Genomic DNA, 51,655 nt, shown 5'->3' on the forward strand with positions numbered 1-51,655 from the left:
ACAACTCAAAATAAACATGCTGAAATCTTGGTATATTTTAACCTGGTCAAGAAAATACTATTTTTAGGAAACGAAAGTTGGTTCAGCTAGTTTTCGATAGGGAAAACCCTGCCTGTGAGGTACCAAACAGGGATATTTTGCTAGAAATAGGCGCTAATTAGCACGGACGTAATAAATTACCCCCTCCGTAACCTAGAAATTCGCCGCGAATTTCGTCAAGGGAGAGAACTCTCAAAGCTTGTCTGGTTCCCGTTCTTAAAAGCGATTAACGCGCGACGGCCGGAAACTGGGCATACTTCCGCTCGCGAATTGGACTTTGATGATCTAAGAGTGCAAGGTTTTGGTTTTGGCTATATTTTAGTCCGTTAAATCACTCCAAAGGAACAGCAACTCGCCAGGTAAGTAGTTTTAGACTGTTATTGAACAACTGGCTGTGAGATGCATTTATTTTCTTCATATAAACTGAATAATTTGTGCTCATTTACTGGCCGAAGAAATGAAAGGCTTTCTATCAGCTGATAACCGGCTATTACAATCAGTAAAATTTGATCTAGCATGTGAGGAGTACTTGGCTGGTGTGAAAGCTCTAGGACTGATTTCTGAATTAATCACTGTTCCACTGTGGTCTCAGATTGAGAGAACAGATATGACTATAATTGATGTGGGTGAAGTTTACAGAGAAGTCGTAATCTATTTAGATCATCTAGACCTTCATAAGTTTATGAAAGCAACCATGGTGATGAGCTGTGTTAATACTGAAAAACTGAAGACCTCTGTTTTCCTGACTAATTTGCTGAATGAATGTTCCTACGACAACAAGGTGTTAGTTATTTTAGAGCTTCTCATATCAGCATTATGTAATGTCGCAAAACGCCTTTTCAAAGACCATCTGGAAGGGGTCCATGGGCAGCTCCATCGGAGAACATTAAAATGAAAACCATTGCAACCCCGAACCACAACAAATTCTCAGAAACTGTGTTTGGAGTCCTTGACCGAATACTTCGTGAAAAGCCAAATATTTCGTTAATAGCTGCAGAATCCTATCTTTTATTTTGTCACAACAAAACAATGAAATGGTTGGGGGAAAAATCTGAAAGTGAAAAGGAAAAACTACTGTCAGATGCCAAGAAGGATGTAAAGAGCATGCGTCAAAAGTTTGTGAACAGGAAAATTGCAATAGAAAATGCGAGACAAGAACGGCTTAATGCTGCAGACAGAAAAGTGAAGAAATCCAAAAGCAACGTATGAGAAGAAAAGAACAAATAACTGATGAAATCCTGCTGTGGGGACTATGGCAGTCTGAGGAAGATGTAGAAAGTGCAACTGAACGATTAAGTACAGATAAAGATAAAAAAGCTGCACTTTGTGCACAGCTCCGATTCAGAAAGCATGTTTTGTTACAAAAAGCTGACTGCAGTGAAGTGTATGCTTTTTCCAGAACTGTAAATGGGAAAAATGTTAAGTTGGGTGTACACGAGTTGATGCAAAATGTAAAGAAACTGGTTAAGGACGCGTTCAACAGCTGTCATCAGAATCAAGAAACTGGTGACTCTGTACCTCTCCTTGTTGGGCAGAACATTAGCCATTGCCAACTGGTCGATGAGGAGCGTGTTTGGTTCAGTGGCAAGATAATTTCCCAAGTTAGTCTTTGTATAAAAATATTGCACCTGGAATAATACTGGTTTATATTAATTAACCACTTGAACATGATTTCTAACAATTTATTTCTTTGCACCCCTTAGTACCCATATTCACCCATATTAACCAGCTCATCATAGCTAGTATATCTGTAATGCATATAGTTATAGTATTTAGTTACTTTCTGAATATGTGTTTTAATTTTTTTACCAGCACACTAACCTATTTTAGAACCTTTTAAAACTATTGGTGAAAAAAGTTCAATATTATCATCTAAGTATTTTATACCATAAATTAGTTTCAAACTCAAATTTAAAATACATATGTATTTTGTTGTTTCACACTTAACTCTATTAAACCTTATTTACATTATTATTGGAATATGATTGGTAAATGTTTTCAGAATAATAGTATCTTGTCACAATTATAAAAAAAAACATTTAATATGTTTCAGGTACCAGGGTATCCGGTGTGGTACAATGTGAAGTATGTCGGGGACCCAGCCATCTATACCTACAAGTTGTTAGAGGACTATCAACAGGGGGACCTGAAAATCATTGTTTAGATATATATTTGACTGTAATAAACATTCAAATAACTCTGGATAGAAGTTTTTTTTTCAAAAAAGTAACAAAAAAGGTGCATCACAATATAAGGGCTGTTCCAAGAAAAAAGGCCTGGGGGGGTCGGAACGAAACCGAATTAAAATTCAGTGGGTGGGGGGTGCAACTAGTGTTGAAATTGTCTTGTAGGTGGGTAAATTTCAAATTCCAATTCCGTTGTTTGGGGGGCAAATTCGTATTTTAATTGTGTTGTTGGTGGGTCTTTTCTTCGTAAGAGCCCAAAAATGAGGTATAAATTTGTTTTAAAATGACATTTTATGCGTACTTTGCGCGATCGAAAACGGCATTTTGGTACGAAATAAACGAGTCCGAATGCTATTCTCACGACGCGGCTATTCTTACGGTAACAGCATGGAGGCTATGAGTGTTTCAGACGTGCGCCAGTTTTTGATGGAGCGTAACCTAAGCTCGCTAACCACGACCTTTGAAGGTATACAGATACAATCATGTCACTTTGCCGCAAAAGTAAATGGCAAATATATATATCACCGCATTTTCTGTACAAATGTTGACCAAGTTATGATTATGGCTATTTTTAGACAATCATTACGTCATCAAAAGGGAAGATGGCCGCATACGTATAGGCGGGGAAAATGTAAACAAACGGGACAGCAAAAACAAAGTCACTAATTACGCTTCAAAAACATGATTTTTTCATATCAGTTTCATTTTAACATGGGTAAGACGCGTTACTTTGTATATTTATCGAGCTTTTGTGATAAATTACAGTTAGTGAATCGGTTCCGGCACTGAATCTATTCCGGGACACTTAATCACAAATATAAACAAACAAGTGAAAAATGATGCATAACAACATAAATACTTTATTTTCAATAAATCATAACCCAAAAATCTTCAAGTTAAACAATTTTCGTTTGTACAATAAATAATGTGATTAAGTGTACCGGAATAGATTCAGTGTCGGAACCAATTCACTAACTGTATATTAATTTAAGAGGACAGCATTAGTTAAGTTCTGATAACCGAGATCCCAAACCTCCCATAACTAAGGTAAAGGTCACTTGTGTCAAAAACCATCCAACATTTACTACTTGTTGGTTATTCTGATAGCTTAAAAGGCGGCTGCTATATAGTGCTGAAATATTTACCGTTTACTTCTTTACAGCTCTGACACTTACATGTAGAAGAAAATTAGTCTGACAGGTAATAACTGTGTTGTACCCTAGATTAGAAATGGTGATGGAATGCTTTTAAACCTGTTTTTTTTCTGTCTTTCAGTGGTGATGGAATGCTTTTTAACCTGCCTTTTTCTGTCATTCAGTATCTTTAGTTCTTTTTTCTGTTCAAAGATGTATTAACTCAAATGTATTGGTATAGATTTTTTTCAACTTGGACCTAGGTGCATGAACTTGGCAATCAATTCAGAGTTCTCACATGTAAATCATACCATCACACTCGTAATTAACTTCTTAGATCCCTCTTTGCACATCAATCACTTACTGACTTAAGTTACTGTATATAATTTATACTATACTGCACTGTCATGACTGCATTTTCTGTTAACAAGTTTGTCTACAGCCACACTCTTTAAACTTAGAAAGCATTTTTAATGAATCTGGAATTGTTTGAGAGAGATGTGTCTGTTTTTTTAGAAGTTTCTGTTAAAGTTGCCTGAATGCATTTGACCGGACCAAAAATATGTTTTACTAGACCAAAAATACCATTTTGTGCTACCTTGATATGAAGTTTTTCGTGTATGCATGAGCGCTGCATTAACATTTGATTCATTTTCTATATGGTACCATGTATTATTTTTTCTATACTGCCAGACAAAGCTACTCTAAGCCAGAGAGTCAAAAATTAAATTGGGCTTGGGCGTGTTGATTTTATCTTTTGGAATATACATGTAACTGCATTAGCACAATGTTTATGCTAATCTTACCATGCTTATTGCAAAATAGATAAAGAAGTGCTTTACCAAATATTTACTTTTAGAAAGACGCACAAAGAAAAATTCTGATCTCATTTTAAGTTTAATGACCTTTCATAGGCCTGGACTTTGCCTTATGCCAGGTTGTCTCTGTGAAGAGGGATAGACTTGGCTGCCTAGTCAAGATTTCTAACAACTGTCACACAATAGAATTCAATCACAATCTTTAAAATTTGCAGACGCTGCTGCTCAAGTTTAAGTTGAAATCTGGCTCCGGCTAGTAATGAGTAGTAATAAATCTGACAGAAGTTGCATATCCAAGACAAGAATGAAAATTTATACTGTGTTGAATTGCATAATTATTAACCTGCTGCATAAGAGCTTAGTGTTAAGGTATGACAGAGATGAAACCAATATAATGAAAATGAATATCAGCGTTCTAAGGTTCATGCTTGATACGGAAGTCTAGTAATACAAATTGGTATTTTGCCCTTTAATAAAAAATACAAAAATCCAGAGAGTTTCATTGTACATAAACCACCACTTAGTACATACAGCATTTTGTTGAAGGAATTACCCACTTGCATGAAGCCCGAGACAAGTAAAACTTCTGGTGTAATAGTCAATTTAAGTTTCTCTTGTCTGTCAAAAGGGCAAGTGAAAAATATGAGAAAAATCCTTTTAAAACATTTTACCTGATCAAAATTTTTGCACAAGATGCATCTTCCGGTATTTTACAAATTATATTGCATTATTCATGCAAGTCAAAATTGATTCGAGCGAGTACAAATCCCAAGTTGTCTGTCCAAATAGGCAAGTACATGTACAATAATGTTATATTGTGAAGTCTCATATCCAACATTAAGGCACAATTGCCCAACCATTTTCTAGAGAACATTAATCAATTCATGTATTTATCTCATTTCAGAAAATCTGATTGATGGCGAAGCATTGCTTTCTGTGATGGAAGATCACATTTTGTTGAAGGAATTAATACCTGAAGTGGGGTTGAGAGCAAAACTGAGGCGCTCAGTTGCTTGCAGCAAGCAGGTATAGCATTTAATTTTATATATAATCATACATGTAGCAATACATTTGTCAGTCAGGGTGTAACTTATTTCAGTTATTTCTTTTTGTAACTGAAAACAGTTATCAGCATGTAATAAAATGACTGAAACAAGTTATAACTGTTTTTTACCAATTTACATTTATACATTTCCTGGCTTGTCTTTTATTCATCCCGAGCGTTTCCAAACACAAACGCACCTGAATTAAGGATCTCCCTGTCAAAAGCGACCAGCGACGATTAACTTTACTTCCGGAAGTTTCCTTGTACCTGTTACTAAGCGACCGCCAGAGACCTTTTTCTATTATCCGTCCTTTTATCGGCCATTAAACCATAAAAAAATGCCTACACAACAGTAATTATTCACGCTTGTCTACAGAGTGTGTTGAACAAGACATAATCAGGGAGCGCCGCGAGATGTTTCGCGCCAAAAACACTATGGTTAAGGATCCTACTGTTTATAAGTGGTCCTGAATTAAGAGACCACCTGTTTTATCTGACCACATTTTCAACTTCCCCTTCGTGGCCATTCCACTGTATAGTATGTTGTAGTAAAGTTATATTTATTTGCAGCAGCCCTTCCCACCATCAGAATGTGTTGAGCAAGAGCACACCATCTGTGAAAAGCAATCAACATGTGAAGAGCAATCTACATGTGAAGAGCAAGAGCAATCCACAGCAACAGAAGAATCTGAAGTACATGTATTGGCAGAAAGTAACAAAACATCAGTTGCTGTAAGTTTTAGAGATCAAGAATTAACTAAGATATGGGAGATAATTGGTCTGACAACACATTCAGTATAAATTATGAAAATTTCAAATCAGATACCCAATAGGTGGCATGGAAAGTGTTGCCTTTGTTATTACAGTTACTAAACTGAGTCTGATGTTTCTACTACTATATTATAGTTTGTTTTTGGCACTTTCAAAGGATCCTATTTGAATGAAGAAGCAGCCACATGCACAATCAAAAAGTCTGCCCCACAAGGACTAGAAAATGTAATGAAATAACAAGTGTCTGTGACGGGCCTGAATTAATTCCAACAGTTTTTAAGAAAAACTTTGTTTCCAATGGTGTGATGGGAATTGGCCCTGCAGTCGGCTGCCTTATGTGGGGCATAGTGTTTAACAAACATTTCTTGATCATTCAGTAGATGATACTGTGTTTCTTTTTTACAGCCTGGTGAAGAAGCACAGAAAAGTTCTAAAAAGCCTAACCTGAGTGCGGCAGTTCAACAGACTTTGATAAAATTCCTGAAAAAAACATCCACTGAGGACAGTGAGCTGAGCTGTTTGATTGATAAGTACGCTGTCCTGAGACAAAAGAAACTGCATGTATATACTGACAATGAAATATTGTGTGCTGCGCCACTCAGAGCTGCATATCTTCGTTATTGGAATGATAAATGTTTAGAATTAGTGAAAGAGGGAACTCAAAAAAATCTCATTGAATCACTGGTAAAATAATCCTGGAATTCGGATGGTAGATATGATGCTTACTTGAAATTTGGAATTCACGTAGCAGAAATGCATAAGCTTAATGTAGATTGGGATTCAAAATATGAAAATGAATACAGATGTCAACTGGAAAGGATTAAAAATCTTGAAAGCAAAAGACTGGATTGTGTTAAAAGACTAGAGAATAGATTAAAAAGTGGTACCATTTCGTCTATCGATAAGATTGCAGCAAGGTCAGAAATAAAACATTTTGACACTGAACTTGCCATTGACAGAACAAACCTGGATAAACTGGCTAGAAATTGGGGTAATCACTTAAATAAGGTTGCAAAAAATGGTCCAGAAAAAAAGAAGCCAGGCCCAAAGCGTAAAAGTGAGGTGGTTTACAAGACGGCACGAGAGTTGAAAAAAAAGGCTAAGAGCAATAAACCAGATGGACACAATGAAATTGACCCAGAGCAAGATTCTATAAATATATCTTCAGATGAAATGCAAACATCGATGACGGAAACACAAAGTGACGTGACACAACATGAATGTCCCGAAAACCAAGTAGGAGACCATGATTTGCTCAAGCAAACTGAAGAGAACATTTCACGTGGAGAGACATCAATGACAGTAACACAAAGTGACGTGACACAACATGAATGTCCCGAAAACCAAGTAGGAGACCATGATTTGCTCAAGCAAACTGAAGAGAACATTTCACGTGGAGAGACATCAATGACAGTAACACAAAGTGACGTGACACAACATGAATGTCCCGAAAACCAAGTAGGAGACCATGATTTGCTCAAGCAAACTGAAGAGAACATTTCACCTGGAGAGACATCGATGACGGAAACACAAAGTGACGTGACACAATATGAATGTCCCAAAAACCAAGTAGGAGACCATGATTTGCTCGAGCAAACTGAAGAGAACATTTCACCTGGAGTGACGGAAATGGAAATAACTGAATCTGCAGATGTTGAACAAAAACTAGCTTCAACTGAGACAGCCACTGAGACAGAAACTGAAAATATTGAAGAAACACAAAACAGCATTGAAGATGAAACAAATACAAGTTATGACAAGAAACTTGAAATAATATTCCCAGGTATTTGCCAAAACAGTTCGACAGCAGACGAGCCAAAGGGCAGCAGTGCCTGTTCCGGCATTTCATTACTCGTAACAGAAACACTTCTTGAAAGTGACATCCAGTTCAATACTGAAGAAATAGAGAAAGTACAGAACATATATACTAAATGCGTAAAAGATGGGGTCAAATACTGGGAAGATCACTCCCTGACATGTATGGACACACTTCATAGTCTGCGCCTCCCAATTTTCGGGGAGCTTATTGTCGAGAAAGAAATTGTATGGCATTCGACATTAAAAATTGATGGGTTTGAAAATGGGAAAGACGCAGTTAAAAGTGTATTACCAAATATTTTGTCTACAAAGCAGAGAAGTGCCCTGATCGTTACAGTGTCACCAAATAAAACCTTCGCGCTTGTGTTTGATGAGGAAGGGAATCAGATCTTGCTCGACTCCCATGTGCATTACAGAGGTATGTCTTCAAATGAAACATTTGAAGAAGCGTTCCAGAATAGAGATTGTAGAGGGAAAATCGTTGTTGGCCAGAAATTTAGAGTAAATGACATGATAAATTATATATTTGACGTCCACATTCCTGAAATTAAAGCAGAAAAAAATCATGGGTCACTGGTACATATAGAGTCAAAAAACTTAAAAATGGGGTTTTTGAAGGGAAGCAAATGACAAAAACAGATCAAAAGTACTTTAAGTCAAAAGTGAACAACGAATGTAAGAAAAGAAATAGAAGGCGTTCTGAAGCATGTAAAAATTCTATCTGGTATGACCTGAAATTGTGTTTCAATTGGAATGATTGTTTAAAAGAACATGTTAATGTTGTCAATGATATAAAAAACGGCTTTGTGAAACGGGTTAGATCTTACGCATTTCTACGTGTAGCAGAGCTTATTGAAGAGAGAGTCAGTGTTCCTTTGAAGGAAGCTTTTAATTTGTATGTTGATTGTATTAGAACAGAGTATACCCATGCAAAGTTAACGATTCCAAAATACAGTTATACAAGTTCGTATGCTCGGGATATGTTTATGAGGAACCTTCCTGTTATACTTGTGTATGGAAAAAGCTGCTCTTACCTTGTTAAAAGAAGTGACAATATTGATTGGGACTCTCTCATGTCTGATATTGAGTGGCCAAGTAAAGATGCAATTATAAGGGAAAATCTTGAGAAAAACATAGCGTCTATTTTACCTGACGCATTGAAATATGCGTCAACTGCAACGGATCGTCATATAATTAAAATGCTTTTGACGTCATTGACCTCAACAGAATACATGAGCAAAGGAAAGCTTAATGTTAAATTTAACACCAAAAATCTGAAGCATTCAAATTCGGTATCACATCATGGTATAGAAAAATATCTAAAGAGTGTTGAAGGAGAAAATCTTTCAGCCAAACTGAACCAGAAGTCAAAATACCAAATTCAAAAGCAGGGACGGTTACTAGGATCAGGAAGAAAACCTTTCGCAGAGCAGTACCCAGAACTTACAAAAATAATGATGACATTGTTTGATGCAACAGGTGATGGATTTAGTGCACATCCAAGACTGATCTGTGAAACACTGTTTTTGGAGAAGCGTTCATGGATGGACATGCCGAGGTGTGTTAAAATTTTAAATGAGATATTTCAGATACCAATTTCTTTATCGGCTGCCTACACATATACAGAGAATTTTAGATCTGGATCGAAACAAGCTGTTAGACACCATCAAGGAAAAAACATTAATCCAGGCATTTCTCTTCAAAAATCAACAAGAGATGGACAGAAAAAGCCTTCAGTAAACAGTCATTTTGCAGTGGCGAATGTGAACTATACTCTTGAGGCTATGCATGAAAGACATGCTGCAGGAGTAGCGAGGGATAATAAAGCATTAGTGCATACAGACGTTGAAGTGGTTCAAAGGCCTAGCAAATCTTGGGTGAAAGTGCAGTACCATGACCACGATTGGGAGAAAGACTCAAATAGAACTTTGACAGTTACTACCTATCAGCTGATTAAAGTTAAGGAGCTTTCAGGAGATGAAAAATGCCTTGCCACTCTGAATTCAATACCAGTATCCAAATCACGGCTTAATGGTCCAGGTATCAGTATTGTTAAAGTGTCATATTTTGAAAAGGAGAGCATTCTTAGGCATTTGAATGAAACTCTTTACATCATGTCACTTGAAAGTAACATTTCTCATTTTAAATTTGATGGAGCGCTTGTTTCAGAAATAGTTTTTACTGTTGATGGAGGTGGAGATGAAAGGCCAAGAAATAAAATGACTGCATTTGTAATGGTTCTTTTGAGAAAAATATTAAATTTAGATAGAGTAAAGGTAATTTCATATGCTGAAGGGGACTCGAAAAGACACAGTGTAGAGCTGTATCATGTGGCTGAGAATAGGGCTTTGAGCCAAGGCGGAGCAATTGATTCACACAAAATCCATGCCAGTGAGCATACAGAGGATGGATCATTCGCTACAAACAAGTTTCGGGCAAATATGTCATTTGCAGCTCAGGAGGCAGTGAGCAGAATTAAGGAAACACCATTTTCAGGACACAAAATGCAAAGCTATTTAGCACCTGATGAAGACGACTGGGTTTTTAGAAAGTCAGTTGAAGACCAGTGTCGAGTACTTCTGAAGTCTGACAGTTTTGAACATATGAAACGTAATAATTTCGTAATAAGACCTTCTGGCAAAATTTGGACGCGTCTTTGTCAACTGTATGATTTAAGAAGTGAACAGGCATTGAATGCTGCAGCTATTTACAATGAATCAATTAATTCGGAGTGTACTTGGCAGGAACATTATGCGTTCACTTGTTACCGACCTGACGAAACCTGGAGGAGTCATCCATTAAGGCGTTTTGAAATCCAACCAGTTCTTGATGTGTCAAAGCTGCCAGACTTTCATCATTTAAGTTATCAAGCAGCTAAAGAACTAGTCGAGCGCTTGGAGGAAAGTGAGTCTGACATTCCTAATTGGTTGAGAATTCCAGATTTTTATCTGCCGTCGAGAAACATTCAGTTTGTATTGGAAAAAGATTCTGACTTTGCGGAAGACTCGTCACAACTTGAACTATTAAGTAGTATGATTGGTGTTTCTCCTGAGGATATTAAATCACACATTCAGGAAAGAAAAGAAAAGGAGGCTATTAAATTGGGGAAAAAACAAACTGTTCAGAGTTTCTCTGAAGGTATTGGGAAGCTTACTGCAAATTAAGTTTGCTCTCGATAAATTTCGGAAAAATTACACAAAACAACAAAACAATAAGGCAGATTTACTGCTTCTGTTATCAGCTACTCTTAAAGAGAACAATTTAGATGAAAAAAGCTTTATACAGAACTTTGGAGAATTTGGCAGCAATTCACAGAAAGTTTTCTAATCTGCTTAAAGGTAGCTAGTGTGATTTAAAGCACACAAAGTTGCAAATTTTATCAAATTGATTTATTTCATATTCAGTGTATGATAACAAATACAAAGCAAAATTCAAAAAGTTTTCAGCAAATTATTATCACAATAACCAGTTTTACTTGTATCTGCAAACCGAAAGTAGATTCACAAATGGAATTCTCAATTTATTCATATATTTGTATTTTGAGATGCACACTAGTATTATTGGTAAAACTTAAACAGACATTGACTTTCAAGTCATAAGTTCAATTGTATCTTCAGAAAATTGGCGTACATTAGTCAAAAAGTTAATATTTTACAAAAAGTACGAAATTATAAAGCTAACTTGACCCACGGGGTCAGGTTAGAAATTATCGATTTTGAACAAGTTATTTGGTGATCTATGAAAAAACTAACTTCGTAGACTTAAAGAACAAGTCTTTATGAAGGCATAGTTGCAGGAAATTATGCGGAATAATTTTGAAGAAGAATCACACTAGCTACCACATACTGCACAAAGCGGAGTTCTTTTTAAATAGTTTAACAAGCTGGTAATATTGCTTGGTGGGGGCTTTAAGTTCCCTAGAAATTTGATACTTGAATGTATACAGTGCTCAACAAAATGTAAAAAAAATGTTGACTGAATACAATGAGAATGTTATCAAAAATTTGGGAAAATATAATTATTTTCCACATACATGCAATTTAAGCATAATTTTTATAGTTATTTTGAAAGTTCTTGGGTATTTACAAAATGATAATGTCACAATGTGAAAAAACTTGTCTCTGACAATGGAGATCTAGTGCTATGTAATGCATAGAAGTTGTAAGGATTTCTGCTTTATATTAACATACATGTACATTTATCAAACAAAATCCTAGATGCATTTTAAAAAATTCTTACTTTTATGCTATTGCTATGTAAATCTTAACTGTTAAGAGAAGTTGCATTAAATTTTGATTATTTGGTCTCCAGTTTACATCAGGTATAAAACAAAAGAGATTTGTGTTTGCTATATACAGTCCACTCTTGGTATGACAAACTCACTTACATCAAATTTCTGGTTATGTCTATTATTAAAATTATTTTTCAGATCCCGACATTTCCCCTTTGTTATGTAGGTAATTTGATTACTGTTAAGCCAAATTCGACATCTGCGTACTCTGGCAGTCAAACTAATTTTTTGGTCCCTCCAAAATATTTTCTGTTTCATTATCACTCGGTAAGATGAAGTGTGAAATCTCAAAAATTGTTTTGAAATGCAAGCTTAGGACATGTCTAACTCTGGCTATGTCGAAGTATTTTAGAAGGCGCACCTGAATTTGAGATACATGTACTGAGGGTGGACTGTATTTTAAACCTACTGTTAAAGCTTTAGATGCAGCTGCATGAAATTTTATAAGAAAATGAATTTTGTATTGAAGGCCAGTTGAGCTACAGGTACTGTATGTTACCAGTTTACATATTGAATAAAAATATGCCGTCAGTCGTGGACAATGAATGTAGTTGAGATTCAGTTTCAGTTTTTTAGTTTTTAAATGATTTGTTGTTATAAAGTTTAACTGTTAACTTGAAATTAAACTTTGACTGTTGACTTGGAATTAAATTTTGACAGTAAACTTGGAATTAAATTTTATATATTCATATTCAGTATCTGGGATGGAAAACAGCTGTGAATGCTGCTGAGGCCATCCTTAAAAAATTGTTTGTTTGCAGTAACATGACCCATCTTTTTTTAGTGGGTAGGCAGGTAGGGATTTGTTTTGGAAACTGTTGTCACAGCAGAGCTAGTGTTTTCATATATATGTACTCTTTGTATGAGAGCCTATATATTGCTTCTGTTATATACATTCAGGTCTATCTCTGCAAGAACAGCCTTCAGATGTTATGCCAATAAATTGAAATTGTATTTTCAAAGTATATAATAACATACAAATATGCATGTAATGTATTCAGAGACAAAAATTAAAAAAATTCCTTCCAGATTGTCAATAAAATTATTTGAGTCGAAGCCATTTTTGTGAGTCTGTCGAGTTACTGCGAACAAACATTTTTTAAGGTTGGTCTGATTGCAAAACAAATCTAAAGGCCAGGGTCCAGTTGCTTAAAAATTTGACCTATGATTAAACTGTATGGCTACATTGTCCTGCTTTGTATTCAATCAGCTCCAACATTTTAAAGTTAGTTTTCATCTTAAAATTCCTTGACAACATCTTTCACCATTAGGTTGGCACAAACAAAATCCTGCACTGTTTTTGCAGTTTTAATACAAACAAATCAATGCTTGTTTTTTTTTTTAATTGTAGTTTAAAGTTTTGAGCAACACACCCTTGATTCCATTTGCTATTAACCCTTTCAGTGCTCAAACTGATCTCAAGTCTGACAGTAGGTCTAGAAGGTCACAATGGGATCTTGCTTTAACCTGCTCACTATACATCAGTTAACATGGACCATGTCATTAAGGTATTCCATCCATAATTAAAACTTAGTACTTTTCCCTGTGACTTCGACGTTTTTAAAAGCGCATAATCGTTTGAGTTCAGATGTTTTCGTTAAACACAAGCAATACCGACTGCACCCGAACTCAACCGATGATGCACTTTGAAAAATGTCGAAGTTGCACAGAAAAGTACGAAGTTAATGATGGATGGAATATCTTAATTCAGAAATTATACTTTCAAGAACATCAGTGTAAGACGCTCATATTCACTGTTCAATAGTACTTGGTTGCAAATGGCACTTTCTCCCTTAAACAACCGAGTGCAAACTAAAAGACAAAAATTGGTTTTCATTATAAATAAAAAGAAAACCATTCTCAATAGCAAAGGTTTATTTACTTAAGAAACAAAACATATTTCAAACAATAGCCAAAGCCACCATTTTTGATACATTTTACAATAGTTGTAATAGCCAATATTGTATTCTATCATCAGCTTCTTAAATTATAATAATACATGAACAGGGTTACTGGTACATCTGAATACTGAAAACCCCATCGCCACTTGTGAATAAAGCAGCTATTAATATTCTCATATGAAGTTTGTCTCTGCATTTCAAATAAGAAGGTAAACCAGTGCACTGTAACAAGTAAAATAAAAAAGAAGACTTGAGAGTTTTACTGAATGACATGAACAAATACTAATTTCAATTGTGTTGTAGGGTGGTGTTGAGTTTAATCTAAATGTGGTGCTGGTGGGTCTATTACCTATTTTAATTCTGTTGGTGGGGGGTGTAAAAGCAGTTAAAATTGTGTTGGTGGTGCCCCATTTTTGGACTGTCGTTCTTGCCCCCCCAGGCCTTTTTTCCTGGAACAGCCCTAAGGCAAAAACGCTCAAATTTGGCAGACTGAAGTGTAAAAAATAAAAACTCCAAATCCCTCTATTTTTTTATTTTTTTTTTTCATGAATTTGAAAAAAATAAAAAGATTTCTTCATGTTAGGACTATACAAATCAATATATACACAAATATATCACTAAATTTGATTTTTACCAAAAACCACTTTCATCGCTAAATCAAGGAGAATCAAATTTTGCGGAAGAAAAGTGGGCTACGTACCAAACACCATCCAAAACAAAACAGCCGAACAAATATTACAGTCCTGCAGCGAAAATCCCACAACCTAAACAGTCGAAGGGCTTTGTTAGGTCACCAAGAAAAAGGCCAACCACAAAAAGAATCAAAGTCAGCATCAAAATCAGGGAAACTCAAAGCGAAGAAAATGTGTCAAGGCATAAATTTCCAAAATATACGGTCAAATCACAAAATGTGTCAAAGATGACATCCAAGTTGGGGACAAAACCAGGCGAAGAAACAGGACCGAAGCATGAACTTCAATAACAAACGACGTTGAAATCTAAGTCTGATAAGGTTTACCTATAAGTCTATTATTATTATTTGTTGTATTATTAAATTTCTTAAGTTTTTTCATACTTCGATTAGATTTACCATTTACGTTTTTTACTTCATTCGGTATTGTTTGGATAAGAGTGAGGTTGTGCACACAGTCGGGTTTTAACACCCAGTAAATTTATATTTAACTTACCGTTTTAAGGCGGTTCCTAGCAATCCTTGATAAACACACCTAGTTTTTTATATAATATATATGTTTTGTGTTGTTTGTTGATGCTGTTGTTCCATGTTCGTTGTTTTTGTATTCTATATCTTTGGGGCTTACCCTGTGCCATTAAACAGGGTTTATGTTAAAACTTTTGGCAACTGAGCTTGTTATCTGTAGTTTTTCGTATAAATATTGAAACACCTGTTCACATATATATCATCGATAAACGCATATCAGTCACATATCCGGCATTTATCCATCACATATCCGGCACATTGATTTATTTCCAGTCGCAATCCAGAGAGGCAGCACCTTCCATGTCATTCAACGTACAGTTCTCCACGGGGTCTGCCAGCAGTGACGTCACTGTTGATGATATATTTGACCAGTAATGGATAGCTTTACCTGAAATGAACAATGTTTGAAATCACACATATATTTTGTTCATTGGCACACCATCAAACTGTCATTTTATTTTCTTATATGTGTTAATGTAAACTAAAGTTGCATGTTGTAGTTGTTTTAAATTTTGTTGCAACTCAAATGTTTATTATTCACATTTACAATCTATGTATAAACAAGTTACTGAGTATTTATTTATTTTGTTATTATTTTTTTTTAAATTTACCTTTAATTTTTTTCGTAAATATCCATTTAGATTGTAAGAGCAATGTATATGAATATAATAAAAAAAATAAAAAATAATTGAATGGTAAATGGACTTTTTTTAATGGAAATAAGAAGAAGAAAGAAGATGAAATAAAAAAAACAGTACTATATACAACGTTTAGAGGAGATGGTAGAGAAGTATTCATTTTTGTACAAAGTAATTATGAACAAAAACAGGTTATTAAATTTGGTATCATTCAATTTCATTATAATCTCTTTGAACGAAACTTAAAAATTTTGTGTGATCAATTTTGATTGCTTAAAAACAGATAAGCGTTATCTATGACTTGCTTTCAAATATTTCTTGCCGGAACAATAGATATTCCTTTGCAAAGAAATATATATATATATATATATTGGTCAGAATTCTTATCAATAAAATATTTAAACAATTTTTATTACAATTGATATAAACAAAGACAAAGTCTTTTTTTTAAGTAATCGAGACTATTAAGTCTTTTTTCTAAATCTTCTAAAACGAGTTTGACAAATGGGCAGTTACAGAAAAGATGACCAAATGTTTCGACTTCAGATTTACAGTAGGTAGCTGTCTGTCGTTATGTTAAATGTCATCGAATGTGTATGTTTCAATTATAATGTTTTAATAGAAAACTCAGAGTTCAAATGGACTTGGCAAGTAGGTATATCACCATTCTTTATTGAAACCGGTGACTTGACATATTCGGGCCAATTCTGAACGCATCACCATAACATCAACAGTCATAACAGCATCATAATAACATCACCAGCTATGACAACATCACCATAACATCACCAGCTATGACAACATCACCATAACATCACCAGCTATGACAGCATCACAATAACATCACTAGCCATGACAGCGTCTCCATTACATCACCAGCTATGACAACATCACCATAACATCACCAGCCATGACAGCATCATATAACATCATCAGCCATGACAACGTCTCCGTTACATCACAAGCCATGACAGCATCACCATAACATCACCAGCCATAACAACTTCACAATAACATCACCAGCCATGACAGCATCACAATAACATCACCAGCCATAACAACTTCACAATAACATCACCAGCCATGACAGCATCACCATAACATCACCAGCCATAACAACTTCACAATAACATCATCAGCCATGACAGCATCACAATAACATCACTAGCCATGACAGCGTCTCCATAACATTACCAGTCATGACAGTATCACCATAACATCACCAATCACGACAGCATCACCATAACATCACAAGCCATGACAGCATCACCATAACATCACAAGCCATGACAGCATCAGCATAACATCATCAGCCATGACAGCATCACCAGTGATAACAACATCACCATTACATCACCAGACATGACAACATCACCATTACATCACCAATCATGACAGCATCACCATCACATCAACAGTCATGTCAGAATCACCAGCCAGGACAACATCACCATAACAGCACTAGCCATGACAGCATCACCAAAACATCACCAGTCATGTCAGCATCACCATAACATCACCAGTCATGTCAGCATCACCATAAAATCACAAGCCATGACAACATCACCAGCCATGACAGCTTCACCATAAACTCACCAGCCATGACAACATCATCATAAAATCACCAGCCATGACAGCATCACCATAACATCAACAGTCATGACAGCATCACAAAAACATCGCCAGTCATGACAACATCACCAGTCATGACAACATCACCATTACATCACCAGTCATGACAGCATCACCATAACATCACCAGCCATGACAACATCACCATTACATCACAAGTCATGAAAACATCACCATTACATCAACAGTCATGACAGCATCACGATAATATCGCCAGCAATGACAACATCACCATTACATCACAAGTCATGAAAACATCACCATTACATAAACAGTCATGACAGCATCACGATAACATCGCCAGCAATGACAACATCACCAGTCATGGCAACATCACCATAACATCACTATAACATCACCAGTCATGATAGTACATGTATCATCAAAGCAATCATCATCATCATCATCATCATCATCATCATCATCATCATCATCATCATTACCACTAAAGACTGCTGCAAAAGATTGACCATAAGAACACAAGACCATGAACACTTTGTATTCCTCAACACCACCAGCAAAAAGATTAAATAGAGAATTAGAAGACCATGAACACTACAGATTAGGGATGCAAACGAATATTCGAATATTCGAATATTCGATCGAACGTTTAGTATTCGAATGTTAAAATCGGTATTCGAATATTCGATTATTTTTTTCAAAAAATAATGATATAAACCTTGAGTCTTTAGGGCAGTTGTTGTGTTTAAAATTATTTTGTCTTGTTTTTACAACAATACGCATCTTGTGCCTGAGGCGTTAACGAGATGACAATCGAGTGTGCGTCATGTGTCAATTAGGGATCGATCGTAGGGTACTATAAACAGTGTCCAAAATTGTAAAATAACTGGCTATTAGGAAGTGACATCAAACAAGTTTAATTGATTTTCAGTTCTTTTAAATGACCATGCCAATTAAGAATTTAAGGAAGCGGCCTTCACACCCTCTTGTCAGTTTGCCTGCCAATTAAGCTGAGCAATATTGCTCAAATCGGTGATTGATATTATACGCTGAAAGTAGATACCACTTCATTCCTTCAGAATATATGTTCGCAAAACATTATAAGTTAAACTTATTATTATTATTATTATTATATATTAGATTTGTATTTCTTAACAACGTAAAAGATGCCAGCCACATCTGAAGTATGGACTTTTTTCACCCGCTCTGTTGACAAGAAATCTGTCACGTGCAAACTATGCAGTGTGAGGTTGTCGTACATGGGCACGACGACTAATCTCTGGAATCACGTGAAGGCTAAGCATCCGAGTTCTCAAAGTGAAAGCAGTAAACAGCAATCAATGAAAAAGTTTACCGTTTCTGGTCTTAAACATGATTTGTGTTCTGGGTGCTTTGGGCAAACACTGCAGCTGGCCATCAAGCCGGCATTTGCTCTCCCGGATGTCAACAGGGTCGTCTCCAGATGTCGTAAGCTGGTCGGGCACATCAAACACTCGACTACATTGACGGCCGAAATGCGCAAGCGCCAAGCTACTCTAAAGGTGCCCAAACACGAGCTGGTGCAGGATGTTACAACCCGATGGAATATCACGCATGCTATACTGGCCCGGCTGAACGAGCAACGCCGCGTCCTGTCCGACCTCATGCTGGACACTCGGGTTACCCGGAAGGCCGACCAGCACCTGTCGTTGAAGGACGGCGAGTGGACCGTCGTCTCCGAGCTGAGCGACGTACTCAGTCATTTGACTGAGACGACTTCGTATATGTCAACGGAGAAGAACGTGTTATGCAGTGAAGTTTATCTCATCGTGACAAGTCTTTTGGACAACACACTCCGTGCATGCGAGGCTGATTCCCATGTCGTCAAGGAAGTGAAGGGTGTTATTGCTGCTGAGCTTCGTCGCCGCTTCCGACCTTCGAACGAAGCCACCGCCACATCCACCCTAGTCCTTGCGGCTCTATTGGACCCCCGCTACAAAGACCTGGACTTCCTGTCTGTCGGAACAGCGGCGCTACACGGAAGACGCGCTCGAGAGTAGATTGGACGATGTTCCATTTCGGTTGCCAACCCCGACGGGAGTGCGTCAACACCCTCCAAACGACCCCGTCTTAGCTTCATGGTTCCAAAGACGACCAAGACGGTTAACGACGAGCTGCGTCGGTACCGGCACGAACCTTCCGACGAGGAGGCCACTCCACTTGCATGATGGAAAAAGAACGAGGGACGCTTTCCTCGCGTTGCACATGTTGCTCGCCAACTGCTTGGGATACCTGCGACGTCTGTGCCATCAGAAAGAATTTTCTCCTGCGCCGGACTCATTGTTAACAAACTTAGAAACAGACTGTCATGTGATCTTGTTGATAAGATAATATTTCTGGATAAGAACAAGGCCATTATATGTGATGATTTTATTGATGAGTGATTTCATTGAATTGTATGTGCTTGTTATGTGCTTGTTATGTGCTAGATATGTATTTCATATGTCGATGTAATAATATTCGACACGCTGCTATGTATTGTATTGTATTACGATAACACTGGAAACATTCGACAGATAAAGAAAAGGGTATCGTGGTTTATAACTAAAATTAATAGATAACTATAACTTTTTAAAGATTCAATTTTTATCGAATATTCGAATATTCGATCGAAAGAATTACCGAATATTCGAATATCGATTTTGCCATTCGTTTGCATCCCTACTACAGATTGACCAAATAAAAGAAGGCCATGAACACTATAGTAAAACTGTGATCGCTCGAGGACGCCAGGGTCCAAGCTGAAACCTCAAAGGAACCGATGTTTCGAACGACCCAAGTTTCAATTTCCAATTCAGTGTATTTTAGGGTTGAAGAAAATTGGTTTTATGTTCGAAGGTGTATACTTAATGTAACAAGAGGGCCATGGTGGCCCTAAAACGCTCACCTAAGCAAATGACCACAACTCTGTGATAAAGCATTAATCAAAATGTTGCAATTTAAACACATCTTAACTGATGACGATGCCTTGTTTTATATTTGTAAAGGGTCATGCAATGAAGCTACCTGTAAAGTTTCATTGAATTCAGCCTGGTAGTTTAAGAGATTTTTTTTTTTAAAGCAAAACAGTAAGTCAAACATTTTGTTGTTGTTGTTGTTGTTGTTGTTGATAATTCTCAATTCCTTGTTGTATTTTTGAAGCGGGTCATGCAATGAAGCTTTCTGTAAAGTCTCAGTGAATTTGGCCTGATAGTTTCAGAGGGGATGTTTTTTAAAGGAAAACAGGAAGTTGGCAAGATTGTTGTTGTTTTTGATCAATCGTGACCCCTTGTTGTATTTTTGTAGAGGGTCACCCAAGGAAGCTTCCTGTAAAATTTCATTGAATTTTGAGTGGCAGTTTCAGAGAGATTCTTTTTAAAGCAAAACAGGAAGTCGGCCATTTTGTTGTTGTTGTTAATCAATCTTGACCCCTTGTTGTAATTTTGTAGAGGGACACCAAAGGAAGCTTCCTGCGAAGTTTCATTGAATTTTGCCAGGTATTTTCAGAGGAGATGTTTTTTAAGCTATTGTTGACGGACGGATGACGGGCTGATGGACGGACGGACAACAGACAAAGACCGATCACAATAGCTAACTTTGAGCACTTAGTGCTCTAGTGAGCTAAAAATGTAAAAAAAAACAATAAATGAATAGATGGTAATGTTTAGTTTGACAAAAAGCACATTTTCGAAACAAGCAACATGGAAATATGACAATGCATATTATAATTAAAACAAGAGATGTTTGTCAAACATTATGCCCCCCTGAGCGCCATGTTGTCAGGATTATATGGACAATTGAATGAAATATGCATGGACCGGAATGACAGCTGATTTGTTGCCGTTAAGGCAGTTTTAAGATTATGACCATTAAAGTGTGAGGATAGAGTGTGTTATGACCATGACCTTTGACTCTATTAACTCAAAATCCAGAGTCATCAGCTGGTCACCAGAAACCTAAATGTCAAGTTTGAGGGCCATGGGTGCAGGCATTGTCAAGTTATCTCTCAGACAACCTTTTAACATTCAAGGTCACTGTGACCTTGACGTTTGGCCCAATGACCGTAAAATCAATAGGGACCATCTTCTGGCCAGGCCCAACCTCCAAGTCAAGTTTGAGGGCCATGGGTGCAGGTATTGTCGAGTTATCACTCGGATAACCTTTTACTATTCCAGGTCACTGTGACCTTGACCTTTGGCCCAATGACCCCTAAAATCAATAGGGACCATATTCTGGCCAGGCCCAACCTCCAAGTCAAGTTTGAGGGACATGGGTGCAGGTATTGTCGAGTTATCACTCTGACAACCTTTTACCATTCCAGGTCACTGTGACCTTGACCTTTGGCCAGATGACCCCCAAAAACCATAGGGGTTATCTCCTGGTCAGGCCAATTCTCCAAGTCAAGTTTGAGGCCCATGGGTGCAGGCATTGTCGAGTTATCACTCGGACAACCTTTTACCATTCAAGGTACATGTGACCTTGGTCTTTGGTCCAATGACCCCCAAAAACAATAGGGGTCATCTACTGGTCAGGCCCAACCTCCAACTCAAGTTTGAGGGCCATGGGTACAGGCATTGTCAAGTTATCACTTGGACAACCTTTTACCATTCAAGTTCACTGTGACCTTGACCTTTGGCCTGATGACCCTCCAAAACATAAGGGGTCATGTACTGGTCAGGCCCAATCTCCAAGTCAAGTTTGAGGGCCATGGGTGCAGGCATTGTCAAGTTATCACACGGAAAACCTCTAACCATTCAAGGTGACTGTGACCTTGACCTTTGGCCAGATGACCCCAAAAAACAATAGGGGTCATGTACTGGACAGGCCCAATCTCCAAGTCAAGTTTGAGGGCCATGGGTGCAGGCATTGTCAAGTTATCACACGGAAAACCTCTAACCATTCAAGGTCACTGTGACCTTGACCTTTGGCCAGATGACCCCCACAAACTACTGGTCAGGCCCAACCTCCAACTCAAGTTTGAGGGCCATGGGTACAGGCATTGTCAAGTTATCACTTGGACAACCTTTTACCATTCAAGTTCACTGTGACCTTGACCTTTGGCCTGATGACCCTCCAAATCATAAGGGGTCATGTACTGGTCAGGCCCAATCTCCAAGTCAAGTTTGAGGGCCATGGGTGCAGGCATTGTCAAGTTATCACACGGAAAACCTCTAACCATTCAAGGTGACTGTGACCTTGACCTTTGGCCAGATGACCCCAAAAAACAATAGGGGTCATGTACTGGACAGGCCCAATCTCCAAGTCAAGTTTGAGGGCCATGGGTGCAGGCATTGTCAAGTTATCACACGGAAAACCTCTAACCATTCAAGGTCACTGTGACCTTGACCTTTGGCCAGATGACCCCCACAAACTACTGGTCAGGCCCAACCTCCAATTCAATTATGAGGGCCATGGGTGCAGGCATTGTCGAGTTATCACTCGGACAACCTTTTACCATTCAAGGTCACTGTGACCTTGACCTTTGGCCCGATGACCCCCAAAAACAATAGGGGTCATCTACTGGTCAGGCCCAACCTCCAATTCAATTATGCGGGCCATGGGTGCAGGCATTGTTGAGTTATCACTCGGACAACCTTTTACCATACAAGGTCACTGTGACCTTGACCTTTGGCCCGATGACCCCCAAAAACAATAGGGGTCATCTACTGGTCAGGCCCAACCTCCAATTCAATGATGCGGGCCATGGGTGCAGGCATTGTTGAGTTATCACTCGGACAACCTTTTACCATTCAAGGTCACTGTGAACTTGACCTTTGACCCGATGAGCCCCAAAAACTATAGGGGTCAGCTACTGGTCAGGCCCAACCTCCAAGTCAAGTTTGAGGGCCATGGCTGTAGGCATTGTCACGTTATCACTCGGACAACTTTTTATCATTCAAGGTCACTGTGACCTTGACCTTCGGCCTGATGACCCCAAAAAACAATATGGGTCATCTACTGCTCAGGCCCAATTTCCATGTCAAGTTTGAGGGCCATGGGTGCAGGCATTGTCGAGTTATCACTCGGACAAGCTTTAACATTATTTTAACATTAAAGGTCACTGTGACCTTGACCTTTGACCTGATGACCCCCAAAATCAATAGGGGTCATCTACTGGTCAGGCCCAACCTTCATGTGAAGTTTGATGACCATACGTCCAGGAATTGTTGAGTTATCACTCGGACAAGCTTTGGTCTACCGACGGACTGACCGACCGACATACCGTCATGCCTGTGCAAAGCAATATACCCCTCTTCTTCGAAGGGGGGCATAATTACATGTTTCTTCTCAAATGCCCTTATAAACTAATAGCAGTCATGCGTAAACAGTGATAAACGCTTTTCCACATCTTATCAATTTTCCTTTCAACTGTCATTGAAATTCTTAAAACTTGCATTTAGCACTTAGCAATTGTATTGGAATACACGTTCGGGAAAAAGTGTGAATTTATGCCATCGAGGGAAACATAAGGTTTTGTGCATGATTTGTGTATTTTGGACCGGCTATTGTGCTCGACTTATTGAGGTTTCGATGCAGCGTCAGTATATTTTATATGAAAATAGAAGGAAAAATGTCCGGGACTAAGCTTCGACCTCTAGAGACCGCCGGTTCTCGAACGACCACCTGTTCAAATGACCACAGTTTTACTGTATATGCATTCCTCAACACCATCATCAAAAGATTGACCAAACAAGTAATCACAATATGATAAGACTCAAGCTGTTGGCAAAAGATTAGAATCTGCATGAAATGAGTTTATGAAAGGCCTGTTACATGTTCAAAACTCAAAGCCACTGTTTTACTGAAAACCTGAAGGTCCCTATAGTTTTGTACTATACACTTGCCAAATAAAAAATGGTCACAGTTGATAAAAACAAGACCTGTCACAGAGATAGCGTGCTCGACTATTCCACCGCTTTTCAGTGTAAGGATTGAAAAGTTTTGGCGAAACATGCATGGATCACTGTTAGATTAGATTTAAATGCAATACATGATGTGCTGAGATATTAACATAAATGTGGTTATATGCAAAATTTTAACCAGAATTTCTAAGTCTAATAATAAAGGGCCGTTATTTGCAAAATACAGTTATCTAACTTGGTTATTCAATTAGGTTGGGTGGTTGAACACCATTGTATAAAGTCTCAATGCAATACATCAAGTAGTTGCTGAGATATTATCCTATGTGTGCTAACATGCAAGACCTTTACCAGAATTTCTAAGTCGCATAATAAAGGGGCAAAAATTATATAATATGAAAGATTATAAGTATCTTCCATGGCTGAGAGTGTAAGATAGGTTTATTCCGACCCGAGCGAAGGGTGTTTTGCGGAAACAAGGTTTACCGAGTTTCCGCAAAACACCCTGCACGAGGGTCGGGATGAACCTATCTTACACGAGCGGCTATGTATCTTACACGAGCGGCTATGTATCTTACACGAGCGGCTATGTATCTTACACGAGCGGCTATGTATCTTACACGAGCGGCTATGTATCTTACACGAGCGGCTATGGTAGATGCTTTTTCTGCCATCTCAGTTAAACAAAATTAAGTACAAATGTATTTTTTTTGCTGGAACTCTTTTGTGCTTAGTGAAAATAATTGAGTACGGATATGCAATAATTCGTGGTTTTCATGGATTTTCACGCAGTGATTCAGAGTATGTAAATGGTCTGATCGGTCTTTAAATAGTTCTAAGAAGAGTGAAGCATCATTTCTTGAAAGGTGCGTGAAAACTGTTTTCTGGTGACATTTGAAGCGAGAAATAATTAACGAGCGTTTTAAATATTGCCACAAGACAAGGTTTCCATGATGCGCTTCAAACAGACATTACAGACGACAGTCTTCAACAAGGGAGGTAATTACAATGTGGTGACCATTAAAAGAAGTTCCATACGGGCATTTAATCTACGCCCGTGGGCAAGATAAGAATTTCTAGCATGGTTAAGTTACTGGATCTATTTATCTGAGGTGGGAGAAAGAGTTATCTCACTTGATTAAATGAGAAGGTTAAATGGTTGGAAGCATGTGAGTAAAGTTTCAATGCAATACATGATGTATTCGCTGAGGTATTGACTTAAATATGGTTACATGCAAAACCTTAACCAGAATTTCTTTGTTGAATAAAATGGGGGCCATTATTTGATTATAATTCAAACTAGAGTTATATAACTTGGTTAATTAAGTAGGTCGGATGGTTGAGTACCATTGTATAAAGTCTCAATGCAATAGTTTAAGCCCTGAATAATAGTTATTTGGGTTTTCCCAGCTTAATCCTCCGGTACAAACAAAATTAAACCGTTGTTATATACACACGTTACTTCGGAGACAATAGAGTCATTGGACTGTTACATGAATTTCAATCGCTCGATATTCACCTTTTATTTCTACCGGCATGGGAAAACCCAGTTAAGTCAATTCCGGGCTATATATATACCTCAAGTAGTTGCTGAGATATTAACCTATGTGTGCTTACACGCAAAACTTTAACCAGAATTTAAAAGTCAAATAATAAAGGGCAATTATTTGCATTAAATGCAAACTAGAGTTACCTAACTTGGTTAATTAAGTAGGCTGGATGGTTGAGAACCATGGTATAAAGTCTCAATGCAATACATCAAGTAGTTGCTGAGATATTAATCTATGTGTGCTTACATGCAAAAGCTTAACCAAGGTGTGACGCTGGTGCCGACCCAAGGTGAGTAGTATAGCTCTCCATATTCTTCGAATAGTCGAGCTAAAACAACCAACTTCTGAGAAAAGCCTATCGAGAAAGGTGGAAAGGTTTTAAACTACATATTTAAATATACATTTTTTTTTAATTGTCGATATTTTTTATGAAGTGACTATGAAAACGGTAGGGTCAGCCCGTTTTTCATTGGTAGGGTCGAGTAACCCAAACCCGGGTCTTTTTAGGCCCACTGTGAGACAAATGCCAAATTTAAGAACCTACTCCTTGAATTTTCATTCCAAATTCAATGCTTCTATTTTTTTTCCCTTAGGTTTAGGTGTAAAGAAATTCCAAGAATAAAATGTGAATGGATGCACTTACATGTCATACAGAGTATTGGTTGAGTGGCACCTTGTTGCGAGATTTTCTGAGAAAAACCTGTCTGGTTCCTTGCATCAATTAAAATGACTCCTAGGACCTACTTCCTGTTGTGTGTGAGAGCATGGAGTATGTGACATCATCCTGAAAAAATCAAGACAAAGCCAGATTAAGAAGGAGTAAAAAAAGTTCAATTAAGATGAAAGAATTATTCAATACAATTTGGCTATGCAAATTTATTCTACTTTTAGATTCATCAGGCAGATAGGTTTTTTTAGGTATTTTTTATCCAAAGCATGAAAATGCCATCCACTGAACCAACAAGACTGTTTTAAAAGGTAAAAAAGGAGAATTAAAACACTACAATAATAAACAACTCTTGGTATAAGCTGTCTTCCTTAGAGTATACTTTTGCAAATGGCTGCAGCATTTCAAGCTCTAATCAAGTCATGCATAGGTGGATCTGGCTGGATAAAGAGAGGAACCAGGCGCTCATTCATATCTAATTACCATATAAGTTTGATTGAAATACAACAAGAAACGCCACAATGCGACGAAACCAGGTTTTCAATAATTGACAGAAGAACTTCAGCCTGTGTCTGTTTTTCTATTTTTAATAACAGTGACCTTGACCATAGGGACCCCAAACGCAATCACATGAAAGGTATCCATAAACACTTCCTATAGACCAAGTTTGGTCAAGATACATGTATGTCAACCCTTACTGAAATTATTCAGTTTCAAAGATGAGTTTGACAACGACGCACGGCCGCCTGCCCACCCGCCCGAACAACGATGTTCGTCATTCTAATAACCAGGGGCCGTATTCAATAAGCATCTTAGTGAATATTTTCAACTTAGTGAGAATTCCTCAATTTTTGACAACAAATATTATTTTAAATACCCGCTACTTTTTATCAGACTTATTCATATGCATATAATTTGTTTAGACCATTTTCTTGCTTATTTTCATATTTTTGGTGTACAATCATTGTTCGTTTTCTAAAAATTCAAATTAGAAAAATTGCAATTTTTCACTAAGTTGAAAATTATTACTAAGATGCTTATTGAATACGGCCCCAAGTGTCACTTTGTGAAAACCTGGTTAATAAAACAGAAGACTGTTTCACATCATAAGCAAATGTTAACTGAGGGCAAACATGGACAGACATAATAGTTAAAATATCAATAATCTGAGTCAAGAACAGGGCTTCCATTAATAATTTGACACTAGAAGTATGAACTTCCTGTCAATCAATTTTGGAAGTTTTATACTGAAATGTGGAAGTTTAAGTCTCCCGCATACAATATCTTTTTCAATTATCTTATTAACAAGTATATAATAAAAATCAAATAATTTGCAACTTTAACTTGCCAAATTCACAGACTTATGTATTATAATAATTAATTTTACTTAAAATAGTTAAACTGATTGAAAGTGTGACCATAAAAGTAATATTGACAAAAGGGTTAGATATTTTGAACTTCCAAGTTTTCAACTTTGGAAGTTTTCTTCAAATTTATGGAAGTTTTTGTACTTCCAAAGAATCAATTTTGGAAGTTTTAACCCATTTCTAGGGAGTAATATACTTCCAAACTTCCTTTAACGGAAGCCCTGCAAGAATATATCATATATACAAGCAGAGGTTAAATTGTCTGGACGATTGGGCCTGCATTAATGTATATGATCATGATCTTTATTAAAAGATGCACTCTTACTCAATAATTAGATTTACCACTACAGGGATGTGATTGACCTGGAAGCTGGAGGGCTGAAACCATTTCAGCCATGGGTTCTTGGGGCACTTATGGGGTCAAAAGCACACTGCCGTAGAAGAAAAACTGCCTTTTTAGAAGCTCTTTTTAGGGGTTCTTCTGACTTTAAAGTTGAATATCAACTCAAACAACCAAAAGCACTCTGGTAACTTTAAATCAGCTAAAAAAAAAAAAAAAATTGGGGGGGGGGGGGGGGGTCATTTAATATTTTTGCCTTTTTAGCTATTAAATACCCGGTTACAATCTTGTTGTCAGTAAATAATATTTTCCATAAATGCATTATTAAGTAAGTTAAAGGTTGATCACTCAAAATTTATGTTTGTTGTACATGTGTATGTATTGATTTTGAGTAAGTCACTTAAAATAGGTTTTATGGAAAATGAGCTAAATGGGGCTTTTGTTGTATAGATAAAATCGGCAGTGTAGGTAGGTTTTGAAATTATAGAATCTCAAGCTGATCGCAGAATCAAATTTCATATGGCCTTCTTTCTATGAAATAATCATTAACATCTATATATCACTTTTTAAATTTAAGTGATCATTTATTCAAGCTTAAATTTATGATCCTTTTGTTTTAAGAAATTATAATCCAATTTCAAATAACTTTAAAAAAACAGCAACAACTATTTCAAATGATTATTAAATAACTAAAATCCTAGCCAAATAATATTTGCCATGGTTACTCACCTCATCTTGATTGTAAGCACATGATTGCCAAGTGGATATTCCTCGTTGATCGAATGACTGTAGGAAAATTGGGGTACTTGGGTTACGCATAACCAAGATCATAACATCCATCGTGTCCAGCAGTCTGCTATCAGCATAATCGAGGAAAATATGACCCAGTGTGTAGCGCTCCCGACTGACACGGTCCTCCTCCAGAGATCATGAAGAAATCAATTGCTGTTTACACTGAAGAATGCCAGGTAAAGACCAACACTCTTGAATGGCAACATTCCCTGTAAGTTCAAAGAAAAAAGTTAAATATAAAAAAAAAACTTTTGGTGATCTTAAATTTTCAAATTTTCTTCCAATTCATTGAAGTTGATATACGTTTTTACAATGTATGCATCATAATTTCTGTGTGTCTGGCATACATAATTACGCAAATATATGTAACAATCCAAGACATTCTAGTTTGCGTTAAAGCATTTAAAACATAAGTTTCATCACTATCCATCAATATTAACTAAAGTTATTGGGCCAGGGTGGTAACCATGATCGTGACATTGCCCTTCTCAAAAAAGTGCGGAAACGCGGTATTGGCACCGCGTTTTAAGCGTATTTTTCTTACCGAGTGCGTAAAAAGTGAATAAAATTGAACAGAAAAGCGCACTTAAGCGTATTTTTTCTGCACTTGAGTGTATTTTAAGTGCATTTTTTAGCAAAAAAATACGCGTAAAATGAACTTAAACAAAAAAAAACGCACTAAGTGTGTTTAAACAGCATTTAACTCACAACGCACTTCTGTGCAAAAACGCACTTAAAAGTGCGGAAAAAAATGCACTTCACAAAGAAGTGCGTTTAACTGTTTTTAACCCCAAAATGCATTCACTTAAAACGCAGTTGAGTGCGTTTTTTACCTCCAAAAAGCGCACTAAAAACGCACTTGAGTGTCTTTTCAAGAAGTGCGTATTCTTTCCCCAAAAAAACAGTTAAAACGCACTTGAGTGCGTTTTTTGGGAAAGAATACGCACTTCTTGAAAAAGTGTTTTTAGTGCGCTTTTTGGAGGTGAAAAACGCACTTATAAAAAAGAAGCACTCAACTGCACTTTAAGTGCGCATTTTGGGGTTAAAAACGCAGTTAAAGCACTTCAGTAAAGAAGTGCGTTTTAATCCCTAAAAAAACACGCTTAAAATGCACTTCTGTTTTTACTAATTTAAAAGGGAATCTTTTGCACTCAAATTTTATGGAAAAAAAATGTGTTAAAAGTGCATTTTCTCTGGGTTTATAGTGCATTTTTCTGTGTTAAAAAAGAGCACAAATTCACTCAGGTGCATTTTACCTGCATTAAAAGTGTCCATTTTGGCAAAAAATATTTATATATATATATATATATATATATATATATATATATATATACAAATATATTGAACCATCAAAAATAGAACCCATTTGAATAAATAAATACCCATTTTGTTTCATTTAAATTTCCTAAACATGAGTTTGTGTTCCATATATTTTTATTATTTCATATTTAATTTAATATGACACCTTGTAAGGGACATAATGTATTTACAGACAGACAAACAAGTACATATTTGTCAAATTTAGCAATAATAAAATAACCTGTTACTCAGTGGCAAAAATAATTGATAGAAAATCATGAAACTGTTAAAGATACAAATTGGAAAATGACAGTCTCAAGGATCTTTTGTTACATTTTTGTCAAATCTAGAGATTCCTGACAGCTCTGGAATAAAACAGGGTATCATATTTTAAATATGTAATGACTTTATTAGTACTTAACTTAAATTGATTGACCCAATTTGGCCAGTTTCCAATAACTGGTAAGCCATGTGGCAGATGGCAGTTTTATGACCCCTCCAAAAACCAACACTGTAATCATTTGTATAGCTTTAAAGGTGCTAGTGTGCATATATATGGAAACATGGCAATTTCAGCTTAATATGTTAATATGATTTTTACATATATATAAGGATGAAAACAAGTGCATCTTCATACGAGTTCTAAAATTACGTAAATCTACTATCTGGGACCAATAATCCTACATCCAGCTACTATCTACAACAGCATTGTTATTTATTAAAATATGTGCACTAGATTGAAAGTTGACAAATAAAAGTCCCACAAGTAGTCAAGTGTCACCATGACCTGAGTGCTTTCACATGTCAGTTTATCACAAATCATCCAATAGTGGTATTGTCATGTTTCTAATCATAGTTCATATTTACCTGATCTAATGATCATTATTTTACTTCACTAATACCTTTACTATTAATTTGTTTTAATTGGTGTGAATTCATTTATTAATTAAAACATCATCAATATTCTTTTAATGAAATCCCAACAAAATGGCTACCAGTAGCTTTGATTTGAAATTGGCTCCCTAAATGCTGAGATTTAATTGGTCCTTGGTACAATCAGATAAGATCAGGCTTATCATGCATGTTGTAAAATTGGAAAGGAAATGACAAAGAATTTGGTAGTGGCATTACAAGAAATTTAAGGAATAATAATTTTATAAATGTTGTTATTACATGCAATTGATTCCTGTCTATAAGTAAAATGTGTTCTTTTGATTTAAATAAGAAATTATAATATATATTTTTGATTTTTAAAATAATCTTTCTTTTTATTTCATTATTTCATTTTATTTTAGTTTGAAGGTATATTGATCAATAATAAAATGCTTATTTACTGGTTGATTGATTGATTGATTGATTGATTCATTCATATTCTTGTATTTATGTGTGTATTTCATAAATGTTTACTTTATTACACAAAGATACTACTTTTTTTACCTAAACTAAAAGATGCACTTCTTAGTAAAAAGATACACTTAAAATACACTCTTTAATGACAGTAGATTATCAATAAAACTAAAGATACACTTTTAAAAGGGATGCCAATAAAAAAAATGTATCTTCTGTTCCTGCCAAAATATTTATGCCAAAAGCTACAGAAACTAGCTCTGAGTAGCAAAATGTTTAAACATAAACCCAGTTTAATGGCACTGGTTAAATGCCAAAGACAGCCAAAAATTGTCTTATTTTAAATCGAATCAGCATGTACAGAGACAAAAAATAACTTGACCAACATGGATTCAATTTTAGTTTAAAATAAAAAATCCAAAATAGAATAATCAGGACCTGACGAGATGGGACACATTTTCAAAACAATTTAAAGGAATTTAGGAAAATGATATATTTTCAGACACCTGCTTTTGAATAAAAAAAAAAACACAAAAAAATATTTGGAATTTCTATTTAACTGTGTTATAAATAAATAATAAAATTTTGAAAAGTGAATTTCACAATATTAACCTTTGTTTTTCTCCAAAAGCTTAGTCTTTTGTTTGAAAAGCTTAGTCTTTAAAAAAAATACTAACCCAACTTTAATTTTGGAAAAGACGCAGCTAATATGTAAAAGAAGCAGCTTTTCTAAGAGGCAATCTTTTACCTAGGCAAAAGACGCAGCTTTAGCTAAGCTTTGATTTAAAAAACCCATCTTCATAAACAAAAAGCGCAGCTTTGAAGAAAAAACTCAGCTTTTAGAGAAAAGAACATAGCTTTTGTGCAGCTCTTTTTTAAAAAGCGCAGCTTTGAAGAAAAAGCGCAGCTTTTTAGAGAAAAAACATAGCTTTAGCTAAGCTATTATTAAAAAGCACAGCTTTTGCAAACCTTTCTATAAAAAACACAGCTTTTGCTAAGCTTTTTCAAAATAGCTTAGCTAAAAAAACGCAGCTTTTTGAAAAGCATAGCTTTAGCTAAGCTAAAGCTGAGCTTTTTTTTGGCACGGGTGTAAGCTACAAATTGGAAAATGACAGTCTCAAGGATCTTTTGTTATATTTTTGTCAAATCTAGAGATTCCTGACAGCTCTGGAATAAAACAGGGTATCATATTTTACATAAGTAATGACTTTATTAGTACTTAACTGGCAAGCCATGTGGCAGATGGCAGTTTTATGACCCCTCCAAAAACCAACACTGTAATCATTTGTATAGCTTTAAGGTGCTAGTGTGCATGGAAACATGGCAATTTCAGCTTAATATGTTAATATTATATTAACATATATAAGGATAAAAGCAAGTGCATCTTCATAGGGTTTTAAAACTACGTAAATCTACTATCTGGGACCAATAATCCTTCTTCCAGCTACTATCTATAACAGCATTGTTATTTATTAAAATATGTGCACTAGATTGAAAGTTGACAAACAAAAGTCCCACAAGTAGTCAAGTGTCATAACAGTGAAATTAACAACTGAACTAAAGAATACATACCATGACCTGAGTGCTTTCACATGTCAGTTTATCACAAATCATCCAATAGTGGTATTGTCATGTTTTTAATCATAGTTCATGTTCACCTGATCTAATGATCATTATTTTACTTCACTAATACCTTTACTATTAATTTGTTTTAATTGGTGTAAATTCATTTATTAATTAAAACATCATCAATATTCTTTTAATGAAATCCCAACAAAATGGCTACCAGTAGCTTTGATTTGAAATTGGCTCCCTAAATGCTGAGATTTAATTGGTCCTTGGTACAATCAGATAAGATCAGGCTTATCATGCATGTTGTAAAATTGGAAAGGAAATGACAAAGAATTTGGTAGTGGCATTACAAGAAACTTAAGGAATAATAATTTTATAAATGTTGTAATTACATGCAATTGATTCTTGCCTATAAGTTAAATGTGTTCGTTTGATTACACAAAAAATAAGAAATTATAATATATTTTTGATTTGGAAAATAAGCTTTCTTTTTTTTTTTTTTTTTTTTTTTTTTGAAGGTATATTGATCAATAATAAAATACTTATTTACTGGTTGATTGATTGATTGATTCATTCATTCATATTCTTGTATTTATGTGTGTATTTCATAAATCTTTACTTGATTACTGTACACAAAGATACTACTTTTTTTACCTAAACTAAAAGATCTGCACTTCTTAGTAAAAAGATTCACTTAAAATTAGGGCTGTGTATCGTCACTCAACTCACGATACAATACGTATCACGATACAGAGTACGAGATTCACGATATATCACGATACGCTTATATATATATATTTTTATGTAGGACTTTTTTGTTTGCCTTTTTTTGTAAATTGTTGAGCATATCCTTACCAAAACTATATTTTTAATGTTTTTATTATCTTGCATCGGCGAAGATGCATGGTCGTGTTTGTAGAGTTTCCATTATATTTAATTTGGCCAGACCCAATTTACAAATAACTAGTTTATTGGGTGACTTTGCAAAAAACAAAGTTCTCCCAAGCTTTGGACATATATTTTGCCGGCGCATCTAGAGGGTTTCTCTTTACTACCGGTAGTATTTCCTTCCGGCATTCTTGACTTTGCAGACGACTAAAAACTGTCAAAACAGCTAAAGCCACTTCAGCCGCATTTTCGCATACTGCTAGCTCTCAGATTCCAGTTTCTTTCATATCTTTTGTAAATCAAATTAAAAAAGAAAATTAAATTGCAAATTTTATAATAATTTTATTTTCATGTTTTATTTTAGTTTGAAAAATAAACACAATGTAGATAAGTAAGATAACTAGTTGTAACGTATTGTACTAGCTCTACCTCTGTTTGCGAAAATGCGGCTGAAGTTGCTTTCGCTGTTTAGACAGTTAAAAATGAAAGTTAACAAATTGACCGGATCGTGCAAACATGTTTGGAAAGTGTTTTAAGCATAAAAATCTTAAGTCGAGATAATGAATCTAAGGATACGCGATACACACGATTTTTTACAATGCGATACGATACAGTATATTGACGGGTACCGAATCGCGATTTCACGATGCACCGATGAATCGTTACAGCTCTACTTAAAATGCACTCTATAATGACATAGATTATCAATAAAACTAAAGATACACTTTTCAGGTAAAAGATACGCTTTTAATGCAGTTAAGATGTAGAAAAATTCACTTCAACGAAAAAGATGCACTTATTGCGCAAAAGATACACTTAAAACACACAAAAGTGCACTTGCATAGCAAAAGATGCAGAAAAAATACGCTTTATTTGTAATGGATGCAGAAAAAAATACACTTGATTTGTAAAAGACGCAGAAAAAATACACTTATTTATAAAAGATGCAGAAAAAATGTGCTTATTTATAAAAGATGCAGTTAAAACGCACTTTCAACTGCATTTTAAGTGTACTTTGGTAAACAGCATATTCTTTTTTGAGAAGGGTGATCCCACCACCTTTAAAAGCAATTCCAAGCTAGCTCTTCACCTGCACTATCCATCAATCCTAACTAAATTTATTTGGTGAAAACTAATGTTTAATGCCTGCACATCCACCAGCCGTCAGCCCAACGTAACTTAATTCTAATTATAATAACCCCATTTTCATTGAAAACCTGGTTAAAAATATACCAGAAGATCCTGATTGACAGCCCGCACAGTGTAGATGTTTTGGTTGAAGGCCTGGTCACATAGGATGGTCATGATCACTGTAGTCATCTACACGACCTTGGATCCACTGATCAGATGCATGAACATTTATCTGTGGAAGATCAAAAAAACACAGAGATAGACTAAGCTTCAAATTTGGACTCCTTTCTTAAGTCCATACAACATTTGTTGCAACAAATGCAGCAGTTCATTTTAAAGACCCTTAGCCCAAAATTTCAGCCAAATCATTTTTTACTTTAAAAACATGGCACAGCATAATTTGATCAACTCTTTTATCCACCGGTTACCAGTTAAGAGACTGAAATATTGACAGGTTACAATGATCCAAGACAAAGGTTTAGTACAAAGCTAATTGTAGTTTACAGTTAATTTTCTAAGACCTAGTAAGACCATATGGAGCAATTATTGTCATAATGACATTGAATATGCAGTGTTCCAGCCAGGATTTGAAAAGGGCAGTGTGCTAAATGTAGGTCAGAAAGGGCACTATTGATGTGCATTGAATATGCCTTTAATGGCTTAATGGGGCACATGCAAGAGCCAATGTTAAATTCATACTGTATAGTAGCTACAATAATGAGCGATCAGGGATACTTTTTTCATTATTTTGATATTCCTTATGTATCCATGTAACACTACAACTCTCTACCAATTAACACCGGGTGAAAGAATTTATAGTAATGTTGTGCATCGATGTTGAATAATATTGACAAAGTTGTTCAAAATATACCTGACAGTGATCTTAACTGGATTTAATTCATCATTAGAGTCGTTATTTTCACATTTATAAATATATTTACGGTCACGAATACCGTTATACATGTACACAACCTATCAGATTTGTCCCAGACTTACAGATATTGGGATACTTGATAAACAATCGACACATGTAAGTGTTTTATGATATCTGAACATGTTTGTTTTTTCATATTTAATGACATAAATGAATATGTGTATTACAGTAGGCAATAAAATTTCCATAGAAATGTGAATTTATAATGGAAATAATTTCAAAATTGCAGCCACGAGGATTCTCTGAGCAAGGACCTTTCCCTACTTTTTGCTGGGATGGTGGACGTCTCGAGTCTGCCATAGTAAAAAAAATCGTCAAAAGACTTGCTGACGGCCATTTTGGTGGACTAATTGTATAGGTGTTCTAAATACTTTTGTAGCGGTCCGCTGTAGGCGGCGGATGTGCATTCATAGTGTAACGGTCCGCTGTAGGCGGCGGATGTGCGTTCATAATAACGTTCCGTTAAAACGGAAGTATGTTCATACTGGATGTAAACTTGGTTGGTAATATGCAAATTAGCAAAGCCCGGGCTATGTGAGAATAGAGAAGTTAGTGTATATAAAGACCAGTGGACCCCTTCAGGGTCGAGCATGCTTTTCCCTGAAGGGATCTGTTGGTGTTTGTTTCATTACGACAGAAAGCTCGGCTATCTGGTGTTTGTTTGATGATCTTGCACATCACAAATGGTGGCAGCGGTGGGATAATGACAACTGCCGAAACAGAGTTGCCTTACCCATAAGGTTCCCAGACCAAGACTTGGGACGAGTCTTCTCGGAGGGGAAAGTGATGTAGCGGTCCGCTGTAGGCGGCGGATGTGCGTTCATAGTGTAACGGTCCACTGTAGGCGGCGGATGCGTGTTCATAATAACGTTCCGTTAAAACAGAAGTACGTTCATACCGGATGTAAACTTGGTTGGTAATATGCAAATTAGCAAAGCCCGGGCTATGTGAGAATAGAGAAGTTAGTGTATATAAAGACCAGTGGACCCCTTCAGGGTCGAGCATGCTTTTCCCTGAAGGGATCTGTTGGTGTTTGTTTCATTACGCCAGAAAGCTCGGCTATCTGGTGTTTGTTTCACGGTCGCACGTTACACTTTCAATACTATTAGTTTGTTTTGAATAACTGTTATCTTAATGTAAGTGTCAAAATAATTAGAAATATTTTTTTTTACTTTATTCCTGAAAATTGACTCTGTCACAGGGGACTCTGTCAAACAAAATGGCATAGCAGGGTGAAATAAAAAGGCAGTAGGGTGCTGGAAAAGGAAGCGGGTGCACCACCCTTCTTTAAGGCATAGCGTGAGCACTGAATAAGGGACATAACAGGATGTTTCTTGTTTGTCGAGTCAAATAATCCTGTTAGTCATTCTAAAATGCCATCTAGGCTAGACAGACTAAACATCATTAAAACAGAAGCCTGGACGGTAATTAGTCATTCTAAAATGCGGTCCACGAAGTTGGAAGAACAAGAACTTTGGATTTTCTGATTTGTGTGCACCCTAATTTTAGCAAAATGTCATAACATAAATGTGATATAAAACTTGTTGAATACCAAGGTAGTCAAAAATAAAGACTGTAGTATTTCAAACCTCTTCAGTGACGATAAATTTATACCTTTCTTTCTTCCCTTTTCAAAAAAAAAAAATGATTACAAATGAATACTACCAACTAAGGGAGACAATCGTGAGGTGGTCACATTGGGTTACTGGACTTACCGAAATACGATTATTTACCGAAAGACGGATAAAATTACCGAAATACGCATGGAAGTTATCGAAAGACGCCTTCTAATGCATTTATTTTTAAACAATCTTGTAAATATAATGATTACTGTATACGCATTGTAGTCAAAAATCATAAAAAAAATATTTAGAAATAATGACTTTATTATACAGGTCAGTGTGTGCCCCCTAAAGACAATGAAAAAGAAACAAATGACACAGTTAGAGAAACAATTGAGGAACAGCGTGATCGAGAAGTGCGTAAAATGAACATAATAATTCAGAATCTGAAAGAATCGAAGAAGCGAGAAACCGAGGCAAGGAAAGCAGAGGACATAGAGTCTGTGAAGAAACTTTTGTGTACCATTGGTATTGATAATGATGACGTGGTGGAAAACTGTACTAGATTAGGCAAGATAGACCCAGATAAGACCCGTATGACCAAAGTTGTTTTACAAAGTGCAGAGATAAGGAGACAAATTCTCAAAAGTGCAAAGGATCTTAAAGTCAATGAAGAGTATATGAATGTGTTTATTGGCCCTGATCTCACAAAGATGCAGAGAACAGAACAGTACAGTCTGAGAACGGAACTGCGGGAGAGGAGAGAGAAGGGGGAGATCAATATTTTTATTAGGGGATGGAGAATCGTCCAAGGGAAAGACAGGGCACTGCACTTCAGGGGTGGGGCCGCGGCGGCCACAGGCCAAGCAGAAGTTGAATAAACCACGTCAGCATGTAAATAGTTTTAACAGGAATGGTCTCAAGATTTTAACAAGCAATGTTGATGTGATAACCACTAAAATGGATGACCTAGAGCAGAACATTATTGAATACAAGCCGGATGTTATATCTTTAACGGAAGTAAAACCCAAGCACTGCAAGACAAAATTAGAAGAAAAGGACTTGGTATTAGATGGTCATCACCCGCCATACCACAATCTGGAAGCAGAAGCTAGAGGAGTCTGTATATACGTTTCGAAACAGTTCAAAGTGGAGGCTATTTACATGGGTAGCGAAAGTGTGCAAGAAGTGAAAGAATCAGTATGGGTCAGTGTTAAAGTTGAGGGAAATAAGTCTATTGTGATCGGATGTGTATACCCCTCCCCCTCAAGTGAGAGCGAGAACAATAGGATCTTGGAATGCCTACTTCGCAGAGTGTCAGATATGAACATACGTAACTTGATCATAATGGGTGACTTTAACTATCCCTATATAGACTGGGACAATCATACTACTTTTGACAATGACACTTCGGATAGTGATCAATTTATTGAATGTATAAGAGATTGCTTTTTCCACCAGCACGTTAAAGAACCTACCAGATACAGGGGCAATCAAAGACCTTCCCTCCTAGATTTAATATTCACAAATGAAGAAAATGTGATAAAAGACCTCCACTATCGAGCGCCACTTGGGAATAGCGACCACTGTACACTGACCTTTGAATACACATGTAAGACAGAGATTGTGCACAGTAAAACCAAAAAGTACAGGTATGATAAAGGGGACTACAGTGGAATGCGTGAATCACTGTCAAGCATTGACTGGAATAAAGAGATGGAGTGTAAGAGCACACAGGAAGCGTGGAATGTATTCAGTGATTTGTTAGACAGTGCAATGGAGGATCACATACCAACCCACACTATTGGCAAGAAACCCAAAAAGAAACGCCAGTCATACATGGACAAGCAAGGCATGAGGCTACTAAAAACAAAACAGAGGGTATGGCAAAGATACAAAGAGACAGAGGACGACCAGGACTATCAGAGATACTGTATTGCTAGAAACAAGCTACGATCCTATACCAGATGTGCAAGACAAAACTTTGAGGAATCGCTGGCAAGTGAGATAAAGGCCAACCCTAAAGCCTTCTGGAAGTACACAAAGACAAAGTTAACAGTAAAAAGTGGAGTGAGTGACTTGAAAGACAGTGAGGGTAACACGCATAGTGAAGATGGAGACAAAGCAGGACTATTAAACAGTTTCTTCTGTAGTGTGTTCACAGACGAGGACATATCAACTGTACCAGTTTTGAATGACAGGCCGAGTGACAGTGAGTTACGAGATATAGACAATATAGAAAAGACCATTCTAAAGCAGCTATTGAGTCTAAAGATCAGTAAATCATCAGGCCCTGATGGTTTTCACCCTAGAGTGTTGAAAGAAATTGCACAGAGCATCACACCACCTCTAAAGATCATCTTCGAGAAATCCCTGGAGTCCGGAGATCTGCCGAGCCAATGGAAACAAGGCCAAGTGACGCCCTTATTCAAAAAGGGAGACAGAAGTTCACCAGGGAATTACAGACCGGTCAGTTTGACATCAGTACTCTGCATGAGCATGGAATCCATCATTAGAAAGGCAGTAATGGACTACATGACGAGAAACAACCTGTTTTGTGACGAGCAACACGGTTTTGTACCAGGGCGCTCATGCATGACTCAGCTACTGGTATGCTTAGACGAATGGACTGAAGCCTTAGACAGTGGAGATCCAATCGATACAATCTACCTCGACTTTAGAAAGGCATTCGACACAGTCCCGCATGAAAGACAATGCAACAAGCTTAGCAGCTATGGTATCAGAGGCAAGATTGGAACATGGATCAAGAGTTTCCTGCAGGGTCGAACGCAGAGGGTATCACTAAATGGTCACACCTCAGACTGGGAACCTGTCACAATCGGCATCCCCCAGGGCAGCGTGCTCGGCCCTATCCTCTTCGTCATATTCATAAACGACCTTCCGGATGCTTTAAGCAGTGTAACTCGAATCTTTGCTGATGACACAAAAGTCTTTGAAAAGGCAGGAACTGAAGAGGACAGATCCAGGCTGCAACAAGACATTGAAAGACTATCACTCTGGTCGGGCACATGGCTGTTAAAGTTCAACACAGAAAAGTGTGGCGTTATGCACCTTGGCAACAACAACCCACACCACAGCTACCAAATGAGGGACAACGAAGGCAGCTATAGGACTCTTGAAGAAACGAATGTTGAGAAAGACCTAGGTCTTCACATCGACAACAAGCTGACCTTCCACCAGCATGTGAACCAGGCTGTAAACAAGGCCAACAAAGTGCTAGGTCTTATCAGGCGCACTTTTGTCAGCCGAGACACTGCCATTATCAAGAGACTATACATGACAATGGTTCGGCCAATCCTAGAGTATGGCAATGCACCTAGGATCCACCAATTTGTAGGAGACATGGACAAACTCGAGAGGGTACAGAGAAGGGCAACCAAATTATGCAAAGACCTCAAAGACCAACCCTATGAAGAGCGCCTCAAGAAAATGAAAGTGCCATCTTTATACTACAGACATGAGAGGGGTGACCTTATACAGGCGTACAAGATTATTACTGGCAAAGACAGAATAAACCAGGGGAAGCTGCTTCCAAAGTCCAAACTGACAATAACCAGGGGTCACAGCATGAAGCTGGCGAAACAACGCGGTAGGCTCAACATCCGCAAGTTCGCCTTTGGTCTCAGGGTTGTGAATAACTGGAACGCCCTTCCGGACTTTGTGGTCAGCTCTAAAGACATAAACACTTTTAAGAGCAATTAAGACATGTATTGGAAAGACAGACTGTTTGACACTCGTCCCACGCACGCGTCGTCGAGTAACTTTCCAAGAAGACCTGAGCGGGAGTTACAGGCAGCATAGCCTTAATCCTGTATATGCGGTATAACGTGGTATCACGGTATCACGTGGTTATTGACAAAAGAATTTTCCCTTTTTAGTCAAATAGAGTCATCTCCCGTCGTCAACCGAAATACGATTTAAGGATATGGTTAAACTGGAGTAAACATGATAGAAAGTTACCGAAAGACGCCTGCTATTGTATTTATTTTTAATAGTCATATATATTTGATGATTTTACACATTGTAGCCAAAAAATATAAAATAATATCTAGAAATAATGAGTTTATTGACAAATGAATTTCCTTTATTTAGCCAATAAGAGTATTCTCCTGTTTTCAACCGAAATACGATTTATGGATATGTTTAAGGTGAAGTAAAAACATGACAAATATATACAGCTAACTTAATACTAAATTTTTATTTTATTTTTCATCATTTCTCTACATACATGACATATACATTTGATTAACATCGAACATGGAAGGCTGCATAGAACATAAGTCATAAACATAATAAAATTACATGAAATATTGAACGCTGCAAATACAAAATAAAATGATTAACTTACAATATGTATTTAAATCATTGACAAAGACATATACATGTTAATGACAAAAGCTATGGAAAATGTACATTGCAATCAGCAGTGCTTATGAATTGAAAATTCACCTTGTGTTACAAACAAATGTGACTATGTGTCAGACATACAAACAATAAAATTGAGTTTGAGTTATAAGAATATATTAATAATTACCTTTGAATGCACCATGCGTATATATGACCATGGAGAAAAGAAAGTTGTTGTTACCTAAGTTCATATGTGCATGGCAAAAATGTTGCCCGAATTGAATTATGTTTCATTATTATGTGCAATAATTATTGTTAACTATGTATAACAAGAAAAAAATGACGCAGTATTAAGTTTTTCCACACAGTGGGCAGGCATCTGGGCATCCCAAATATTTTTATAACCAACTCAAACAAAAAAAGTTGTGATTCTTGAATGAAACCTTATTCAGTTATGCTATCCGCGAGATATTAGTAATGATAATAACCAGTTTAAACGTTAGAAGCCAGTGATCAAATAACGTCCCAGGCACTCGCGAAAGAGCGCGTCACGTAGGGTTTAGAGAGACCTAAAGGGCAAAACTGTGTACGTCCAAATACCAGAAACAAGTTTATCCTCAAAGTAAGTTTAGTATTTCATTACCTTAAGTTTGTTTAAAATGTTCACATCTGCACACTACATGCACAGTCATTTATCATCCTCGTATCATACTGTCTTATCGTCATGATCATCATCACCAGAAAACCATCCCTCTCATCCTCAGCATTGTCATCATCATTTATCGTTGCCGCCAAGGATTTCGATTAACGTAACATTGTTGTGTAATAGCCGCGAAAGACATAACAATCACTTTTGATTTTATAAATATTTAAAATAATCATATAAAAGGTTTTCTTTTATTTCTGAACAACTAAATATATGACGTGTGTTTTTGTCTGGAAAAGTAAAAGATTTATTTTAGTTACCATGTTCAAGTTAAAAACATTGACACAATTACTGCTACTACTATAAACGAGTTGTCTGCCGGACACGAAAAGCCAACATATTATAAATAAGTAGGTTAGCTTTCCATAATGAAAAGTGTATGTATTATTTTTATATCACCATTCTGAAATTAAGTAATTTCGGAAATGTTTTTCCCCAATTTTCAGTCATACGAACAAAATATAGCTGAAATTTATCTATTTGTTTAAGTATAGGGCTAAAAAGGCATCCCCTTGTCCGAAAAGTCCGCTCCGACGGTGTGTTTTTGGTGTGGGTTTTAACAAAATGTTAACGTCGACGAGAACTCGTCTCAAATCTCAGACTTAGCGTCACCTTTATACGAGCGACACATTGGAAAGAAAAATGTTAGTTTAAGCCATCGCAACTTAAAATTAATTGTGAAGTTATGAACCGCCATGTTTAGCGTTCTCTTGCGACCTGACCTTTCATACATAAGCGTATGGTCAAAATTAATGTACACCTTTTCAAGGACCTCAAAGGGGGTTATTAAAAATGCGTTGACACAGTTCAGGAAATATATAATAAAGGTAAAGGTTTTATTTATTTGATTCACAGAAACTTTTGAAATCTTTGCAGATAATGTGCAAATATCGTTGCTCGTTGCTTATTGATATTGCCTTTCAACAATTATGTGTATTGCTTTTCCTTATTAATAACTGCTGTAGTACTATTTGTTGCTTCGGCTAATGATTTTTTTCTATGATTCATGTTGTTACACCAAATTACCTTTCTGCAATACTGTTCGTTACTACTTTCATGACCTTTCTGTAATGTTGTTCGTTGCTATTGTCATGACCTTTGTGCAATGTTGTTCGTTACTACTTTCATGACCTTTCTGCAATGTTGTTCGTTGCTATTGTCATGACCTTTGTGCAATGTTGTTTGTTGCTACTTTCATAACCTTTCTGCAATACTGTTCGTTACTACAGTCATGACCTTTGTGCAATCTTGTTCGTTGCTATTTCCATGACCTTTGTGCAATGATATTCGTTACTACTGTCATGACCTTTGTGCAATCTTGTTCGTTGCTACTGTCATGACCTTTCTGCAATGTTGTTGGTTGCTACTTTCATGACCTTTCTGCAATCTTGTTCGTTGCTACTTTCGTGACCTTTCTGCAATGTTGTTCGTTACTACTGTCATGACCTTTGTGCAATGTTGTTCGTTGCTATTGTCATGACCTTTCTGCAATGTTGTTCGCTGCTACTTTCATGGCCTTTCTGCAATCTTGTTGGTTGCTACTGTCATGACCTTTCTGCAATGTTGTTCGTTACTACTTTCATGACCTTTGTGCAATGTTGTTCGTTGCTACTGTCATGACCTTTCTGCAATGTTGTTCGCTGCTACTTTCATGGCCTTTCTGCAATGTTGTTGGTTGCTACTGTCATGACCTTTCTGCAATGTTGTTCTTAACTACTGTCATGACCTTTGTGCAATGTTGTTGGTTGCTACTGTCATGACCTTTCTGCAATGTTGTTCGCTGCTACTTTCATGACCTTTCTGCAATGTTGTTCGTAGCTACTGTCATGACCTTCCTGCAATGTTGTTCGTGGCTACCCACATGACCTTTGTGCAATGTTGTTGGTTGCTACTGTCATGACCTTTCTGCAATGTTGTTTGTTGCTATTCTCATGACCTTTCTGCAATGTTGTTCGCTTCTACTTTCATGACATTTCTGCAATGCTGTTCGTTGCTACTGTCATGACCTTTCTGCAATGTTGTTTGTTGCTACTCTCATGACCTTTCTGCAATGTTGTTCGTTGCTACTTTCATGACCTTTCTGCAAAGTCGTTCGTTGCTACTTTCATGACCTTTGTGCAATGTTGTTGGTTGCTACTGCCATGACCTTTGTGCAATGTTGTTGGTTGCTACTGTCATGACCTTTCTGCAATGTTGTTGGTTGCTACTGTCATGACCATTCTGCAATGTTGTTGGTTCATACTCACATGAACTTTCTGCAATGTTGTTGGTTGCTACTCACATGACCTTTCTGCAATGGTGTTCGCTGCTACTTTCATGACCTTTCTGCAATGGTGTTCGTGGCTACTTTCATGACCTTTCTGCAATGGTGTTCGCTGCTACTTTCATGACCTTTCTGCAATGGTGTTCGTGGCTACTTTCATGACCTTTCTGCAATGGTGTTCGCTGCTACTTTCATGACCTTTCTGCAATAGTGTTCGTGGCTACTCACATGACCGTTCTACAATGTTGTTGGTTGCTACTGTCATGACCTTTCTGCAATGTTGTTGGTTGCTACTCACATGACCTTTCTGCAATGTTGTTGGTTGCTACTGTCATGACCTTTCTGCAATGTTGTTGGTTACCACTTTCATGACCTTTCTGCAATGGTGTTCGCTGCTACTTTCATGACCTTTCTGCAATGGTGTTCGTGGCTACTTTCATGACCTTTCTGCAATGGTGTTCGCTGCTACTTTCATGACCTTTCTGCAATGTTGTTCGTGGCTACTCACATGACCGTTCTACAATGTTGTTGGTTGCTACTGTCATGACCTTTCTGCAATGTTGTTGGTTGCTACTCATATGACCTTTCTGCAATGTTGTTGGTTGCTACTGTCATGACCTTTCTGCAATGTTGTTGGTTACCACTGTCATGACCTTTCTGCAATGTTGTTGGTTGCTACTGTCATGACCTTTGTGCAATGGTGTTGGTTTCTTATTTCATAACTTTTCTAGAATGATGCATGTTGCTACTTCTATTGGCCTCTCTGCAGTGCTGCTTGTTCCTACTCCTAATAACCTTTCTGCAATGCTGCTCGTTGCTACGTCTAATGATCATTCTGTAATTCTACTCATTGCTTGTCCTCCTGACATTTCTACAATGCTGCTCATTGCTACTCCTAATGACTTTTTGCAATAGTGCCTGTTGCTACTCCAACTCGACATTTGGAATTTCAAAATCCAATCATCAGGCACCAGTTTTCTTCATTAATGTTGTGATAACAGATCAAGTACTATGGGTACTGATTTTCCTGGTGAGGGATATATGTTTGCTTCTAAAAATCACAGTGTCACTTGGTACATATCTGTGCCTAGAGACGAGTCAAGTCCATGGTAGACACATGAGAAATAGGAAACATTTTAGATATATATATGAATTATTAATCGTGATGTATGGATATATCTTGATTAGTTCTACCGAAACGTCAAGTGTAAATAGATCTAATAAAATAATTTGATTTCCGAATATAGCCTTAAGAATTCCAGTTGGCCAGAAGCTTTTAGTGTACGCATAAATTAACGAAGAAAGCAGTGAGCAAGACTGATAAGGCCCCCTTTTCTCCTGACATGTCGTTTATAAAAGAATCACTGATAAGTTTTTCAGTGTAACTGCATTTATTATTGTTGTCATGAAATGGGCTAAACACCAGATGAAATAATTGCAAGAACAAAAAAAAATGTCAAAAACTTACACAAAATTGATATCGTTGTGAACAACGCATTGAATCTTACTGTTGTACCACATCACTTACGACACATGCCTCTTTCGCATTTTTTTTGCATATTTTCCAAATCGAAATTTACCATGGTTGCTTACCACGTAAATCCACGTAAGTCTAAAAAAAGTGTCGATATATTTAGCTGTACTCATAAAAAGATATGATTTAAAATGGGAAACCATTATGCAATATTATAAATGGGGAAACACAGATGAGACAGCAACATAAATGCTGCGTTTATCATTTTAACCATGTAATGTAGAAACGGCATCTTAACCAGCTAGCATTGACAATCCAGTGCAAACAAACACTATATTTGCCGAGTTTTGGACCACCTGCTGTCTAGCCCATTTGAAAGCATTTGCAAAATACCAGAATAACAAACATACAGGTATAAGATACAGTGAAATCATTGTGGATAGCATGATATTGCATTGTATCAGCACCTTGCAAAACTTGTAGATGTACAAGTAACAAGTTGGTAAAACTATAATTCTTCCAAATCCCGGGACATGATGCAGTCCCTCCCATATTTCGCAAACAGCGGTGCTAAACAGAACTGACATATTTTCTTTCTTTATCGGGTGAACAATTTGTGATTTTATTTAGCTGTAAAAAATCGATAATCGTCCTATGGATGAATGTTGCAATTTCAATATTACTGATAAATGGGTATTTTTAGAGAAAAAAATATCTGTTTTCCTGTTCTGAGGTTTCAGTTAAACAAAAATTATAAAAATCATAATATTACTGATACATTTCAAATGCATATTTATGTCAGTTAACGGTAGTCACTTATATTGATTGCAGTAATGATTCTATTTCCTTTAAACATATTTATATTTTAACTGGATTGAAATATCTTATACTAAAACTAAGCTTTTTTATAAGAGCTCAACTTTTACAACCTATGAACAAATTTTGACATAATAAAGATGATTTATGCATAAGCATAATTACCACAACACCATATTTATCTACTTGTCAGTGGTATAAGAACACCAAAAGACCGATTCTAGCAAAGTTAACGAATTATTGTAAATCTGAGACATGTGTAAACTGCCGACCGCTGACATATCGTCCAACAACTTTATGTTATCTCAAAGGGTGTGTTTGTACTTCCCTATCCGACGCATTAGCTGCACGAACATTTACTCAAAACATACACCAAACAAATATGTAACGTAAGGAGAAGATCTCCTCCAGTGTCGTATTGTTATTGTTATGGTCACGAATGAAGCCCATATTGCCCACTGCCTATCGTAGAGGCATTACAAGAGATGGACCGGGAACATTTTTGGCCTGCAGACGCAAACGATTACTAGCCATTGCAGCATGATGGAAATGCAAAGATTAGCGATGTGTATTCGATTAAGAAAGATTCCACTTGAATGCTGAAATATGTGTTATAATTCTCAACTGGGTAGCAACTCGTGTTAAATCGTAAAAAGTCTAATACGTACTAAATCGCTATAAAGCACGAGCTACGATCGACTCCGACTACCAGCGATTACCAAGGAAAGGTCACGAATACCTATCCGATACCCTTAAATATATGACCGATTGAACTACGACTACCAGCGATTACCAAGGAAAGGTCACGAATACCTATCCGATACCCTTAAATATATGACCGATTGAACTACGACTACCAGCGATTACCAAGGAAAGGTCACGAATACCTATCCGATACCCTTAAATATATGACCGATTGAACTACGACTGCACTACGTTTTTTCTCGGTTTTAAAAGCTCCTAGCAAATGTGTTCAGGACCTGTTAAGAATCAAATGATTATCTAATTCAGTGTGATTTGTGGGCGTTACCGTTACATTGGGAGGCAGGTTTTAACAATAACGTTATTTTACGCGAGGCGTTTGCTGTTCGGTGTATGAAGAGGACAAGGTATGCGTCGTTAGTCCGTTTCCTGTGTATCAAACCGTACTGTTGTCTTTTCGAGGAGCCAATAGATCGGGACCCTTGTGTCCTCTCGCAATTAGCAAATACTTAAAGGACAATTTAGGGGAAATATTAAATTTACTGGCCCGACAGCAAGTCACGTTGTAAAGTGATCATCTTTGCAATTGTACAAACGCGTTATATAGGACTTATACATGGGAGTGTTCCATATGTGTTGTATAATGCCACGCTACCGTTGTTCATGCGTGATCTCATAACTTATTTTTATTTTCGTAGGGATTGGCCTCTTATTCTCAAATGTATGAATTTTTCGTTGTTTCCATAAATAATTTGCTAGTAATATTCATGCTTTTTTATGTCACTTATGTTGGCGCTTTATATAGTTAATGGTTTGCGCTTTATATAGCTAATGATTTGCGCTTTATAAAGCTAATGGTTGGCGCTTTATATAGCTAATGGTTTGCGCTTTATAAAGCTAATGGTTGGCGCTTTATATAGCTAATGGTTTGCGCTTTATAAAGCTAATGGTTGGCGCATTATATAGCTAATGGTTTGCGCTTTATAAAGCTAATGGTTGGCACTTTATATAGCTAATGGTTTGCGCTGTATATAGCTAATGGTTGGATCTTTATATAGCTAGTGGTTGGTGCTTTATATAGCTAATGGTTTGCGTTTTATATAGCTAATGGTTGGCGCTGTTCATAGCTAATGGTTTGCGCTTTATAAAGCTAATGATTGGCGCTTTATATAGCTAATGATTTGCGCTTTATATAGCTCATGGTTGGCGCTTTATATAGCTAATGGTTGGCGCTTTATATAGCTAATGATTTGTGCTTTATATAGCTAATGGATGGCGCTTTATATAACTAAAAGATGGCGCTTTATATAGCTAATGGTTGGCGCTTTATATAGTTAATGGTATAGCTAGTGGTTAGCGCATTATATAGCTAATGATTTGCGCTTTATATAGCTAGTGGATGGCGTTTTATACAGCTAATGATTTGCGCTTTATATAGCTAATGGATGGCGCTTTATATAGCTAATGGTTGGCGCTTTATATAGCTAATGATTTGCGCTTTATATAGCTAGTGAATGGCGCTTTATATAGCTAGTGGTTAGCGCTTTATATAGCTAATGGTTGGCGCTTTATAAAGCTAATGTTGGCGCTTTGGCGTACCTGTGGTTGGTGCTTTATGTCGCAAATTGTTTCCTCGGAATTAGTTCTATTTTTGTCGCCTTTCAATTGTGGGCGTTTTTATCGGATTCAGTTCAAAATTCGGCATATATTTTGCTATTTATTCTGCTATATTTGTACGATCGTTTGTAATACTCATGTTTCATATCAAGGCGTTGGCGCTTTTTATACCCAACTTCGTTTCAACACTGTTGTTAGTTTCAATTGTTTGTATTGCAGAATATTTGAACTCATGTCCATTTTATATAATTTGATTATTCATTTGTTTATAAAATGACATATTCATTTCAAACACTTGCTGTGGTATTTATTTCACCTTTTTAAACTGATGAATTTTATAACCTACGAAAGAGGATTGATATACAAATATGTCTTTGCATTTAATTGATAACTTGTTTTGCTCGAGCTAATAGTTAACCCGGGTAAATTACAGTCAATATTGACTTTAAATTTTATTGCTTATTATTTGTTTATTTGTATTTCAAAGATGTAATTCTTCGGTACACTTAACTCTTTGGTTTTATAATTTTATTGAATATAAGTTTGCAATGTCTGCATGTATACACATACATTGTTGAACATTTAAAATGGCATCTCACCAAATACAACTGCTCTGATGATGAATAATGTTGTTGGTGTTTCCCTTCATATTAGCATGGGCATATCATATAAATGTTAACTGATTTTGTTAAAGAGAATGTATTATCTTCATTTGACGGTTATGTTGCTTTGGACAAATGTGTTCTCTTACCTGTGTGAACTAAACAAATAACGTTGACGAGCTTAAGCTCTCGATAGATGCACTGTGACAGACAATCAGACAGATACGTCACGGTAGAAATAAAAGCCTCTTATTCCTAGACAAAACCTAATAGTCTGTCTTATTTTGTTCTTAAATGTCAGCCGGTGTGTGACAACTGAAGTAGTTTTTTTCATGAAGACTTCAGTTGTTTTTTTCTCTTTCATTATTTTGTGGTGTGTTTTAAGCTCCGTTTATATAGGCTCTGAATTGTTCAATTCGTCACGTGAGAGGGAAAGACCTAAAAAAAAACAAAAGTTGAAATAAACTGTTTCAAGATGACATCTCTAAACAATTATATAAATATATATGCATACATGTTACACCTGAAGAATACATGTATACACAAGTGTTTTGTTATACATGTATACGTGCATGTTTTGCAATTGTCATTTTTTTCAGAATTAACATGTATGCAATGTCTGCATTATTTTATTTTTTAGTGATAACTGTTCGTGCATATGATGTTGGCTGCAGCAGGATAAACACGTGCACATGCACTTCTGTAATTGTGTCAGAAACAAAGCATGCAGCAACATGGTACATAAATTTGAAGGGGATAAATAAACTGAATGGAATTTACCCAGTGCAAGCAAGCTTATCTGTGTTGACATATTTAAACGAAGTATTCATGTTGGGGGAAAGAGGGCATGAGTAAAGAAAATACACCAACACTGCTAAACTATTACAGGTGTGGCTGTATAGCGTAATCATAATACAATGCCAAATTCTCATTCCAGAAAAGTGTGTAGCGATTTGACACGAGAGTTTCCATTTATGTGATGGATCGTTTTTTCTAGAACAACGTAATGAACTGCTAGGCAATGAATGAGTTTCGGTGTAGATGGATATAGAATATAAGTATATATCATGAGTTTCCGGTACGGATAGAAAAATCCGACCCGATGGCACGCGCGTAAGCCGGTAACGAGGTTTGCCGAGTTATCGGCCACGCAGCGTGCCCGAGGATCGGATTTTTCGTTCCGGACCGAAAAAAAACATGATTGATATTTTTTCTTGCATATCTAAAATTATAAATTTGTGTCAAAATGATGAAGACAGCGAACTTTAGTACAATAACACCAAAAAGCGCGTGCGATGTTGTTGACTGACTACTTAAGCGCAGTACTT

At 36.7% G+C, this 51,655-nt stretch overlaps 1 long non-coding RNA gene across 1 annotated transcript; it reads right to left on the reverse strand.

Annotated features, from left to right (window-relative positions):
* Nucleotides 1–13,958: 13,958 nt before the first annotated feature.
* Nucleotides 13,959–35,517, reverse strand: LOC128243341 (uncharacterized). The gene is made up of 4 exons (XR_008262822.1): nt 35,386–35,517; nt 28,984–29,255; nt 26,524–26,664; nt 13,959–15,609 (listed from the first exon to the last, which is right to left on the reverse strand). It is a non-coding gene; the product is annotated as an uncharacterized LOC128243341 (long non-coding RNA).
* Between the last annotated feature and the right edge of the window lie 16,138 nt (nt 35,518–51,655).

Source organism: Mya arenaria, chromosome 8, assembly GCF_026914265.1.
Source record: "Mya arenaria isolate MELC-2E11 chromosome 8, ASM2691426v1".
Taxonomy (NCBI): domain Eukaryota; kingdom Metazoa; phylum Mollusca; class Bivalvia; order Myida; family Myidae; genus Mya; species Mya arenaria.